General features: G+C 35.8%; 3 protein-coding genes across 3 annotated transcripts; 2 read left to right on the top strand and 1 right to left on the bottom strand.

Annotated features, from left to right (window-relative positions):
* Positions 1-42,772: 42,772 nt before the first annotated feature.
* LOC146946181 (uncharacterized) lies at positions 42,773-44,083 on the bottom strand. Its single transcript, XM_085748164.1, has 2 exons — positions 43,420-44,083; positions 42,773-43,332 (listed from the first exon to the last, which is right to left on the bottom strand). The coding sequence occupies exons 1-2, from the start codon at positions 44,081-44,083 to the stop codon at positions 42,773-42,775; spliced, it is 1,224 nt and encodes a 407-aa protein (XP_085604290.1).
* Positions 44,084-47,132: 3,049 nt separating this feature from the next.
* On the top strand, positions 47,133-48,114 carry LOC146946182 (uncharacterized). Its single transcript, XM_085748165.1, has 2 exons — positions 47,133-47,186; positions 47,350-48,114. Exons 1-2 carry the CDS (start codon positions 47,133-47,135, stop codon positions 48,112-48,114), a joined length of 819 nt encoding a protein of 272 aa, XP_085604291.1.
* Positions 48,115-52,563: 4,449 nt separating this feature from the next.
* LOC146946183 (basic blue protein-like) lies at positions 52,564-53,770 on the top strand. Its single transcript, XM_085748874.1, has 2 exons — positions 52,564-52,792; positions 53,505-53,770. Exons 1-2 carry the CDS (start codon positions 52,615-52,617, stop codon positions 53,702-53,704), a joined length of 378 nt encoding a protein of 125 aa, XP_085605000.1. The 5' UTR covers positions 52,564-52,614; the 3' UTR covers positions 53,705-53,770.
* The last annotated feature ends 18,319 nt before the right edge of the window (positions 53,771-72,089 follow it).

Genomic DNA, 72,089 nt, shown 5'->3' on the forward strand with positions numbered 1-72,089 from the left:
TCAAACTACAAATGGATACGTCCGGAGAAGGACCGTGGTAATCTTGGGTAAAACAAATTATAGAGGAGCCTCCTGCTGCCAAGAAAGTTCTGAAAGAGTGGCAGGAAAAGCAACCTTGTCATGTGGCCACCTCCAATGATGCAACACATGCAACATAACAACAACATCACGCCCATAACCATATAGACTAAGCTACGGTTTCGGCAGCCTCAGCACTAACACCAAAATCGATTACCCCCGACCAGCAATAATGTTGCAGAGAATGGGACGGAAGAAGCACAACTTACTAAATAAAATCATTCTTTTCAATTTGCAGTTGGTAATGTTACAGATGAGATTGTAGATTTGCAGCATTTAAATTCTACAGGGCGAATCTTAGAACGGGTTGGACCTTTGGAGACAGTGTTGATTGCCGGGGGAAGTATCACTCTCTTCCCCCGCGAGTTCGGCTCCGGTGACGCAAATTGTGAAGGTTAACACAAGTGAGATTTGTCCCACACTTCGTAAAGATATAGATTTGGTACGACAAGTGTTGGCCCAACAAAATGAGAATAATACTACTTTTACAGGTTATTGTATGAATAATAGAGCAGCTCTGGCTTCTTTCTGGTGGGATGTTTTAATTAGCCGTGATTTTTTTGGATACCGGGTGAGGCTTCCTAATTACTGTTTACTTTAGGTCTAGGGTTTTATTTTATTTGTTGTTTTATTTTTGCGGGTTCAGGTCTTGTCCTCCCGTTTTTACAGTTTTCCCTTTTTTTAATAAATTTTATGAGCATGGTGGCAAAGGATGAAGGTAATTTTAGGGTATCAACCTAGTTGGAATGTCTTGTCTGCTCCTGATGTATTTTATTGCTTTTGATTCAGCAAAGAGTAAAACTTTATTTTGTTTGCACTGATAATTAAACAGGTTACTCATATGTTCAATCATCTTTCTTTATATAACTATATCTATTTTTTTCATAAAGTTTAACAAAAATATAAGAATATGGAATGATAATGAGATAAGAATTATTATGTGCATAAGAAATTTAATTTCACTGTCATTGCTTATCAAATTGTAAATACAAATTTTCATGACAACTTTTTCCTCATACCAAAATGTATTATTCAATAACAATAATATTAAGAATAGCAACTTATCTTATCAAAATTATTTATAGAGATGATAATACGGGATGTTACACAATGATTGTTACATTAGACAAATTATTCGTTATGGCACGCTTCCATGCATGAATTAACGATCACATTAACACCACGAGTATCTGCAAAATGCCAATCATTGAAAAAAAACTCTATTAATTAATACAATCATAACTTATAAGATTATCTCAATAAAGATATTAAAAAAATGAGACGATAGGAAAAATATATTTACCGGTGTTGAAGTTATTGGATTTTGAAACGGCACAATTAGTTACACAATCATAAACAACCTTTGATGATACCTTATGTCGACATTTAAGCAATCCACACGCTGCAACACAACCACTATATAATGGTACTATTCTTATGAAGCGTATACAGTGTAAACCAGATTTGGCAAGACAAATGGCTTCACTTGTTGTTTGATAGGATGGTGATGATGGTGAAGGAGTGTCATCGGCTTGTGCAACAACTAAAATTATTACCATCACAATTGAAACAATCTTTTTAATATCACACTTTTCCATAACACTTCACTACGTTAATCTTAATGTTATGATAGTATAAGATAAATTTGATTTGATTAATAAAATTGTATAAAACAATCTCAATTTATAAGCGTAACAACATATGCACATGTATGCATACTTTAACTCCTTAACAAAACTAGGAATTTAGCTATTAGGACTTGTGTTCTCATGTTAATATGGGATGTGACACATATTAGTAAAATAGTTAATAAAAATATTCTAATGTGGAATCTAACAATAATTAGTGAATATTTTATGTTTGTAGAAATTATAAATTTTGTTAAATTAAGAGCATAATACATCAAAGAGAATATAAGACATCCAAACTAGGTCTGTATCCCATATAAATTCAAGCCTTTTTCCAAGTACTCATAAAGGTAATTGATAAAGATAATGGTGCAATATCTTATCTAATAAAGATAATGATATAAATAGAATAAAATTAATCTTAATTGATATATTTTAAATTCAATACAATTATTCTTTAATAGTTCCTTAATAAAAAAACTATTCTTTAATAGTGTTAGTGCCACTTGAAATTTTAAACTTTTTCTAAGCCTACTTGTTGTATAACATTTTGTATCAAAGGTCTAAGTGTTATGTAACATTACGAGGAAAAGATAATGTGATTTTATCACCTTTTTACTTTTAAACTTTTATCAACTTTAAATTTATTTTATTATCATAATTTAAAAAAGTGGGTTAAATATTTTCTTATTTATCTTGATTCAAACCCTACTTGTCTTGTGTTTTCTTGCACCTTCAATGTGTTTCAAATACAATAAATCATGTTGAAAATAATCATTAGAATCATCTGTAAATCACCTTAACCTTTACGGTGTATAAAAATTAAGTCCTTTTTAGAATTAGACCCTTGAATTATAGTTCATATTAAATATACCGACTTTATAATTTTAATGAAATTCCTTAACTACTTCATACTTCATGAAGATACTATTAGATGCATAAACATAGAAATGAAGATTTATTAGTTACAAATGTAGTTTTTAAAATAAAATTGGTGGCTTCAATTATTCTAATCATATGACAATTTTTAACATTTGGTTTATTTAAAATAAACAACCATAATGGATTATCTACCCTTGGGTTAAAATTTTCTAATTTCATTTTGAAATTTGTTAGATCACTTAATCTCCTCTACAAATCTTGACTGACTTTCTTCTTTATCAACCATAATTCAAATGGAAAAACATTTCTATAAATTAAAATAATCAAACAAAGACTTAGAGTATTTGTTATTTCTTGATAACGTAATATTTTAAAAATTATCACACATACAAATTTTGTATAGTTCTGATCTAATTAGTGTAAGTGTTTTCACGTTGGCAAGGAAGAAACATAAGAAAAATAGTGAAATTATTTCAAAAGATCTATTTTAAATTATATAGATTTTACTAATATGACTTTTTAGTTAACTTTATTTTTAGTTATTGTCACATCATCAGACATAATATCTCAAACTACAAATGGATACGTCCGGAGAAGGACCGTGGTAATCTTGGGTAAAACAAATTATAGAGGAGCCTCCTGCTGCCAAGAAAGTTCTGAAAGAGTGGCAGGAAAAGCAACCTTGTAATGTGGCCACCTCCAATGATGCAACACATGCAACATAACAACAACATCACGCCCATCACCATATAGACTAAGCTACGGTTTCGGCAGCCTCAGCACTAACACCAAAATCGATTACCCCCGACCAGCAATAATGTTGCAGAGAATGGGATGGAAGAAGCACAACTTACTAAATAAAATCATTCTTTTCAATTTGCACTTGGTAATGTTACAGATGAGATTGTAGATTTGCAGCATTTAAATTCTACAGGGCGAATCTTAGAACGGGTTGGACCTTTGGAGACAGTGTTGATTGCCGAGGGAAGTATCACTCTCTTCCCCCGCGAGTTCGGCTCCGGTGACGCAAATTGTGAAGGTTAACACAAGTGAGATTTGTCCCACACTTCGTAAAGATATAGATTTGGTACGACAAGTGTTGGCCCAACAAAATGAGAATAATACTACTTTTACAGGTTATTGTATGAATAATAGAGCAGCTCTGGCTTCTTTCTGGTGGGATGTTTTAATTAGCCGTGATTTTTTTGGATACCGGGTGAGGCTTCCTAATTACTGTTTACTTTAGGTCTAGGGTTTTATTTTATTTGTTGTTTTATTTTTGCGGGTTCAGGTCTTGTCCTCCCGTTTTTACAGTTTTCCCTTTTTTTAATAAATTTTATGAGCATGGTGGCAAAGGATGAAGGTAATTTTAGGGTATCAACCTAGTTGGAATGTCTTGTCTGCTCCTGATGTATTTTATTGCTTTTGATTCAGCAAAGAGTAAAACTTTATTTTGTTTGCACTGATAATTAAACAGGTTACTCATATGTTCAATCATCTTTCTTTATATAACTATGTTATACCCTAATTTTGGACCTAAAAATACTAGTCAATTTTTCTTTTCTTGCAATATAAGTCATTTGAACTGTCTCTGATCAATTGCATCTTTCTCTACATCTTATTTCAATGCTAGTTGCAAAATTCACATGCAAGGGTATTTTAGTCATTTCCTGTGTCAAATTTCTTTCAGTCTTGCAAAATCTTGTTTGAGTCCTTTCAAGTAGTGTGAATAAGTCTCTGTTTCATTCTATGTCAAAATCCATTTCAAAAATTGCATTAGAAGTCATTTTGAGTTAGTTTAGCCCCTTGGGGCATTTTAGTCTTTTCATATGATAAAACCCTGTCTAAATTCTAAAATTGTCTCTGAGTCCTTTAATTTTGCTTGTGTAAGTTCTTGCTCTAGTTCCTTGTTAAAAAATCCATTTTAAAATTTGCATCTGAGTCATTTCTAGTCGTTTTAGCCCCAAGGGCATTTTGGTCATTTCACACGAAATTTCGGCAGAGAGAGGTTACTTTAAAGTACCTCATTTAGGTAATTGGTTCGTTTTAGTCCGTTTTGTCAAATTTTAATCGTTTCACTTTACGTTCAGTCAAATTTACCAATTTTTATCCCAATTTTTATTTGTTATTTTTAATTTTGTTCTTTTTCCTAAAAGTCCTCAAACTCCTAAAAAATTGCATTCAAGTCCCTTTTCTTGTTTCCAATTTTATTTCCAAGTCCTTTTTTCGAATTTCCTTTTCTTAAGTCTTTTTTTACAAATTGCCAAATAGTCCTTTTTGTCCAGTTTTCTCTTTAGTCCATTTGTCTCAATTGCAGATTAGTCCTTTCATTTCAAAGAATTGCAGAATAGCCCCTCAAGGCAAAGAGTCCAGAATCCAGTCCAAAATAAGTCCAGGGTACGTGGCAGACCCCCATTGGCCCAGAAGGCCACATGTCAGCTTATAAATACAGCCACATCACCAATGCACAAAAAATCACCATTCCATCACTGACACATCATCAGAAAACCCTAACAGACTTTCTCTCTCTCCCAAACCCTAACCACCGTAACTGGATCAAGTCACCACCGTAACAAACTCAAAAACCACCGCAACAACCCTCAGATTCATACCAGTTCGTACCAATCATCATCAAAAAAACTCAATTCAACAACATTTACACAAAATGGATACGAATTCGTAGAAGATTCTCAGAGAAACTCTCATCACTGAACCTTCACCTTCGCAATTCAAGCAAGGATTCATCAAGGCCGAATTTGCGATCACGAAGGATTTGTTGAGGGAAGAGGAGAAAAGAGATCGAAGCAAGAATCAGATCGGTGAAGAAGGAGAAGAAGATTCACCGATTTATTTTCGGTTGCGAAGGTTTTGAATGCTTACCAGAACAATCAAGAACAAACACAGGATCTTTCTTGTTCGAATATCCAAACAAATCCAGGTAAACGCATGAAAACCTTCTCGTTCTCATTCATAATCATCATCGAAGGTTCATAATGGAAAATAAACGGTGAATTGATGTGAAGATTCGAAAGGATTTAAAAAAAAAAATCTGAAACGAAACCCTAAAATGCAAAATCATGAAGATTCACCGTTTATTTTTCAAATCAGAGTGTATAATCATCATCAGCGAAGAGAATAGGTTAGAATAGGGTTTAGTTTCAAAGGATTAGAAAGAGATTAAAAACCCTAGAAACCGTAAGTTCAAGGTCCGATCTGCTTCGTTTTCACCACAAATTCACAAAAGTAACCATAGATTCGTGAACTGGAGAGGAGGACGAACATTTCTGTGTATTTTGTTTGAAAAAAGAGTTTCAGATCATCGGAGAAGATGAAGGTTCCGATGAACCTTCATCCTACGCCGCCGTCCTTTCCAGTTTCCGTCGAAGCTAGGGTTAGAGAGAAGTGAGAGATTCTCTCACTAGAATGAGAGAAGAGAGAGAAGTGAAAACGTGAAATGGATTGAACCGGTCTCTTCACCCTTTTATAAACTCCTGAACCAGACCGGTTCAGTCCTGGTTCAACGCTGGTTCGCTTCTCAATCGTTTGATCTAGGGTTTTTGGATCCTGGATCAATCCAACGTCCCTGACACGTTTGGATAGTCCAGGATCCATATCTCTTTGGGCCTGGATTCCTTCCCTTCGTTCCTTGAGTTTTTTTGCTACATGCACCAATTTTCTTGCTATTTGAACCCATGCCTTGCCTAATTTTCTTATAAAAACTCCATGATTTTTTCCATGAGTTCTTGATAACTTTTTTGATGTTTTTATAACATTTTTGCAGAATAAAATTTGATAAAAAATATGTGTAGCATTTTTTACTATTCTTGTTAAAATTGGTGATTTTCTTGCATATATTGAGTCTAAAAGTCTTTCAAAAATCCCTTAAAAAACTCTAAAAAAATTCATGTATGTTTCTTGTTATTTTTGTGACGTTTCTATGCATTTTGTTTACTGAAAATCTTGATGAAAAATATTATTGCATTTTCTTGCTTTATTTCCTTAATTGTTTGAAAATTCATGGAAATTTTGTCCAAATTCTATTTCAAATTCTTAATAATTGCTTGTGATACATATTGGATGATTTTGTGGGTTTATTGCTACTGTTTGTGTTTGATTTTATTGCACACATGTGAATCTTGATTAGTTACTTAGCTTACAAGTCATTAAGTAGTTAAATAATGTAAATATGCTCCAAATTTGTTTTAAAATGTCAAGTAAATCAAGTAGCCTTAATTCCCATTCCAAAACTTGTTTCTAGACCTTTAAAATGTAATTGGAATGTGAGAATTATAGGTCACTTGGTTCTTGCATTTTATGAATAAATTTTAGCTATATTTGCACTCTTTTGCCTTTATTTTCTATCCTTTATGTCCTAGTGTTCCTCTTGCTTTATTTCCTTTGATATTGCTCTATGCTACTAACCTTTCCATTTCATGTTTCATCATTTCATAAGCATCTCCATAGCATCCTATATTCATCTTCATTTTTCTTGCAATGTGATTTGTACCAAAGTTAGAATGTAAACACTTAGGAGTTTTTTTGTAATATTTTACTTTCATGTCATTTTAATTTCTTGGCAAAGAGGCCATAGAATGTATCTAGGGTATGATGTAAAGGACAATGGACTCTAATGATGTACACCGACACAAGCACCGACACATGCACACACACCACTATATAGCTAGAATATGCATGTTTAGATGTATGCTTAGGATTGTATGTTTAGATGAATGCCTAGGACTTATACTTAGAAAAAACCCAATTTTCCAAACAAATGTGAACAACTTCACTCAAACCTTTTCCAAATAAACCTTGGGATCCAATATCCCATTGTATTTTCTTTTCCATTTTCTTAATCAAATTTCAATGAAAATAATCAAACTTTGACTTCTTTTGCAATTCACTAATCCAACCTCACTATTTCCTAATCTCATGCCCTTGAGGCCTCTTTCTATTCTTCCAAAATTCATTTTCAAACTTAAAATCAACCAACAAAAACAAAAACATTTTTTGAAAGAGAACTACGGTGGATTTGATCCCTTAAACGGGTACGTAGGCAAGGAACAAAATTCCTTCAATTCAACTAAAACAAAAATCCAAAAACATTCTTCTCCCTCCAATTCTTCATTTAGTAACTCTTAGGTTTAAATAAACATTTCAAAATAGCATTTAAAAATAAAGCGCGCGCGTAGAAATTAAAGACGGTTCCTATAGGATACTATAGTCGTTATGGGTGCCTAACACCTTCCCGTAGCGAAAATAACTCCCGGACCTCGATTCTCAAGGGTTTTGCTTACTTTTTCCCTTCCCAAGAAAAAATAAGATATCACCGGTTAAAAGGTTCAAACGTAATCAATGTTTGACACCAGAAAACCAAGATAAAACAGCTGGCGACTTCACTGGGGAGATTCGAGAGTTACGCCTAGTCTTTATTTCCACGCTTGCGCTCTTTTTACTTGTTTCTTTTACTTGCTTTCCTATGTGAATAAATGTTTAATTTCTTGCAAACGTGTGAGGTGAGAATATCAAAAGTCCTGCACCCGGGCTGAGTGAACTTAGGATTTAGGAGGGATATAATCGACAATTCATTCCGGGGGTTGCCTCGTGTTTTGGATTATGCGATCAATCCCACATAGCTGAGGCATTTTGGGGGTGATGTTGTCGGCGCGAGTTGTCGCGTTTAGGCACTTTGCTTCTAATTGTTCTATGACGCTATGAACCGTAGATAACCAAACCCATCCATGGCCATTTTCTAGGACGTAGTGCGGAGGCTAAACCGGGTGTTGTCTCGAGTTTTAGTCGTCATGTGATACTACACTCAAGTTAGACCTTCCACGTATAATCATGGAGCGAGTGTTGACTCGTGACACCATGAGATACGTCGGAGAGGTTGCAACTTGGGAACCTTTTTAGAACCCGGTTACTATTATCCTAAAACCCTAGTTTCACCGGACACCGTGTCCACCCATGACTCCTCGACTTTGAACTTCAAACCCACCATGTTTTCTCCGAACTTGAACATAATCATGCATTCATGCATACATGCATACATGCACAAACTTTTTCCATGCATTGTTATCGAAGGGCTTAGACAAGTTGAATTTGTAAACATTGTAGGGATGAAGATGACTAAGTCCTACAAGTTCAAGAAAGTGGATTTGGCTAGTTTGAGAGATTTGGCACTCAAGATTGAGGATCCGACTGGTTTCCGACGCCGTTACGGGGCTTTACTTCCTATTCTCCATACTAATGTGGATGAGAAGCTTGTGCACACTCTAGTGCAATTCTATGATCCGGGGTATCGGTGCTTCACTTTTCCAGACTTTCAGTTGGTGCCTACTCTAGAGGCTTATTCTTCCTTGACAGGTCTATCTATTGCTAAGGGGATACCTTTCTCGGGACCTGAAAATCCTCCTCCTCCATTGGTTATTGCTAAGGATCTCTATCTCAAGACCACCGATGTCTCCAAGAATCTTGTTACTAAGGCACATGTCCGAGGGTTCACTTCAGAGTATCTTCTTGGGAAAGCCAACCTCAATACTACTTGTCAGGACACTCTCGAGGCTATTCTCGCACTTCTCATCTATGGGCTTATTCTCTTTCCGAATCTTGATGGCTTCGTGGACATGAATGCGATTATGATCTTCCACTCCAAGAATCCGGTTCCTACTTTGCTAGCTGACACATACCATGCTATTCACGATCGTTCCAGCAAAGGTCGTGGATACATTCTTTGTTGTGTGCCTCTCCTCTATAGGTGGTTTATTTCGCACCTTCCGCAGTCTTTCCACGACAATCCGAGGAATTGGTCTATTTCACAGAGGATTATGGCTCTCACTCCTAATGAAGTGGTTTGGCTCACTCCCGCTTCTAGGGTCAAGGAAATCATCTTTGGTGGTGGAAATTTTCTTAATGTACCTCTTCTTGGTACCCGGGGTGGAATCAACTACAACCCGGAGCTTGCTTTGCGACAATTTGGTTTTCCGATGAAAGATAAGCCCATCAATCTCGCTACAGCTCCTTACTTCTTTCACTACTCCAATACTCCCACAGGAATTAGAGAAGATTTCATGCAAGCTTGGACCAAACTTCGGAAGAAAGAGGTAAAGCATATGGGTGTGAGGTCCGGTATCGCTCATGAGGCCTATACACAGTGGGTGATAAACCGAGCTGAGGAGGCTGGTACGCCTTACCCCTCTATGAGATATGTGTCTGCATCTGTCCCTACCATGCCTTTGCCTCTACTCCCACCTACCCAGGAGATGTATCAGGAGCACCTAGCTATGGAGAGTCGGGAGAAGCATCAGTGGAGAGCTAGATACTATGAGGCTGAGAACTTGATCATGACTTTGGATGGAAAGGGTGAGCAGCAGACTCATGAGGTCTTGACACTGAAGAAAGAGTTAGCTAAGGCTAGGAGAGAGATTGAAGAGAAAGATAGGTTGCTTATGAGGGACTCCAAGAGGGCTAGGAGTGTCCGTGACTTCTACACACGATACTGCAGCTATGAGTCCGACTCTGAGGACGACGCTTCCACTTCCTATGCTTGAGGATTTCCATTTCCTGTTGTTATTTCCTTTTGTTTATGTTAAAATTGTCTTGTAAAACTACATGTTGTTGTTTGTTTCCCGTTTACGTTAATTGTTGTTTGGTAATGTTTACAAGTTCATAATTTGTCTAAAACCCTTCGATAACCTAAAAAGAGTCTTTTTTGCATATACATCAACACATTTCATGCATCAAATGCATTCATTGACCACAAAAAACTTCTCTCGTGCTCATTGTCTCCTGGTTTTGTCCGCCGCAGTCTGAAAGGTGGCTCGTGTTCGCAAAGTCTACCAACCAGATAGAATTCATCAGACAAGATTTCACAAGAGAAGGATAATGGCTAACTTTGAAGAAGAAAATGCTCAGCTCCGTGCCGAATTGGCTGCTATGAAAGAAGATTTGGCCAAGGCTCATGACGCTATGTCCGCTATGATGGCTTCACAAGAACAGCCAGCCACTTCTATTCCAGTCACTGCTGAGGTGATTCCCTCTATCCCACTATCTACTGTGGCTACTGATGCTCGTTTCGTTATGCCCAACGGCCGTCCTTATGGCCTCTCAGCTTACTACTCTCCTAATACTGCTGCTGGTGTCTCTGGTTTTGCTGGTCAAGGACAGATTCCTGTGTCTTCTGCTATGCCTCAAGTAACTACTGTTGTTACCGATCCTATTGTACACACTGTGCAACAAGTGATTGATATTGACACTCCGCGTGGACAAGATCCCGCAATGGAAGCTATGAAGAGACAGTTAAGGGAGTTGGCTGGAGAACTCCGTGAGGTCAAGGCTAGCCGGGGAAACAATGGTGCTCCTGCTAAAGCTCGTGATCTATGCTTAGTATCCCGATTTGAGGTTCCTAAGAAATTCAAAGAGCCAGAATTTGACAAGTATAATGGGACTTCTTGCCCACACAACCATGTTATCCGGTATGTCCGAAAGATGGCTAATTACGCCGATAATGATGCGCTGATGATCCATTGCTTTCAGAGTAGCTTGACAGATGATGCAGCAGATTGGTACACTAGTCTGAGCAAAGATAACATCCATACTTTTGAGGAACTCGCTGCTGCTTTCGAAGGTCAATATGAGTTCAATACCCGTCTAAGGCCAAATAGGGACTCTCTTAAAGCCCTATCTCAGAAATCAGATGAGACCTTCCGTGAATATGCTCAAAGGTGGAGAGGGGCGGCTGCTCGTGTTTCTCCTCGACTTGATGAGGAAGAATTAACGCAGACATTCCTGAAGACTCTGAAGAAGGAATATAAGGAGAGAATGATAGTCTCTGCCCCAAACAACTTCTCTGATATGGTCACAATGGGAACCCGTCTAGAAGAGGCTGTCCGAGATGGTATTATTGTCCTTGAGAAGGGCGAATCTTCCAACAGTGCATCAAAGAAGTATGGTAATGGTCATCATAAGAAGAAAGAATCTGATGTAGGGATGGTATCTGGTAACCCATCTGCAGCTGCTACACAATTGCCCTTGCCCTATCACTACATGCAGTACTCTCAACATCCTTTCTTCCCACCATTCTACCAACAATATCCTCTGCCACCGGGTCAACCACCAATGCCCGTCAATGCCATCCCTCAGCAAGTGCAACAACAGCCTCCTGCTCAACAGCAACGGCAGCAACAACAGGGTCCCCGACCCAAACCTTCTTTTCCACCAATACCAATGCGGTATGGTGAGCTGCTCCCAACTCTATTGGCCAAGGGACACTGCGTCACCAGACCAGGCAAGCCTCCGCCTAATCCATTGCCTCCCAGGTTCCGTCAGGACCTAACATGTGAATTCCATCAGGGTGCTCAAGGCCATGATGTTGAAGGTTGTTTTGCTCTGAAATATATTGTGAAAGATCTGATAGAAAAAGGACGGTTGACTTTTGAGAATAGCGTTCCTCACGTCCTTGACAACCCACTTCCAAACCATGTTGCTGTCAATATGATTGAGGCCTTTGAAAGGGTTCCCGTTCCTCAAGAGGATCCCATGTTGGATGTCCGCAATGTCGTTACTCCCTTGGTGCCATTACATGTCAAGCTTTGCCAGGCTTCTCTGTTCAAACATGATCATGATTCTTGTTCAGAATGTCTGCAGAATCCTATGGGCTGTTGTGTTGTGCAAAATGATATCCAGAGCCTGATGGATGACAAGTACTTGATTGCCAGTGATGTATGTGTGATTGTGCCAGTATTCCATGACTCTCCTGTTGAAAGTGCATCTCAGGTAAAGGATGTTGAGCCTTTGGTGATCAGGCTACCTGGTCCAGTATCTTATACCTCTACCAAAGCAATTCCCTACAAATACAATGCAACCATGGTTGAAAATGGGGTGGAAGTACCTCTGGTATCCCCAGCTACAATTGACAATGTTGATGGTGAAATTACAGCTCTCAGAAGCGGGAAAGTCCGTCCACCCTTATTTCAAAGACAGGTGGTGACACCCATTGCCACGATAGCTCCACCAGTTGCTCCTCCTGTTGACAAGAATACCAGCCCAGTAGGCCAATCTATTGAAGAGTCCAATCTGGACGAAATCCTGAGACTTATCAAGAAAAGTGACTATAAGATTGTTGACCAGCTGCTACAGACTCCTTCAAAGATATCCATCCTGTCTCTGCTCATGAGCTCTGAGGCTCATAGGAAAGTGTTAATGAAGATACTAGAGCAAGCTTATGTTGACCACGAAGTCTCTGTGGATCAGTTTGATGGGATAGTGAGTAATATTACTGCCTGCAACAACTTGGGGTTCGGTGACGATGAGCTCCCCGAAGCAGGGAAACGCCACAACTTGGCTCTACATATCTCAGTACATTGTGGATCTGACATGATATCCAACGTGCTGGTGGACACTGGATCCTCCTTGAATGTAATGCCCGAGTCTACACTAAGACAATTGAGCCATCATGGAATCTCCCTGAGGGGAAGCAGCTACTTGGTTAAAGCTTTTGATGGATCTCGCAAAGATGTTCTCGGGGAAGTAGACTTGCCAATCACCATTGGTCCTGAGACATTTCAGATTACTTTCCAAGTCATGGACATCAATGCTTCTTACAGCTGTCTCCTCGGAAGACCGTGGATTCACGACGCTGGAACAGTAACTTCTACTTTGCATCAAAAGCTCAAGTTTGTGAAGAACGGTAAGATTGTCACTGTACATGGTGAAGAAGCATATCTGGTTAGCCAAGTGTCATCTTTCTCTTGTGTTGAAGCAGGGTCCGCTGAAGGGACGTCGTTTCAAGGATTGACTGTTGAGGGTGCAGAGCCCCGGAGGGCTGGTGCTAACATGGCTTCACTAAAGGACGCCCAGAAGGCTGTTCAAGCAGGGCAAGCTGCTGGCTGGGGCAAGGTAATTCAGATTCTGGAAAACAAGCGTAAGGAAGGCCTTGGATTCTCCCCGACATCTGCTGTTTCAAAGGGAACTTTCTACAGTGCTGGGTTCATCAATGCTATTACTGAAGATGCTGCTGAAGGTGGTCACGTGCCTGCATTTGTTATACCAGGAGTCACTGTGAGAAATTGGGAAGCCATTGATGTTCCTTTAGTCATGCATGCTTCCATGTAATGTGTTTTGTTGCTCATGTTTTATTTGTTTTCAAAATAACAATCCTTTCGCTCTGCCCAAGGCGAAAGTGATATCATTGTAAGGGCATGTTTGTTTCGGCATTGCCGTTTTCAATAAAAGTGGTCGTTTTTCTCACGACTCTTTGCTTTTTACTTTTTAGTGCCTTTTTTCTTGGAAATAATGGTAATGCCAGAAAAAACCAAAACATCTGTATTTTCTTATTAATTTTAAAAATCTGCATGAAAAACATTTTTTTAAAATCATCCCAATCATATTATGCAGATTGAACCATAATAAACCCGTTGAACACAGTGACCCTATGGTTCCTCCAAATTTTGAGTTCCCTGTATATGAAGCTGAAGATGAGGATGATGATTATGAAGAGATACCGTATGAGATCACTCGACTGCTTGAGCAAGAAAGAAGATCCATTCAGCCTCACCAGGAAGAGATTGAACTCATCAACCTGGGTACTGAAGAGAACAAGCGAGAGATCAAGATCGGTGCTGCACTTGAGCCAGAGGTGAAAAAGAAGATCATTCAGCTTCTCCATGATTATCCAGATGTCTTTGCATGGTCCTATGAAGATATGCCGGGACTAGATCCCAAGATTGTGGAACATCGGATACCGACAAGACCTGAATGTCCTCCTGTCAAACAGAAATTGAGAAGGTCTCGTCCAGACATGGCTCTTAAGATCAAGGCTGAAGTACAAAAGCAAATTGATGCGGGTTTCCTCATGACAGCTGAATATCCTGAGTGGATTGCCAACATCGTACCAGTACCAAAGAAGGATGGGAAAGTTCGAATGTGCGTTGATTACAGAGATCTGAATAAAGCCAGTCCAAAAGATAACTTTCCATTGCCTCATATTGATGTGCTTGTTGACAGTACCGCCCAATCCAAAGTGTTCTCCTTCATGGATGGTTTCTCTGGTTATAACCAAATACGAATGTCACCTGAAGATAGAGAAAAGACGTCCTTCATCACTCCGTGGGGAACGTTCTGTTATAAAGTGATGCCGTTCGGCTTGATAAATGCTGGTGCTACCTATCAAAGGGGTATGACCACTCTGTTTCATGATATGATCCATAAAGAGATTGAAGTATATGTTGATGATATGATTGTGAAATCAAGTGATGAAGAGCAGCATGTTGTGTATTTGAGAAAGATGTTTGAAAGACTGAGAAAATACAAGCTGCGTTTGAATCCTAACAAGTTCACATTCGGGGTACGATCTGGAAAGTTGCTAGGCTTTATTGTCAGCCAAAGAGGCATTGAAGTTGATCCTGATAAAGTCCGAGCCATCAGAGAGATGCCGGCCCCTCAAACTGAGAAGCAAGTCAGAGGTTTCCTCGGACGTCTGAACTATATTTCAAGATTCATATCTCATATGACTACTACTTGTGGTCCAATTTTCAAATTGCTCAGAAAGAATCAGCCTGTTGTATGGAATGATGAATGCCAGGAAGCTTTTGATAGCATTAAAGAATACCTGTTAGAGCCACCTATCCTTGTCCCACCAGTGGAAGGAAGGCCTTTGATTATGTATCTGTCAGTGTTAGATGATTCAGTGGGCTGTGTTCTCGGTCAGCAAGATGAGACTGGTAAGAAAGAACATGCTATCTACTATCTGAGCAAGAAATTCACCGACTGTGAGACTCGGTATACAATGCTTGAAAAGACTTGTTGTGCTTTAGCTTGGGCTGCCAAACGCCTGCGTCATTATATGGTGAATCATACAACTTGGTTGATATCCCGAATGGATCCAATCAAGTACATCTTTGAAAAGCCTGCTGTTACTGGAAAGATCGCACGTTGGCAGATGTTGTTGTCTGAATATGACATTGTATACAAAGCTCAGAAAGCAATCAAAGGAAGCGTCCTTGCTGAGCATCTTGCTTGCCAACCTCTTGATGATTACCAGCCAATTAAGTTTGATTTCCCTGATGAAGAGATTATGTATCTGAAAGCAAAAGACTGTGAAGAGCCACTGATCAATGAAGGGCCGGATCCCAATAGCAAGTGGGGATTGGTGTTTGATGGTGCTGTTAATGCTTATGGTAAAGGAATCGGAGCCATCATTGTAACTCCACAGGGGCACCACATTCCTTTCACTGCTCGAATAACTTTTGAATGCACAAACAACATAGCTGAATATGAAGCATGCATCTTGGGCATTGAAGAAGCCCTTGACCTGAGGATTAAGCACCTTGACATCTATGGAGATTCTGCACTTGTTATCAATCAGATAAAGGGTGAATGGGAGACTCATCATGAGAAGCTGATCCCATACCGTGACTATGCAAGACGTCTGTTGACATACTTTACCAAGGTTGAGCTGCACCATATCCCTCGGGATGAAAACCAGATGGCTGACGCTCTTGCTACTTTGTCTTCCATGTTTCGTGTGAACCACTGGAATGATGTGCCTGTGATCAAGGTGCAGCGTCTTGATAGACCCGCTCATGTGTTTACTATTGAAAATATGCCAGATCAAGCTGATAGAGATGTGAATAATAAAAAGCCTTGGTATTACAACATCAAACAATTCTTGCAGAATCGTGAATATCCACCTGGTGCTTCCAACAGGGATAAAAAGACTTTGAGACGATGGGCTAGCAGATTCCTTCTGGACGGAGAAGTCCTATACAAGAGGAACTATGACATGGTCTTGTTGAGATGTGTTGATAAGCAAGAAGCCGAGAAATTAATGCACGATGTACATGATGGTATCTTTGGGACCCATGCTTCGGGTCACACCATGTCAAGGAAACTGTTAAGAGCCGGCTACTACTGGATAACTATGGAGCGTGACTGCCACAAACATGCTAAGAGGTGCCACAAATGTCAAATTTATGCTGGCAAGATTCATGTGCCTCCACACGCTCTCAATGTTATATCTTCCCCATGGCCTTTCTCTATGTGGGGCATTGACATGATCGGAAGAATTGAACCAAAAGCTTCCAACGGACATCGTTTCATTCTAGTGGCAAATGACTATTTCACCAAGTGGGTTGAAGCTGCTTCCTATGCAAATGTGACCAAGCAAGTGGTTGTCAAGTTTATCAAGAATAACATCATCTGTCGATATGGTGTTCCCAACAAGATCATCACTGACAATGGTTCCAATCTGAACAATAGTATGATGCAAGCTTTATGTGAAGAATTCAAAATTGAACATCACAACTCTTCTCCTTACAGACCTCAGATGAATGGTGCAGTTGAGGCCGCTAACAAGAACATCAAGAAGATTGTTCAGAAGATGGTCACTACTTACAAAGACTGGCACGAAATGCTACCTTTTGCCTTGCATGGTTACCGTACTACAATGCGCAGTTCAACCGGGGCAACCCCTTTCTCTCTTGTGTATGGTATGGAAGCAGTTCTCCCTCTGGAAGTGGAGATTCCATCTCTTCGAGTAATCATGGAAGCAAAGTTAACTGAGGCTGAATGGTGTCAAAGTCGGTACGATTAATTGAATTTGATTGAAGAGAAGCGTATGGATGCCATGACTCATGGACAGTTGTATCAAGTGCGAATGAAGAATGCTTTTGACAAGAAAGTCCGACCTCGAGAATTCAAGGAAGGCGAACTTGTATTGAAAAGAAGGATAAGTCAGCAACCCGACCCAAGGGACAAGTGGACACCTAACTATGAAGGTCCTTATGTTGTCAAGAAGGCTTTCTCTGGTGGTGCTTTGATTCTTACACACATGGATGGTGTTGAACTCCCAAATCCTGTCAATGCCGATACAGTCAAGAAATACTTTGTCTAGAAAGAAAAGAACAGCGTGGTAGGTCGAAAACCCGAAAGGGCGGCCTAGGCAAAAATGCGCTTCCCGGTGGATCGAAAACCCGAAAGGGCGATCCAGGCAAAAGTTAGGGACAAAAAAAACAAATATATGAAAAAGCTCGCTGAGAATGTACGCAACTCAGGCAAGAATGAGCGCCTCGATGAGCCGAAAACCCGAAAGGGCGGTTCATGCAAAAATGAGGTTGACAATAAAAGACAAGTAACTATATCTGGCAAATCACCATCACCCCTTGGGGCATCTGCAACTGTCAATGATCTTCTTCATCAGAGGCTTCTGTACTTGTGGATTCAAAATTTCTATGAAATGTAGCGGTCATCGTGTTCAATGTACCACCAACCAATAAAATTACCATTTTCCAAGCTTTGTAAATCCGTGAGGTCATGCTTTTGGCTGATTTTCACTCTTCTACATCAATTTGAGCCTGTGCTATTGTTTGAAACTCTATTTTTCTTTCTACTTTCAATGCTATATACAAAACATTTCCTTTCTATTTGATAATGTCAATGTTTGAAACAAACATCTTTTAGAAATTGAAAAACCTTTTTTCTGTCTATTTTGAAAGCAAACCTGAGCAACAGGGTACATTTCAATGAAACATGCATGAATGAATGAGTGTCAATGTCTATTTCAATACATGCTACAAGCAGGTTACTCCCCAGGATGATCTGTGGTCAATGGCAAGGATGAAAAAACAGAATGAAAAAAATGAAAAAATGAAAATAAAAAGCTCGCTAAGTTGAAAACCCGAAAGGGCGGCTTAGGCAAAAATGAGCACCCCGCTGATTGACAACCTATGAAGGCAATTCAGGCAAAAATGGGGCAATGAAAAGAATCTTATTCCCCGGTGAATCGAAAACCCGGAAGGGCGGTTCAAGCAAAAATGGGTTTTGAAAATGAAAAATGAAAAGAATATAAAAGCATTGATCACAGATGCGAACATCCAATGTTTACCCAGCACTGACACGCCTAGCAACGGCGACCTGTATCCAAGAATCTTCCAAGGGTCCCTTCTTTACAAGTTTTATCGCCCTCAGCCATGGTTTTGATACGTCTCCCAACGACGGTCTCTCCAAAGAGGTTTTCCCCTGTGAATATGTTGCAGCACGAGCCACTACGTGCCCAAACTTCCAATGTTTTGTCTATCCCTGTGAAACTTTCCCTGCCAAATTGCCAATCAATCATGCATTTCAAGCATTCATACATGCATAATCATGCATTTTATGTGCTCATACATCCAATAACCTTGTTATACCATACATACATGTTGCATATCCAACTCTCAACTGTCAAATCCAATCCAAGTTTCGACTGTCAAAGTCAAAGTCCATTCAAATTTCAATTCCAAATGTCAAATTCAATTCAATTTCAACTGTCAAATTCGATGCAATCTCAACTTTCCAATCTCAATTCCAAACCATGTCAAACTGTCAAATTCGAAGCAATTTCCAATCTCCAATTCCAATTCCAATTTCAATGTCAATCTCCAATTTCAATTCCAATTTCAATGTCAATCTCCAATTTCAAATTCCAATTTCAATGTCAATCTCCAATGACAATCTCCAATGTCAATATCCAATGTCAATTTCAGTGTCAATGTCAAATTCCAATTTCAATCCAATCTCAATGTCAATGTCAAATGTCAATATCCAATGCCAATGTCAACTTCCAATGTCAATTTTCAATTCAAATCAATGCCAATGTCAATGTCAATGTCAATTTCAATTTCCAAGCCAATGTCAATGTCAATGTCAATTTTCAATTCAAATCAATGTCAATTTACTCTCAATTTACTATTGGGCCAACAAAAATGGTCATGTCTATGTCCAAATCAAGTCAATAACAATTTACCCTCAATTGGTATCTTGTTAAGCCAGACTTTCAATTGGTATCTTGTTACTGGTCAAGTGCCAGGTTCGATCCAAAAAAGAACCACTTGTACCTGCTTGTATACCTGTGCTTCCGGACAAACGGCAAGTTCGATAGAACAGTTTGTACCCAGCTTATGCTTTGTTATTGGTCAAACGGCAAGTTCGATAAGAACAGTTTGTACCCAGCTTATGCTTTGTTATCAGTCAGACGACAAGTTCAATCTGAAGAACAGTTTGCATCCAGCTTATGCTTTGTTATCGGTCAAACGACAAGTTCGTTCTAAGAGAACAGTCTGCACTTTCCCACATGATGTGGTGATAATCCAACAAGCAAGTTCGATCCAAAGAAACAGCTTGTATCAACCCTTTTGCCTATGTATCCAGCCAAACAGCCAGTTCAATCCAAAGAACAGTTTGTGTCTGCCTATCTGTTTGTATCTTCAACCAAGTGTCAAGTTCGATCCAAAGAACAGCCCGTATCTGCCTATATGTCTACGTTTCCGGTCAAGTGCCAAGTTCAATCCCAAGAACAGCTTGCACCTATTTTTTGTTTTGTATTCCTTGGTCAAGTGGCTAGTTCGACCCAAAGAACAGCTTGTACCTTATTCTCTATCCCTGGTTTGTCTACCCTGTCAATGTCTATCTGAATCCCCAGTGACATGATAGGTTCCATACACTCTAGTTGTTTGTCTTGCATTCATAATCAAAGTATTGCATAACATTCATATCTTTGAAACTCTGAAAGCGTATTTTTATGTCCAAAAGCAGTGCAAATGTTAATATTTAAGTATCTTCGTCCCGTCAACTCTAAGACTTCGTCTCTTGACTCTCCGGACAAAGAAACTTAAATAGGGGCAGCTGTTATACCCTAATTTTGGACCTAAAAATACTAGTCAATTTTTCTTTTCTTGCAATATAAGTCATTTGAACTGTCTCTGATCAATTGCATCTTTCTCTACATCTTATTTCAATGCTAGTTGCAAAATTCACATGCAAGGGTATTTTAGTCATTTCCTGTGTCAAATTTCTTTCAGTCTTGCAAAATCTTGTTTGAGTCCTTTCAAGTAGTGTGAATAAGTCTCTGTTTCATTCTATGTCAAAATCCATTTCAAAAATTGCATTAGAAGTCATTTTGAGTTAGTTTAGCCCCTTGGGGCATTTTAGTCTTTTCATATGATAAAACCCTGTCTAAATTCTAAAATTGTCTCTGAGTCCTTTAATTTTGCTTGTGTAAGTTCTTGCTCTAGTTCCTTGTTAAAAAATCCATTTTAAAATTTGCATCTGAGTCATTTCTAGTCGTTTTAGCCCCAAGGGCATTTTGGTCATTTCACACGAAATTTCGGCAGAGAGAGGTTACTTTAAAGTACCTCATTTAGGTAATTGGTTCGTTTTAGTCCGTTTTGTCAAATTTTAATCGTTTCACTTTACGTTCAGTCAAATTTACCAATTTTTATCCCAATTTTTATTTGTTATTTTTAATTTTGTTCTTTTTCCTAAAAGTCCTCAAACTCCTAAAAAATTGCATTCAAGTCCCTTTTCTTGTTTCCAATTTTATTTCCAAGTCCTTTTTTCGAATTTCCTTTTCTTAAGTCTTTTTTTACAAATTGCCAAATAGTCCTTTTTGTCCAGTTTTCTCTTTAGTCCATTTGTCTCAATTGCAGATTACTCCTTTCATTTCAAAGAATTGCAGAATAGCCCCTCAAGGCAAAGAGTCCAGAATCCAGTCCAAAATAAGTCCAGGGTACGTGGCAGACCCCCATTGGCCCAGAAGGCCACATGTCAGCTTATAAATACAGCCAAATCACCAATGCACAAAAAATCACCATTCCATCACTGACACATCATCAGAAAACCCTAACAGACTTTCTCTCTCTCCCAAACCCTAACCACCGTAACTGGATCAAGTCACCACCGTAACAAACTCAAAAACCACCGCAACAACCCTCAGATTCATACCAGTTCGTACCAATCATCATCAAAAAAACTCAATTCAACAACATTTACACAAAATGGATACGAATTCGTAGACGATTCTCAGAGAAACTCTCATCACTGAACCTTCACCTTCGCAATTCAAGCAAGGATTCGTCAAGGCCGAATTTGCGATCACGAAGGATTTGTTGAGGGAAGAGGAGAAAAGAGATCGAAGCAAGAATCAGATCGGTGAAGAAGGAGAAGAAGATTCACCGATTTATTTTCGGTTGCGAAGGTTTTGAATGCTTACCAGAACAATCAAGAACAAACACAGGATCTTTCTTGTTCGAATCTCCAAACAAATCCAGGTAAACGCATGAAAACCTTCTCGTTCTCATTCATAATCATCATCGAAGGTTCATAATGGAAAATAAACGGTGAATTGATGTGAAGATTCGAAAGGATTTAAAAAAAAAAAAATCTGAAACGAAACCCTAAAATGCAAAATCATGAAGATTCACCGTTTATTTTTCAAATCAGAGTGTATAATCATCATCAGCGAAGAGAATAGGTTAGAATAGGGTTTAGTTTCAAAGGATTAGAAAGAGATTAAAAACCCTAGAAACCGTAAGTTCAAGGTCCGATCTGCTTCGTTTTCACCACAAATTCACAAAAGTAACCATAGATTCGTGAACTGGAGAGGAGGACGAACATTTCTGTGTATTTTGTTTGAAAAAAGAGTTTCAGATCATCGGAGAAGATGAAGGTTCCGATGAACCTTCATCCTACGCCGCCGTCCTTTCCAGTTTCCGTCGAAGCTAGGGTTAGAGAGAAGTGAGAGATTCTCTCACTAGAATGAGAGAAGAGAGAGAAGTGAAAACGTGAAATGGATTGAACCGGTCTCTTCACCCTTTTATAAACTCCTGAACCAGACCGGTTCAGTCCTGGTTCAACGCTGGTTCGCTTCTCAATCGTTTGATCTAGGGTTTTTGGATCCTGGATCAATCCAACGTCCCTGACACGTTTGGATAGTCCAGGATCCATATCTCTTTGGGCCTGGATTCCTTCCCTTCGTTCCTTGAGTTTTTTTGCTACATGCACCAATTTTCTTGCTATTTGAACCCATGCCTTGCCTAATTTTCTTATAAAAACTCCATGATTTTTTCCATGAGTTCTTGATAACTTTTTTGATGTTTTTATAACATTTTTGCAGAATAAAATTTGATAAAAAATATGTGTAGCATTTTTTACTATTCTTGTTAAAATTGGTGATTTTCTTACATATATTGAGTCTAAAAGTCTTTCAAAAATCCCTTAAAAAACTCTAAAAAAATTCATGTATGTTTCTTGTTATTTTTGTGACGTTTCTATGCATTTTGTTTACTGAAAATCTTGATGAAAAATATTATTGCATTTTCTTGCTTTATTTCCTTAATTGTTTGAAAATTCATGGAAATTTTGTCCAAATTCTATTTCAAATTCTTAATAATTGCTTGTGATACATATTGGATGATTTTGTGGGTTTATTGCTACTGTTTGTGTTTGATTTTATTGCACACATGTGAATCTTGATTAGTTACTTAGCTTACAAGTCATTAAGTAGTTAAATAATGTAAATATGCTCCAAATTTGTTTTAAAATGTCAAGTAAATCAAGTAGCCTTAATTCCCATTCCAAAACTTGTTTCTAGACCTTTAAAATGTAATTGGAATGTGAGAATTATAGGTCACTTGGTTCTTGCATTTTATGAATAAATTTTAGCTATATTTGCACTCTTTTGCCTTTATTTTCTATCCTTTATGTCCTAGTGTTCCTCTTGCTTTATTTCCTTTGATATTGCTCTATGCTACTAACCTTTCCATTTCATGTTTCATCATTTCATAAGCATCTCCATAGCATCCTATATTCATCTTCATTTTTCTTGCAATGTGATTTGTACCAAAGTTAGAATGTAAACACTTAGGAGTTTTTTTGTAATATTTTACTTTCATGTCATTTTAATTTCTTGGCAAAGAGGCCATAGAATGTATCTAGGGTATGATGTAAAGGACAATGGACTCTAATGATGTACACCGACACAAGCACCGACACATGCACACACACCACTATATAGCTAGAATATGCATGTTTAGATGTATGCTTAGGATTGTATGTTTAGATGAATGCCTAGGACTTATACTTAGAAAAAACCCAATTTTCCAAACAAATGTGAACAACTTCACTCAAACCTTTTCCAAATAAACCTTGGGATCCAATATCCCATTGTATTTTCTTTTCCATTTTCTTAATCAAATTTCAATGAAAATAATCAAACTTTGACTTCTTTTGCAATTCACTAATCCAACCTCACTATTTCCTAATCTCATGCCCTTGAGGCCTCTTTCTATTCTTCCAAAATCCATTTTCAAACTTAAAATCAACCAACAAAAACAAAAACATTTTTTGAAAGAGAACTACGGTGGATTTGATCCCTTAAACGGGTACGTAGGCAAGGAACAAAATTCCTTCAATTCAACTAAAACAAAAATCCAAAAACATTCTTCTCCCTCCAATTCTTCATTTAGTAACTCTTAGGTTTAAATAAACATTTCAAAATAGCATTTAAAAATAAAGCGCGCGCGTAGAAATTAAAGACGGTTCCTATAGGATACTATAGTCGTTATGGGTGCCTAACACCTTCCCGTAGCGAAAATAACTCCCGGACCTCGATTCTCAAGGGTTTTGCTTACTTTTTCCCTTCCCAAGAAAAAATAAGATATCACCGGTTAAAAGGTTCAAACGTAATCAATGTTTGACACCCGAAAACCAAGATAAAACAAACTATATCTATTTTTTTCATAAAGTTTAACAAAAATATAAGAATATGGAATGATAATGAGATAAGAATTATTATGTGCATAAGAAATTTAATTTCACTCTCATTGCTTATCAAATTGTAAATACAAATTTTCATGACAACTTTTTCCTCATACCAAAATATATTATTCAATAACAATAATATTAAGAATAGCAACTAATCTTATCAAAATTATTTATAGAGATGATAATACGGGATGTTACACAATGATTGTCACATTAGACAAATTATTCGTTATGGCACGCTTCCATGCATGAATTAACGATCACATTAACACCACGAGTATCTGCAAAATGCCAATCATTGAAAAAAAACTCTATTAATTAATACAATCGTAACTTATAAGATTATCTCAATAAAGATATTAAAAAAATGAGACGATAGGAAAAATATATTTACCGGTGTTGAAGTTATTGGATTTTGAAACGGCACAATTAGTTACACAATCATAAACAACCTTTGATGATACCTTATGTCGACATTTAAGCAATCCACACGCTGCAACACAACCACTATATAATGGTACTATTCTTATGAAGCGTATACAGTGTAAACCACATTTGGCAAGACAAATGGCTTCACTTGTTGTTTGATAGGATGGTGATGATGGTGAAGGAGTGTCATCGGCTTGTGCAACAACTAAAATTATTACCATCACAATTGAAACAATCTTTTTAATATCACACTTTTCCATAACACTTCACTACGTTAATCTTAATGTTATGATAGTATAAGATAAATTTGATTTGATTAATAAAATTGTATAAAACAATCTCAATTTATAAGCGTAACAACATATGCACATGTATGCATATTTTAACTCCTTAACAAAACTAGGAATTTAGCTATTAGGACTTGTGTTCTCATGTTAATATGGGATGTGACACATATTAGTAAAATAGTTAATAAAAATATTCTAATGTGGAATCTAACAATAATTAGTGAATATTTTATGTTTGTAGAAATTATAAATTTTGTTAAATTAAGAGCATAATACATCAAAGAGAATATAAGACATCCAAACTAGGTCTGTATCCCATATAAATTCAAGCCTTTTTCCAAGTACTCATAAAGGTAATTGATAAAGATAATGGTGCAATATCTTATCTAATAAAGATAATGATATAAATAGAATAAAATTAATCTTAATTGATATATTTTAAATTCAATACAATTATTCTTTAATAGTTCCTTAATAAAAAAACTATTCTTTAATAGTGTTAGCGCCACTTGAAATTTTAAACTTTTTCTAAGCCTACTTATTGTATAACATTTTGTATCAAAGGTCTAAGTGTTATGTAACATTACGAGGAAAAGATAATGTGATTTTATCACCTTTTTACTTTTAAACTTTTATCAACTTTAAATTTATTTTATTATCATAATTTAAAAAAGTGGGTTAAATATTTTCTTATTTATCTTGATTCAAACCCTACTTGTCTTGTGTTTTCTTGCACCTTCAATGTGTTTCAAATACAATAAATCATGTTGAAAATAATCATTAGAATCATCTGTAAATCACCTTAACCTTTACGGTGTATAAAAATTAAGTCCTTTTTAGAATTAGACCCTTGAATTATAGTTCATATTAAATATACCGACTTTATAATTTTAATGAAATTCCTTAACTACTTCATACTTCATGAAGATACTATTAGATGCATAAACATAGAAATGAAGATTTATTAGTTACAAATGTAGTTTTTAAAATAAAATTGGTGGCTTCAATTATTCTAATCATATGACAATTTTTAACATTTGGTTTATTTAAAATAAACAACCATAATGGATTATCTACCCTTGGGTTAAAATTTTCTAATTTCATTTTGAAATTTGTTAGATCACTTAATCTCCTCTACAAATCTTGACTGACTTTCTTCTTTATCAACCATAATTCAAATGGAAAAACATTTCTATAAATTAAAATAATCAAACAAAGACTTAGAGTATTTGTTATTTCTTGATAACGTAATATTTTAAAAATTATCACACATACAAATTTTGTATAGTTCTGATCTAATTAGTGTAAGTGTTTTCACGTTGGCAAGGAAGAAACATAAGAAAAATAGTGAAATTATTTCAAAAGATCTATTTTAAATTATATAGATTTTACTAATATGACTTTTTAGTTAACTTTATTTTTAGTTATTGTCACATCATCAGACATAATATCTCAAACTACAAATGGATACGTCCGGAGAAGGACCGTGGTAATCTTGGGTAAAACAAATTATAGAGGAGCCTCCTGCTGCCAAGAAAGTTCTGAAAGAGTGGCAGGAAAAGCAACCTTGTAATGTGGCCACCTCCAATGATGCAACACATGCAACATAACAACAACATCACGCCTATCACCATATAGACTAAGCTACGGTTTCGGCAGCCTCAGCACTAACACCAAAATCGATTACCCCCGACCAGCAATAATGTTGCAGAGAATGGGATGGAAGAAGCACAACTTACTAAATAAAATCATTCTTTTCAATTTGCACTTGGTAATGTTACAGATGAGATTGTAGATTTGCAGCATTTAAATTCTACAGGGCGAATCTTAGAACGGGTTGGACCTTTGGAGACAGTGTTGATTGCCGAGGGAAGTATCACTCTCTTCCCCCGCGAGTTCGGCTCCGGTGACGCAAATTGTGAAGGTTAACACAAGTGAGATTTGTCCCACACTTCGTAAAGATATAGATTTGGTACGACAAGTGTTGGCCCAACAAAATGAGAATAATACTACTTTTACAGGTTATTGTATGAATAATAGAGCAGCTCTGGCTTCTTTCTGGTGGGATGTTTTAATTAGCCGTGATTTTTTTGGATACCGGGTGAGGCTTCCTAATTACTGTTTACTTTAGGTCTAGGGTTTTATTTTATTTGTTGTTTTATTTTTGCGGGTTCAGGTCTTGTCCTCCCGTTTTTACAGTTTTCCCTTTTTTTAATAAATTTTATGAGCATGGTGGCAAAGGATGAAGGTAATTTTAGGGTATCAACCTAGTTGGAATGTCCTGTCTGCTCCTGATGTATTTTATTGCTTTTGATTCAGCAAAGAGTAAAACTTTATTTTGTTTGCACTGATAATTAAACAGGTTACTCATATGCTCAATCATCTTTCTTTATATAACTATATCTATTTTTTTCATAAAGTTTAACAAAAATATAAGAATATGGAATGATAATGAGATAAGAATTATTATGTGCATAAGAAATTTAATTTCACTGTCATTGCTTATCAAATTGTAAATACAAATTTTCATGACAACTTTTTCCTCATACCAAAATGTATTATTCAATAACAATAATATTAAGAATAGCAACTAATCTTATCAAAATTATTTATAGAGATGATAATACGGGATGTTACACAATGATTGTTACATTAGACAAATTATTCGTTATGGCACGCTTCCATGCATGAATTAACGATCACATTAACACCACGAGTATCTGCAAAATGCCAATCATTGAAAAAAAACTCTATTAATTAATACAATCATAACTTATAAGATTATCTCAATAAAGATATTAAAAAAATGAGACGATAGGAAAAATATATTTACCGGTGTTGAAGTTATTGGATTTTGAAACGGCACAATTAGTTACACAATCATAAACAACCTTTGATGATACCTTATGTCGACATTTAAGCAATCCACACGCTGCAACACAACCACTATATAATGGTACTATTCTTATGAAGCGTATACAGTGTAAACCACATTTGGCAAGACAAATGGCTTCACTTGTTGTTTGATAGGATGGTGATGATGGTGAAGGAGTGTCATCGGCTTGTGCAACAACTAAAATTATTACCATCACAATTGAAACAATCTTTTTAATATCACACTTTTCCATAACACTTCACTACGTTAATCTTAATGTTATGATAGTATAAGATAAATTTGATTTGATTAATAAAATTGTATAAAACAATCTCAATTTATAAGCGTAACAACATATGCACATGTATGCATACTTTAACTCCTTAATAAAACTACGAATTTAGCTATTAGGACTTGTGTTCTCATGTTAATATGGGATGTGACACATATTAGTAAAATAGTTAATAAAAATATTCTAATGTGGAATCTAACAATAATTAGTGAATATTTTATGTTTGTAGAAATTATAAATTTTTTTAAATTAAGAGCATAATACATCAAAGAGAATATAAGACATCCAAACTAGGTCTGTATCCCATATAAATTCAAGCCTTTTTCCAAGTACTCATAAAGGTAATTGATAAAGATAATGGTGCAATATCTTATCTAATAAAGATAATGATATAAATAGAATAAAATTAATCTTAATTGATATATTTTAAATTCAATACAATTATTCTTTAATAGTTCCGTAATAAAAAAACTATTCTTTAATAGTGTCAGTGCCACTTGAAATTTTAAACTTTTTTTAAGCCTACTTATTGTATAACATTTTGTATCAAAGGTCTAAGTGTTATGTAACATTACGAGGAAAAGATAATGTGATTTTATCACCTTTTTACTTTTAAACTTTTATCAACTTTAAATTTATTTTATTATCATAATTTAAAAAAGTGGGTTAAATATTTTCTTATTTATCTTGATTCAAACCCTACTTGTCTTGTGTTTTCTTGCACCTTCAATGTGTTTCAAATACAATAAATCATGTTGAAAATAATCATTAGAATCATATGTAAATCACCTTAACCTTGACGGTATATAAAAATTAAGTCCTTTTTAGAATTAGACCCTTGAATTATAGTTCATATTAAATATACCGACTTTATAATTTTAATGAAATTCCTTAACTACTTCATACTTCATGAAGATACTATTAGATGCATAAACATAGAAATGAAGATTTATTAGTTACAAATGTAGTTTTTAAAATAAAATTGGTGGCTTCAATTATTCTATTCATATGACAATTTTTAACATTTGGTTTATTTAAAATAAACAACCATAATGGATTATCTACCCTTGGGTTAAAATTTTCTAATTTCATTTTGAAATTTGTTAGATCACTTAATCTCCTCTACAAATCTTGACTGACTTTCTTCTTTATCAACCATAATTCAAATGGAAAAACATTTCTATAAATTAAAATAATCAAACAAAGACTTAGAGTATTTGTTATTTCTTGATAACGTAATATTTTAAAAATTATCACACATACAAATTTTGTATAGTTCTGATCTAATTAGTGTAAGTGTTTTCACGTTGGCAAGGAAGAAACATAAGAAAAATAGTGAAATTATTTCAAAAGATCTATTTTAAATTATATAGATTTTACTAATATGACTTTTTAGTTAACTTTATTTTTAGTTATTGTCACATCATCAGACATAATATCTCAAACTACAAATGGATACGTCCGGAGAAGGACCGTGGTAATCTTGGGTAAAACAAATTATAGAGGAGCCTCCTGCTGCCAAGAAAGTTCTGAAAGAGTGGCAGGAAAAGCAACCTTGTAATGTGGCCACCTCCAATGATGCAACACATGCAACATAACAACAACATCACGCCCATCACCATATAGACTAAGCTACGGTTTCGGCAGCCTCAGCACTAACACCAAAATCGATTACCCCCGACCAGCAATAATGTTGCAGAGAATGGGATGGAAGAAGCACAACTTACTAAATAAAATCATTCTTTTCAATTTGCACTTGGTAATGTTACAAATGAGATTGTAGATTTGCAGCATTTAAATTCTACAGGGCGAATCTTAGAACGGGTTGGACCTTTGGAGACAGTGTTGATTGCCGAGGGAAGTATCACTCTCTTCCCCCGCGAGTTCGGCTCCGGTGACGCAAATTGTGAAGGTTAACACAAGTGAGATTTGTCCCACACTTCGTAAAGATATAGATTTGGTACGACAAGTGTTGGCCCAACAAAATGAGAATAATACTACTTTTACAGGTTATTGTATGAATAATAGAGCAGCTCTGGCTTCTTTCTGGTGGGATGTTTTAATTAGCCGTGATTTTTTTGGATACCGGGTGAGGCTTCCTAATTACTGTTTACTTTAGGTCTAGGGTTTTATTTTATTTGTTGTTTTATTTTTGCGGGTTCAGGTCTTGTCCTCCCGTTTTTACAGTTTTCCCTTTTTTTAATAAATTTTATGAGCATGGTGGCAAAGGATGAAGGTAATTTTAGGGTATCAACCTAGTTGGAATGTCTTGTCTGCTCCTGATGTATTTTATTGCTTTTGATTCAGCAAAGAGTAAAACTTTATTTTGTTTGCACTGATAATTAAACAGGTTACTCATATGTTCAATCATCTTTCTTTATATAACTATATCTATTTTTTTCATAAAGTTTAACAAAAATATAAGAATATGGAATGATAATGAGATAAGAATTATTATGTGCATAAGAAATTTAATTTCACTCTCATTGCTTATCAAATTGTAAATACAAATTTTCATGACAACTTTTTCCTCATACCAAAATGTATTATTCAATAACAATAATATTAAGAATAGCAACTAATCTTATCAAAATTATTTATAGAGATGATAATACGGGATGTTACACAATGATTGTTACATTAGACAAATTATTCGTTATGGCACGCTTCCATGCATGAATTAACGATCACATTAACACCACGAGTATCTGCAAAATGCCAATCATTGAAAAAAAACTCTATTAATTAATACAATCATAACTTATAAGATTATCTCAATAAAGATATTAAAAAAATGAGACGATAGGAAAAATATATTTACCGGTGTTGAAGTTATTGGATTTTGAAACGGCACAATTAGTTACACAATCATAAACAACCTTTGATGATACCTTATGTCGACATTTAAGCAATCCACACGCTGCAACACAACCACTATATAATGGTACTATTCTTATGAAGCGTATACAGTGTAAACCAGATTTGGCAAGACAAATGGCTTCACTTGTTGTTTGATAGGATGGTGATGATGGTGAAGGAGTGTCATCGGCTTGTGCAACAACTAAAATTATTACCATCACAATTGAAACAATCTTTTTAATATCACACTTTTCCATAACACTTCACTACGTTAATCTTAATGTTATGATAGTATAAGATAAATTTGATTTGATTAATAAAATTGTATAAAACAATCTCAATTTATAAGCGTAACAACATATGCACATGTATGCATACTTTAACTCCTTAACAAAACTACGAATTTAGCTATTAGGACTTGTGTTCTCATGTTAATATGGGATGTGACACATATTAGTAAAATAGTTAATAAAAATATTCTAATGTGGAATCTAACAATAATTAGTGAATATTTTATGTTTGTAGAAATTATAAATTTTGTTAAATTAAGAGCATAATACATCAAAGAGAATATAAGACATCCAAACTAGGTCTGTATCCCATATAAATTCAAGCCTTTTTCCAAGTACTCATAAAGGTAATTGATAAAGATAATGGTGCAATATCTTATCTAATAAAGATAATGATATAAATAGAATAAAATTAATCTTAATTGATATATTTTAAATTCAATACAATTATTCTTTAATAGTTCCTTAATAAAAAAACTATTCTTTAATAGTGTTAGTGCCACTTGAAATTTTAAACTTTTTCTAAGCCTACTTATTGTATAACATTTTGTATCAAAGGTCTAAGTGTTATGTAACATTACGAGGAAAAGATAATGTGATTTTATCACCTTTTTACTTTTAAACTTTTATCAACTTTAAATTTATTTTATTATCATAATTTAAAAAAGTGGGTTAAATATTTTCTTATTTATCTTGATTCAAACCCTACTTGTCTTGTGTTTTCTTGCACCTTCAATGTGTTTCAAATACAATAAATCATGTTGAAAATAATCATTAGAATCATCTGTAAATCACCTTAACCTTTACGGTGTATAAAAATTAAGTCCTTTTTAGAATTAGACCCTTGAATTATAGTTCATATTAAATATACCGACTTTATAATTTTAATGAAATTCCTTAACTACTTCATACTTCATGAAGATACTATTAGATGCATAAACATAGAAATGAAGATTTATTAGTTACAAATGTAGTTTTTAAAATAAAATTGGTGGCTTCAATTATTCTAATCATATGACAATTTTTAACATTTGGTTTATTTAAAATAAACAACCATAATGGATTATCTACCCTTGGGTTAAAATTTTCTAATTTCATTTTGAAATTTGTTAGATCACTTAATCTCCTCTACAAATCTTGACTGACTTTCTTCTTTATCAACCATAATTCAAATGGAAAAACATTTCTATAAATTAAAATAATCAAACAAAGACTTAGAGTATTTGTTATTTCTTGATAACGTAATATTTTAAAAATTATCACACATACAAATTTTGTATAGTTCTGATCTAATTAGTGTAAGTGTTTTCACGTTGGCAAGGAAGAAACATAAGAAAAATAGTGAAATTATTTCAAAAGATCTATTTTAAATTATATAGATTTTACTAATATGACTTTTTAGTTAACTTTATTTTTAGTTATTGTCACATCATCAGACATAATATCTCAAACTACAAATGGATACGTCCGGAGAAGGACCGTGGTAATCTTGGGTAAAACAAATTATAGAGGAGCCTCCTGCTGCCAAGAAAGTTCTGAAAGAGTGGCAGGAAAAGCAACCTTGTAATGTGGCAACCTCCAATAATGCAACACATGCAACATAACAACAACATCACGCCCATCACCATATAGACTAAGCTACGGTTTCGGCAGCCTCAGCACTAACACCAAAATCGATTACCCCCGACCAGCAATAATGTTGCAGAGAATGGGATGGAAGAAGCACAACTTACTAAATAAAATCATTCTTTTCAATTTGCACTTGGTAATGTTACAGATGAGATTGTAGATTTGCAGCATTTAAATTCTACAGGGCGAATCTTAGAACGGGTTGGACCTTTGGAGACAGTGTTGATTGCCGAGGGAAGTATCACTCTCTTCCCCCGCGAGTTCGGCTCCGGTGACGCAAATTGTGAAGGTTAACACAAGTGAGATTTGTCCCACACTTCGTAAAGATATAGATTTGGTACGACAAGTGTTGGCCCAACAAAATGAGAATAATACTACTTTTACAGGTTATTGTATGAATAATAGAGCAGCTCTGGCTTCTTTCTGGTGGGATGTTTTAATTAGCCGTGATTTTTTTGGATACCGGGTGAGGCTTCCTAATTACTGTTTACTTTAGGTCTAGGGTTTTATTTTATTTGTTGTTTTATTTTTGCGGGTTCAGGTCTTGTCCTCCCGTTTTTACAGTTTTCCCTTTTTTTAATAAATTTTATGAGCATGGTGGCAAAGGATGAAGGTAATTTTAGGGTATCAACCTAGTTGGAATGTCTTGTCTGCTCCTGATGTATTTTATTGCTTTTGATTCAGCAAAGAGTAAAACTTTATTTTGTTTGCACTGATAATTAAACAGGTTACTCATATGTTCAATCATCTTTCTTTATATAACTATATCTATTTTTTTCATAAAGTTTAACAAAAATATAAGAATATGGAATGATAATGAGATAAGAATTATTATGTGCATAAGAAATTTAATTTCACTCTCATTGCTTATCAAATTGTAAATACAAATTTTCATGACAACTTTTTCCTCATACCAAAATGTATTATTCAATAACAATAATATTAAGAATAGCAACTTATCTTATCAAAATTATTTATAGAGATGATAATACGGGATGTTACACAATGATTGTTACATTAGACAAATTATTCGTTATGGCACGCTTCCATGCATGAATTAACGATCACATTAACACCACGAGTATCTGCAAAATGCCAATCATTGAAAAAAAAACTCTATTAATTAATACAATCATAACTTATAAGATTATCTCAATAAAGATATTAAAAAAATGAGACGATAGGAAAAATATATTTACCGGTGTTGAAGTTATTGGATTTTGAAACGGCACAATTAGTTACACAATCATAAACAACCTTTGATGATACCTTATGTCGACATTTAAGCAATCCACACGCTGCAACACAACCACTATATAATGGTACTATTCTTATGAAGCGTATACAGTGTAAACCACATTTGGCAAGACAAATGGCTTCACTTGTTGTTTGATAGGATGGTGATGATGGTGAAGGAGTGTCATCGGCTTGTGCAACAACTAAAATTATTACCATCACAATTGAAACAATCTTTTTAATATCACACTTTTCCATAACACTTCACTACGTTAATCTTAATGTTATGATAGTATAAGATAAATTTGATTTGATTAATAAAATTGTATAAAACAATCTCAATTTATAAGCGTAACAACATATGCACATGTATGCATACTTTAACTCCTTAACAAAACTACGAATTTAGCTATTAGGACTTGTGTTCTCATGTTAATATGGGATGTGACACATATTAGTAAAATAGTTAATAAAAATATTCTAATGTGGAATCTAACAATAATTAGTGAATATTTTATGTTTGTAGAAATTATAAATTTTGTTAAATTAAGAGCATAATACATCAAAGAGAATATAAGACATCCAAACTAGGTCTGTATCCCATATAAATTCAAGCCTTTTTCCAAGTACTCATAAAGGTAATTGATAAAGATAATGGTGCAATATCTTATCTAATAAAGATAATGATATAAATAGAATAAAATTAATCTTAATTGATATATTTTAAATTCAATACAATTATTCTTTAATAGTTCCTTAATAAAAAAACTATTCTTTAATAGTGTTAGTGCCACTTGAAATTTTAAACTTTTTCTAAGCCTACTTATTGTATAACATTTTGTATCAAAGGTCTAAGTGTTATGTAACATTACGAGGAAAAGATAATGTGATTTTATCACCTTTTTACTTTTAAACTTTTATCAACTTTAAATTTATTTTATTATCATAATTTAAAAAAGTGGGTTAAATATTTTCTTATTTATCTTGATTCAAACCCTACTTGTCTTGTGTTTTCTTGCACCTTCAATGTGTTTCAAATACAATAAATCATGTTGAAAATAATCATTAGAATCATCTGTAAATCACCTTAACCTTTACGGTGTATAAAAATTAAGTCCTTTTTAGAATTAGACCCTTGAATTATAGTTCATATTAAATATACCGACTTTATAATTTTAATGAAATTCCTTAACTACTTCATACTTCATGAAGATACTATTAGATGCATAAACATAGAAATGAAGATTTATTAGTTACAAATGTAGTTTTTAAAATAAAATTGGTGGCTTCAATTATTCTAATCATATGACAATTTTTAACATTTGGTTTATTTAAAATAAACAACCATAATGGATTATCTACCCTTGGGTTAAAATTTTCTAATTTCATTTTGAAATTTGTTAGATCACTTAATCTCCTCTACAAATCTTGACTGACTTTCTTCTTTATCAACCATAATTCAAATGGAAAAACATTTCTATAAATTAAAATAATCAAACAAAGACTTAGAGTATTTGTTATTTCTTGATAACGTAATATTTTAAAAATTATCACACATACAAATTTTGTATAGTTCTGATCTAATTAGTGTAAGTGTTTTCACGTTGGCAAGGAAGAAACATAAGAAAAATAGTGAAATTATTTCAAAAGATCTATTTTAAATTATATAGATTTTACTAATATGACTTTTTAGTTAACTTTATTTTTAGTTATTGTCACATCATCAGACATAATATCTCAAACTACAAATGGATACGTCCGGAGAAGGACCGTGGTAATCTTGGGTAAAACAAATTATAGAGGAGCCTCCTGCTGCCAAGAAAGTTCTGAAAGAGTGGCAGGAAAAGCAACCTTGTAATGTGGCAACCTCCAATAATGCAACACATGCAACATAACAACAACATCACGCCCATCACCATATAGACTAAGCTACGGTTTCGGCAGCCTCAGCACTAACACCAAAATCGATTACCCCCGACCAGCAATAATGTTGCAGAGAATGGGATGGAAGAAGCACAACTTACTAAATAAAATCATTCTTTTCAATTTGCACTTGGTAATGTTACAGATGAGATTGTAGATTTGCAGCATTTAAATTCTACAGGGCGAATCTTAGAACGGGTTGGACCTTTGGAGACAGTGTTGATTGCCGAGGGAAGTATCACTCTCTTCCCCCGCGAGTTCGGCTCCGGTGACGCAAATTGTGAAGGTTAACACAAGTGAGATTTGTCCCACACTTCGTAAAGATATAGATTTGGTACGACAAGTGTTGGCCCAACAAAATGAGAATAATACTACTTTTACAGGTTATTGTATGAATAATAGAGCAGCTCTGGCTTCTTTCTGGTGGGATGTTTTAATTAGCCGTGATTTTTTTGGATACCGGGTGAGGCTTCCTAATTACTGTTTACTTTAGGTCTAGGGTTTTATTTTATTTGTTGTTTTATTTTTGCGGGTTCAGGTCTTGTCCTCCCGTTTTTACAGTTTTCCCTTTTTTTAATAAATTTTATGAGCATGGTGGCAAAGGATGAAGGTAATTTTAGGGTATCAACCTAGTTGGAATGTCTTGTCTGCTCCTGATGTATTTTATTGCTTTTGATTCAGCAAAGAGTAAAACTTTATTTTGTTTGCACTGATAATTAAACAGGTTACTCATATGTTCAATCATCTTTCTTTATATAACTATATCTATTTTTTTCATAAAGTTTAACAAAAATATAAGAATATGGAATGATAATGAGATAAGAATTATTATGTGCATAAGAAATTTAATTTCACTCTCATTGCTTATCAAATTGTAAATACAAATTTTCATGACAACTTTTTCCTCATACCAAAATGTATTATTCAATAACAATAATATTAAGAATAGCAACTTATCTTATCAAAATTATTTATAGAGATGATAATACGGGATGTTACACAATGATTGTTACATTAGACAAATTATTCGTTATGGCACGCTTCCATGCATGAATTAACGATCACATTAACACCACGAGTATCTGCAAAATGCCAATCATTGAAAAAAAACTCTATTAATTAATACAATCATAACTTATAAGATTATCTCAATAAAGATATTAAAAAAATGAGACGATAGGAAAAATATATTTACCGGTGTTGAAGTTATTGGATTTTGAAACGGCACAATTAGTTACACAATCATAAACAACCTTTGATGATACCTTATGTCGACATTTAAGCAATCCACACGCTGCAACACAACCACTATATAATGGTACTATTCTTATGAAGCGTATACAGTGTAAACCACATTTGGCAAGACAAATGGCTTCACTTGTTGTTTGATAGGATGGTGATGATGGTGAAGGAGTGTCATCGGCTTGTGCAACAACTAAAATTATTACCATCACAATTGAAACAATCTTTTTAATATCACACTTTTCCATAACACTTCACTACGTTAATCTTAATGTTATGATAGTATAAGATAAATTTGATTTGATTAATAAAATTGTATAAAACAATCTCAATTTATAAGCGTAACAACATATGCACATGTATGCATACTTTAACTCCTTAACAAAACTACGAATTTAGCTATTAGGACTTGTGTTCTCATGTTAATATGGGATGTGACACATATTAGTAAAATAGTTAATAAAAATATTCTAATGTGGAATCTAACAATAATTAGTGAATATTTTATGTTTGTAGAAATTATAAATTTTTTTAAATTAAGAGCATAATACATCAAAGAGAATATAAGACATCCAAACTAGGTCTGTATCCCATATAAATTCAAGCCTTTTTCCAAGTACTCATAAAGGTAATTGATAAAGATAATGGTGCAATATCTTATCTAATAAAGATAATGATATAAATAGAATAAAATTAATCTTAATTGATATATTTTAAATTCAATACAATTATTCTTTAATAGTTCCTTAATAAAAAAACTATTCTTTAATAGTGTCAGTGCCACTTGAAATTTTAAACTTTTTTTAAGCCTACTTGTTGTATAACATTTTGTATCAAAGGTCTAAGTGTTATGTAACATTACGAGGAAAAGATAATGTGATTTTATCACCTTTTTACTTTTAAACTTTTATCAACTTTAAATTTATTTTATTATCATAATTTAAAAAAGTGGGTTAAATATTTTCTTATTTATCTTGATTCAAACCCTACTTGTCTTGTGTTTTCTTGCACCTTCAATGTGTTTCAAATACAATAAATCATGTTGAAAATAATCATTAGAATCATCTGTAAATCACCTTAACCTTGACGGTGTATAAAAATTAAGTCCTTTTTAGAATTAGACCCTTGAATTATAGTTCATATTAAATATACCGACTTTATAATTTTAATGAAATTCCTTAACTACTTCATACTTCATGAATATCCTATTAGATGCATAAACATAGAAATGAAGATTTATTAGTTACAAATGTAGTTTTTAAAATAAAATTGGTGGCTTCAATTATTCTATTCATATGACAATTTTTAACATTTGGTTTATTTAAAATAAACAACCATAATGGATTATTTAACCTTGGGTTAAAATTTTCTAATTTCATTTTGAAATTTGTTAGATCACTTAATCTCCCCTACAAATCTTGATTGACTTTCTTCTTTATCTACCATAATTCAAATGGAAAAATATTTCTATAAATTAAAATAATCAAAACAAAGACTTAGAGTATTTTAAATATTATCACATCATCAGACAAAGACTTAGTGTATTTTAAAAATTGTTAACGTTATTTCTTGATAACGTAATATTATAAAAATACAAATTTTGTATAGTTCTGATCTAATTAGTGTAAGTGTTTTCACATTGGCAAGGAAGAAACATAAGAAAAATAGTGAAATTATTTCAAAAGATCTATTTTAAATTATATAGATTTTACTAATACGACTTTTTAGTTAACTTTATTTTTAGTTATTGTCACATCATCAGACATAATATCTCAAACTGCAAATGGATACATCCGGAGAAGGAGCATGGTAAATTAAAATAATCAAACTGTAACGCCTAAATTTGAAAGTGTCTAGAATATTCAAATAAGCGTTAAACTGATATTGGATACACTAATTATACAAATACATGAAACGACATCCAGTCGGAAGTTTGGTCACAACATCAATCCACAACTTCTATGTTATATTATTACACCAAAAAGTTTATCAAACATAGTGGAAATACAAAATCCCTAATAACACATCTTATAATATAACTCATGCATCTCTAATCCACAACAAGTGATCCCATGAAGTCACGTTCAATCCAAGACTTTTTCTTTACCTTTTCCTTGCACAACCTGTGAACCTGAACAAATAAGGAGTTGGGTGAGACATAATGTCTCAGTGAGTTCATCCTAGCCCTAGGCTAGTGATAACCTCGGGGAAAACCTACGGTTATCACGTGTCTACTATACAACCTGACGGTTGATTATACGTGTGTGGACTTGTACCTTTGACGGTCGTGCATGCTATATCCGTCTTAGGTTTTCCTATTTGTTATAGGCTTGCTAACAACATACGTGCCATGGCGGTTAAGGGTTCCTAGAACCGCTTTGCTAGGATACACTAAATGTATCTAAGCCTAAACATGAATCAAATCATGGCACAACCTATACCGGACGAATAGGGTAACCTAGGATCGTCCTTGGCAATCTTTTATAACTTGCTCATATCTATCATCATATCATAATCATGCATGTATACATTTATTTATATCATTTTGTTAGGGTTAAACAATCAAACATAATCTTGGTTCGTTTTACGGAGAGTCCCGAGTGGAGTAACCCCGAGTACACTCCCATACATGACCGATTTCTAGAGAGAAGGGAGAGCAAAATTTCTATCAAACCCTAGTGAGAGAAAGTGAAGAAGATTGTGTGATACTTTTGGACCAAAAGTCCTTAAATAGTCCCTTAGTGCGCAATTACCATAATATCCCTAGTCTTAAACGAGTTTAATCTATCGTTAACAGGTAATTCATCGTATCATAAAAGTGGGATATTACATCCTACCCCCCTTAAAAAAAAATCCGTCCTCGAAATTTGAAATTTACCTGAAAACAAATGCGGATACTGACTCAACATCTCTGATTGAGTTCCCATGTTGCTTCACCATCTGGCGATTCTTTCCATACAACCTTCACTATGGGAATCTCTTTGTTTCTGAGAGACTTGACGTCACGGTCTACTATACTCTCTAGTTCTGGCTGAAACGTCAAATCTGATCTTAAGTCTACAGAGTCTAATTCAACTGGCTGGAAGGGATCTGGAACATACTTCTTCAACTGAGACACATGGAATACATCATGCAATCCCGACATAGCCGGAGGTAAAGCCAACTGATAAGCTACTGGTCCGATACGCTTGAGTATCAAAAACGGTCCCACATATCTAGGACTTAATTTATTGATTCTAAAAACACCTCTCAAACCCAGCTTAGGTGTAACTCTTAGAAATACATGATCTCCTTCATTAAACTCTAAAGGTCTTCGTCGATTGTCCGCATAGCTTTTCTGACGACTCTGAGATATCTTCATCTTCTCCTGAATTGACATAATCTTCAAAGTCATTTCTTGAATGATCTCGGGTCCAAGGATGCTCTTGTCTCCAACTTCGGCCCAACATAATGGGGTCCTGCACTTTCTTCCATACAAAGCTTCATATGGTGCCATTCCGATACTTGCATGATAGCTATTGTTGTATGAAAATTCTATCAAAGGTAGATAATGGTTTCAACTTCCTCCATCTTCCAAAACACAAGCACGTAACATATCTTCTAAGGTTTGGATAGTCCTTTCTGATTGACCATCAGTTTGCGGATGATGTGACGTGCTTAGTTTCAATTTAGTCCCCAAAGCTTTATTAAAAGCTCTCCAAAAATGCGAAGTGAAGATTGGATCCCTATCTGATATGATACTCACAGGAACACCGTGTAGCTTGACAATCTCGGAAATAAACAAATCCGCATATTGTGATGTCTTGTAGGTAGACCTTACCGGTAAGAAATGAGCTGACTTGGTTAGTCTATCTACAATTACCCAAATTGAATCATGACTTCTTTGAGTACGGGGTAAACCTCCTACAAAATCCATGGTAATGTGCTCCCATTTCCACTGAGGAATCTGTAACGGTTGCAACATACCAGCTGGTCTCTGATGCTCTATCTTGACTTGCTGACATACAACACACCGTGCTACAAATTCAGCAATATCCTTTTTCATGCCGGGCCACCAATACTCTTTCTTTAAATCTTGATACATCTTAGTTGTACCAGGGTGAATTGAAAAACTGCTCTTATGAGCTTCTTCCAAGATCAATCTTCTAAGCTCTTGATCATTTGGAACACATAATCTTCCTTCAAACAAAATTGCTCCATCTGCAGCCATAGAGAATTCTGGGTAACCACTTCGTCTCCGAAGTTCCAAATCATCACTTTGTGCTTGTACGATTCTTGATCGCAAGTCACACGAGACTTCCAAATTATACAAACAAATACCATCACCAACATCTGTAACTCCAAGATTAAGATCACGAACCTTTGCATACATCTTACAAGTGTGCATCATAACTTCGGCTTGAACTAAGGCCTTACGACTCAAAGCATCCGCTACAACATTGGCCTTTCCTGGATGATATTTCAAATCAAAGTCGAAGTCTTTAAGGTATTCCATCCAACGCCTCTGCCTCATATTCAAATCCCTCTGATCAAATAAATATTTCAGACTCTTCTGATCACTAAACAATTCAAAACGCGTTCCATAAAGGTGATGCCTCCATATCTTGAAAACGAAGATTATAGCAGCCAACTCTAAATCATGGGCGGGATAATTTGCTTCATGCGTCTTGAAGCTACTACATTATTTTCTTGCATAAGTACTCCTCCGAGTCCCTTAGACGATGCATCACAAAATACCACATATTTCTTTTCCGGATCTGGAATAATCAAAACAGGAGCTTGAGTCAACTTCTTTTTCAGGGTCCTAAAACTATTTTCACATTCCTCATCCCACACGAAAGGTACCTCTTTCCTCGTGAGACGAGTCAAAGGCAAGGCAATTTGAGAAAACTTCATGATGAAACGTCGATAATAACCTGCTAGTCCCAAAAAGCTTCTAACTTCTGAAACATTCTTCGGCCTTGCCCAATTTTGAACAGCTTCAACCTTCGATTGATCAACAGCTACACCACCCTGAGAAATAACGTGGCCCAGAAATTTGACTTCTGATAACCAAAACTCGCACTTACTGAACTTTGCAAACAATTGCTTCTCCCGAAGGATATCCAACACTATCCTTAGATGCTGAGCATGCTCTTGCGGATTCTTAGAATAAATCAGAATGTCATCAATGAAAATAATAACAAACTGATCTAGATAAGGTTGGAAAATCCGGTTCATGTAATCCATAAAGACTGCTGGTGCGTTGGATACTCCAAAAGGCATAACCAGGAATTCATAATGTCCGTAACGAGTTCTGAAAGCCGTCTTGGACACGTCAGAAGATTTGATGCGTATCTGATGATAACCCGACCTAAGATCAATTTTTGAGAACACTGACGCTCCCTTAAGTTGATCAAGAAGGTCATCAATTATTGGCAAGGGATACTTGTTCTTGATGGTTACCTTATTAAGCCGACGGTAATCAATACACAACCTCATGCGTCTTTCTTCTTGACTAGCAATACCGGTGCACCCCATGGAGACACACTGGGTCTAATGAAATGCTTCTAAATAAGCTCTTCTAATTGCGATTTCAATTCCTTAAGTTCCAAAGGAGACATTCTATAAGGCGCTACCGACACTGGCTCAGCTCCTGGAATTAAATCAATAGAAAATTCAATTTCCCTTTCCGGTGGCAAGCTTGTAATATCGGCCGGAAAAACATCCAAATATTCACTAACAATTGGAATATCACTGGGGCTTATGTCTGATTCTGGAGTCACCGTGAGCATTACATAAAAACCTTTATCTTGTGCACAAATAAACTGAGCCATCTGATACGTGTGCTTAATCAGTTCTGACAATGCTACACCTTCCACCGTATTACTAGTTGGCATGTAAATAGTCTTCTCTACACACCTTATATACACATAATTGGCTGACAACCAGTCCATACCTAATATAACATCAAGTTGCTTCATCGGAAGACACACTAAATCTATATAGTACGTCTTACTAGATACGGTGATGGGACAATTTTCACAAACATAATTCGCGACAATACTTCCGTCAGTGGCCGTGGTTACTTTCATAGGGGGATTTAATAATGAAGTAGACAACTGAAGAGCTTCAACACATTGAAATGAAATGAAAGAACATGATGCACCACAATCAAATAAAACATTAACAGGATTCTGACCAAGAAAACACGTACCACCAATCAAGTCTTCATTTGTCTGTGCCTTCTTACCATCAAGGGAATACACTCTACCTTTACTCATTGTAGTACTCACACCCTTGCCTTTATTTCCTCTGGTTGGACAATCAGCCACATAGTGCCCTGACTGCCCGCATGCAAAACAATTACCAGAACCTACCCTGCATTCTCCTTGATGAGCCTTACCACACTTCCTACAAGTTGGATAAGTTCTAGGTGGACCTGTGTACTTTCCTCTAGTTGGAGAACCCTTGGGTTTCAGCTTCTCATGGTACTTGTCGACAAAGTTACCTCTGTTTCTTCCACTTGCCCCAGAACCTTCTCTAGCTGCCTTATCAAAACCTCTTTCGGCCTCCAAGCTGTTATGCACCAATTCATCATAATCTGTTACCCTCTGCTGACTTACAACAGCATAGAGTTCTCCCCTCAAAGCATGCTTATATTGATGAACCTTCCACATCTCATTACCCGCATACTCGTTGTGAGTAGAGTAATAAGATAACTCCTCAAACTTCTTTGTAAAATCTGTCACAGACATATGACCTTGCCTCAGATGGAGAAATTCCTGTTCCTTCCTAACCTTGTATGACAATGGAAGATACTTCTCTGTCATCACTTGCTTGAAATTCTCCCAGTTCAACTCTAACCCATTATTCTCCATTCTACGCCGAGCAGTTTCCCACCAATCAAGCGCTGCACCTCAGAATTGATTCGTTGTGAAAACCACCTTATCTTCCTCGGTACAGTGAACCATCAGAAAGATCTTTTCCATCTGTTTGATCCACCTCTTAGCTTCAGGCGGCTCGCCACTACCATCGAACTCCGGGGGATGGTTTCGGTTAAATTCTCGAAAGGTCGGATTCCCCACAACTGTAGGTGGTGGAGGGGGCTGATGACAAACACCTGGACCGTGCTGCATATTTGCAGCCCACTGCTGCTGAGTCTGAGCATTCTGCTGCATTTGCAGCTGCATCATATACATCATCTGTTGATTTTGTTGCATCAACTGTGCCCACATCTGAGCTTCAGGATTAACATTTTCCTCCACATTTGGATTACCTCTTGGCCGGCCTCGTCCCCTTCGTGCTCCAGACATTTTCGCTCTAACTGTCATATTTAAGTCAAAGTGATCAATTTTAACCAATATAACAATGAGAATAAATATCTTAAACACCAAAAGAGCGACTGCTTGAATTGTATTATTAATAACCCAAGGCACGATCTGGAAAGACCTGCTCTGATACCAAATTGTAACGCCTAAATTTGAAAGTATCTAGAATATTCAAATAAGCGTTAAACTGATATTGGATACATTAATTATACAAATACATGAAACGACATCCAGTAGGAAGTTTGGTTACAACATCATTCCACAACTTCTATGTTATATTATTACACCAAAAAGTTTATCAAACATAGTGGAAATACAAAATCCCTAATAACACATCTTATAATATAACACATGCATCTCTAATCCACAACAAGCGATCCCATGAAGTCACGTTCAATCCAAGACTTTTTCTTTACCTTTTCCTTGCACAACCTGTGAACCTGAACAAATAAGGAGTTGGGTGAGACATAATGTCTCAGTGAGTTCATTCTAGCCCTAGGCTAGTGATAACCTCGGGGAAAACCTACGGTTATCACGTGTCTACTATACAACCTGACGGTTGATTATACGTGTGTGGACTTGTACCTTTGACGGTCGTGCATGCTATATTCGTCTTAGGTTTTCCTATTTGTTATAGGCTTGCTAACAACATACGTGCCATGGCGGTTAAGGGTTCCTAGAACCGCTTTGCTAGGATACACTACGTGTATCTAAGCCTAAACATGAATCAAATCATGGCACAACCTATACCGGACGAATAGGGTAACCTAGGATCGTCCTTGGCAATCTTTTATAACTTGCTCATATTTATCATCATATCATAATCATGCATGTATACATTCATTTATATCATTATGTTAGGGTTGAACAATCAAACATAATCTTGGTTCGTTTTACGGAGAGTCCCGGGTGGAGTAACCCCGAGTACACTCCCATACATGACCGATTTCTAGAGAGAATGGAGAGCAAAATTTCTATCAAACCCTAGTGAGAGAAAGTGAAGAAGATTGTGTGATACTTTTGGACCAAAAGTCCTTAAATAGTCCCTTAGTGCGCAATTACCATAATACCCCTAGTCTTAAACGAGTTTAATCTATCGTTAACAGGTAATTCATAGTATCATAAAAGTGGGATATTACAATGGAACCCAGAAAATTTCGCTATTAGCGTAGGACTCTGGAGTAGCCAACTTGCTTTTGGCCTGTTGGCCCATTCTAGGGTTGGTGGTGCATTCCGAAGCCTTTCTTTCTTCGTTTTATAACTTTATAACCCGAAAACAACATCTAGGCAATGCACATAACATCAAACGATTCTTGGATTGAAAATCATGGAAATCTTAGCATAATTATCAAGAACGGCATATGAGAATTTTACTTGAAACGTGATGGGTTAGAGATGAAATAAGCAAGGGAAGAAATATAGAGCCTTAACATAGCTTGTCGAGAATAGAACATCCTTATAGAATATATGTATGATGAGTTGTGAAGCAAATCGTTTAATCATTTCACTAAGAAAGTATAATAAAGATGTAGTTGTCGTGCTGCTTGTGATTCACACTAGGTCGAATCTCAAGGGGTTTCCATTAGGTGAAACGGGATAAGCTTCGCATGAGGGGCACGTACGACATAGAGGGAGTACCGTTGTTACCTTAGATAGGTTTTCATAGGTTAGATAGGGATTGAGCTCGGGTTTACTCCACCCCGGGGCTCTCCGTAAAATTTGAATTCAGATAATGTATTGTTCAACGGTAACCTCTAATTTAATGAATACATTTATGCATGTTACGAAGTTAGACTTGAGATAGTATGAAGATTACCGGCGAGGATATTAGGTTATTTCCTATTCGTCCGGTATAGAGACGTGTCATGAATATGATAAGTTTTGGCCTTGATGCATTAGTGTATCACGGTATAGCGATCTTAGTTTCCCTCGATCGCCTTGACACGTAAGTTGATAGTTAAACCTTTGGTGTTGTAATGTAGCAATGACGGTTCTAGTATGCACTACCGTCTAGTCAAGCATATCCACACACGTATAATCAACCGTCAGGTTGTAAACTAGACACGTGGTAACCTTAGGTTTATCCCCCGAGGTTATCTATAGCTTAGGAATAGATAGAACTCACTAAGGCATTATGTCTCATCCCTCTCATTATTTGTTCAGGTTCACAGGTCTCTCATGGCAAAGGTAAAGAGAAAGCTTTGGATTGATCGTGCTTTCGTGGATCCAACTTTGTGTCTTTCTATTGGTGCATATGTTATATTATTCAGATGTGATGTAATGAACCTTGTAGATAAGCTTCGTTCGACTATCTTTGTGAAAAATAATGTAACATAAGACTCATGTTGGCTTTGTATCTAAACTCTCGACTTATGTCGTTTCTGTATTGTATAATTAATGTATCCAATATCAGTTTTAACGCACTTATTGAGTATTCTAGACACTCTCAATTTGGGCGTTACAATTTGGTATCAGAGCATGTTGATTCAGATCGTGCCTTGGGTCATTAAGATTACAATCCAAGTAGTCGTTCCTTTTGAGTTTAGGATGTTTGTTCTCATTGTTATATTTGGTTGAAATTGATCCATTTGACTTGAATATGACAGTTAGAGTAAAATGTCTGGAGCACAAAGATGACGAGGCCGTCAAAGAGGTAATCAGAATGTCGAGGACAATGTTAACCCTGATGCTAACATGTGAGCACAGATGATGCAACAGAATCAACAGATGATGCAGTTGATGCAACAACAGATCCAGCAAAATGCTCAGTCTCAACAACAGTGGATGCAACTATGCAACAAGGAGTTCATCAATAGCATCCACCACCTCCAGTTGTTGGGAATCTGGCTTTCCGAGAGTACAATCGGAATCATCCCCCGGAATTTAATGGTCGTGGTGAACCACAAGAGGCTAAGAGGTGGATCAAACACATGGAGAAGATTTTTCGTATGGCTGATTGTACTGAGGAAGAAAAAATAATTTTTGCAACCAATCAATTCCGTGGTGCAGCGGAAGACTGGTGGGAAACTGCTCAACGCCGTATGAGAACCAGTGGCATGGAGATGAACTGGAATAATTTCAAGCAAGTGATGTCAGAGAAGTATCTCTCTGGAACATACAAAGTCAGAAAGGAGCAAGAATACCTTCAACTGAAACATGGCAATATGTCAGTGACAGAGTTCACTAGGAAGTTTGAAGAGTTGTCTCATTACTCTACTCACAACGAGTATGCGGGTAATGAAATGTGGAAGGTTAATCAGTATAAACATGCTTTGAGGGGTGAAATTTATGCAGTGGTTAGTCAACAGAGGTTGACAAACTCTGATGAAATGGTGCACAACAGTCTAGAAGGTGAAAGAGGTTTTGACAAAGATGTTAAAGAAGGTACCACAACTTTTGATAGAAGGAGAGGCAACTTTACTGATAGACATCATGAAAAGTTGAAGCCGAAGGGGTCTCCACAGAAAGGGAAGCAGTCAGGTTCATTCAAAACTTTTCCGACTTGCAAGAGGTGTGGAAAGGCTCATACAGGGGAATGTAAGCTGGGTGACAACTCTTGTTATGCTTGTGGTCAGACATGACACTACATGGCGAATTGTCCAAACAGAGGGAACAAAGACAAAGGCATAAGCACCACCATGAGCAACGGCAGAGTGTATTCACTGGATGGGAAGAAAGCTCAAGCTAATGAGGACTTGATTGGCGGTATGTGTTTTCTCAGTCAGAATTCTATTAGAGTTTTGTTCGATTGTGGTGCAACATATTCTTTCATTTCTTTTCAATGTGTAGAAGCTCTTCAACTAACTGTCTCATTACTAAATCCCCCTATGTTGGTGACTACGGCCACCGAAGGAGGAATTGTAGCGAATTATGTTTGTGAGAACTGTCCTATCACCGTATCTAGCAAGACATATTATATAGATTTAGTATGTCTTCCTATGAAGCAACTTGATGTGATATTAGGCATGGACTGGCTTTCAGCGAATCATGTGTACATACGGTGTGCAGAGAAGAGTATTTACATGCCTACCAGTAATACGGTGGAAGGAATAGCTTTATCAGAACTACTTAAGCACACTTATCAGATGGTTCAATTTATTTGTGCTCAAGATAAGGGTTTCTACGTCATGCTCACTGTGACTTCAGAATCAGATTTAAGCCCCAGTGATATTCCAATTGTCAGTGAGTATCTCGATGTTTTTCCGGCCGACATCACAAGTTTACCTCCAGAAAGAGAAATTGAGTTTTCAATTGATTTGATTCTGGAAGAACTTATCCGGAAGCATTTTATTAGACCTAGTGTGTCTCCTTGGGGTGCACCGGTATTGTTAGTTAAGAAGAAAGATGGCAGTATGAGATTGTGTATTGATTATCGCCAGCTTAATAAGGTGACTATTAAGAACAAGTATCCTCTGCCGAGAATTGATGACTTACTGGATCAACTTAAACGAGCGTCAGTGTTCTCAAAAATTGATCTCAGGTCGGGTTATCATCAGATTCGGATCAAATCTTTAGATGTGTCCAAGACGACTTTCAGAATAATTTATCTAAGCCATGTTTTAATTTTAATTGTTTTTCACATGCAGTATTCAATTACTCCCCTACAAGCCACAACGTGGTGGTAGTGAACAAGTCTGGCTATGATTCATGTGTGGCTCCAAAAGGATCTAAAGTTTATACCTCTGGAGCAGATAGAATTACACTTGCTATGGGAGGGAACTACTTCTTATGTGGTTTTCCTGGTCACTGCAATCTTGGACAGAAAATTGCAGTCAATGCTAATTAACTCTTGATGTATAATAATTATCTTAAATGGAGATCAAAATAATTTATATTTTTAATAATTATCTATTTTCTTTGCGATATAATTTATTTTTGAAAGACAAACAGATAATATATTAACAACGTAGTCAAAACACAAGTTGTGCTAAGATTGAAGAGATACAAAGCTCAAAGGTTATATAAAAAAAACGACAAACCAAAATAAAAATGATAGTTAAATAGCTGATAAAAACAACCTCTAAAACATTTAAGTGGTTGAATGCTCTACTGATAGTAATCATATGAAAAGCTGTTAACATTAGACTTAATCCACAACCACATCAATAATTTAACCATGCCAACAAGTGATCTTGAAAGACGGTCTTGTTTACCGAAAATCAAATGGTTACGTTGCTTCTAGATGATTGACCACACGCCAGCTAACAAAATTGAATGAAGACCTTATTTTACTTGTTTTCCATGAGACATTAAACCTATAAATTGCACCACATGACAAAAGTTATAATTTGTCAATTCACAACTAATTCCTAACCAAGATTGTATGTCTAACCGTAATTTAGCAGCAAAACAACAGGAAAAAACAAGAGATATGTTTGGATCTTTCACTCACATCCTACACATAAAGGGGATGCTACAATATGCACCCCTCTATGAATTAAATTTGTTTCAGTTGGCAGGTGATTATTAAGTAATCTCCATACAAACAACAAATCTTTGATGCAACCAAATAGGTTTAAGCACTCTAAACAAAGGAGAAACAACTACATCTTCAAAATTTGAATACATCACAAAATTTGGAGTGAATAGGCTTTTTCGTCCTTCAATTTGCACGCATCAATAAAAAATTTTGTCCTTAAATTGTTTAAAATAGCTAAAACGTCCCTGAATTTTACAAATGTCGATCAATATCGTCCCTTCGTCAAGTATCACTGTTAACATTGATGACGTGTGATGTTAAACGCTGACTGGGATAGACAACTCAGATGCCACCTATTTAGGCACGAAATTGATCGAACTTTTTAATTTTTTTTTTGGACATTTTTTTATAACTAGATTGCACACCCGTGCGACGCACGAGTGAGTTCTATAAAAAAATGCATTCGTTTATTTTATTTATATCGAGAATCTTTAATAAACAATTGAGATTATCAAACAATTGAGGTGGATTCGTGACTCTACAATTGAGTATTTCTTTCGAGAATCTATTATATATTTATGGGAGGAAGAATCTCTTATACGTTATTTTCTCGATATAACCTTTAAAAAAAACTTAAGGTTGTTAATTTCTACCTACAAATTGTTATCAAACAATTGAGGTGGAACCCGCGTCACAAGAATTGTTTGATAATTTCACTGTCATTTATCCACCTTTAATTAACAATTTAAGTTTCCTACATGTCATAATAGTTATGATCAATTACCTTAACAGAAAAGAAAGTGGAGATAGAAAGATGAGAAAGAGGTGGAAGAAAAATGGAGAGAAAAGAGAACAAAATTCACAGAGACTGAATCATTGTGAAAGAAAATGAGAGAGAGACCAATTGAAACATTAATGGGCGGTAGGGAGGTGGAAGAAGAACCTTTAGTTCAAGCCTTAATGGGCACAAATCATCCCAAGAGTCGATGGAATTCCTCCTAAGGATTTTCAACGAGGTTATGGCTCCTCGTCGGAGCGTAGTGACGAAAAGCTTACATTTTACGGCGCCTCACAACAATCGGTAGTTGAGGACGACGTCGATGTTCTCGATATGTTCGTCCGTATCAGTTGTTCCATCGTAAGAGTCCATCTAGGGCAGCTTCTGTAATCCGCGGGGGATTTAGGCGTCACAGATGCATCGTGTGAAGGGACCGTAAGCTGCACAAACACTTCGCGCATCACGATCGTCGTCATAATCAGAGGAAGACCAAGAGTGCTTGTTGCGTCTTGGTGGTGACCTCCTTGGGGGACATCGTCATGGGGATCTCCTTATGGGCGAACGTCGACTGTGGCTCGGAGATCTCACACTGACAAAATGTCTGGGAGACCTGGATCTGGACGGGCGAGGGCTCCTTCCTCTTCTGTTACGTGGTGGGTAAAGAGCGTGACGAAGGGGGGTCAGCTGCCTTTTTGATTGTTCTAAGTTAGCTAGGCGTCAATTTTGCTCTTCGGTTATAGACGTTTCTGGTTGAACCTTGCGGAGTAGGTAGTTGACCAAGGTATTCTTTGGAGTGGAATTGTCTGCCACCTCGTCAGGTCGTGGAGGACTATAGAGGGTGGTTCCAGCATGTGCGCAGCTGACTAGGAACTCGATGGTGAGCCTCCTCATCCGGGACTGGTTGTAGGAGATGGAAAAGCGGTCAGTCCGTCACATTTGACAGTCATGGCATTTAGTTGGAAAACTTTGGTTTTTTGTATGTAAAAAACGGGGATAGCTTGACACTTCCCATAGACTGTGCCACTAATCGTACCTGATCAGAAGGTGACTGTCGGTGCTATTTAATTTAATGGTTAAAGGTGGTGGAAATGCGTCAGAAATGGGAGTTGAGAGATAAGAGAGATTCTACATTGGGGACTGCGAGGAGTCCCCTTTACATAGAGGTGGGTTTTTGTAGAGCCGTTGTAGGGCACACATATGCCCAACAGTTACGAAATTGTGAAAAGTGTAACCGCCGGTGAGAGATTCGCGTGAACATGGGAAAGAGACATTACAGTTTGTTAAAACTGATATCTATTGCTCTGAGCACCCCTTCACGGGGAAGGGGTGTGTTGCGAGTAATTTTGTCAAATGCGGTATTTGGACTGTAATTGTTATTGGGCCTTAGGTATTTGACCGGTCAAAAACAATATGTGTGGAATGACCAACATATTTAATTAGGTATTAAAGTTAAGAGTCAAATCTTCTTCTTGAAAAAAGTATTTGGTTTGTATAAAAAGTATTTGGTTTGTATATAGACCAAATACATTCGGTATTGAATTAGATTTTCTTTCTTTTTCATTTATACATTTTTTCTTAATATGTGTGAAATGAACAAAAGATTTACTTATTATAAGACGGATGAAGTATATTAAAGTTAAGAGTCAAATCTTCTTCTTGAAAGAAAGATAGTCAAGAGTCAAATAATTATCGGTCAAATTTCAAATAACTTGTTAAAGAAAAAAAAAGGTCACAATATAATATATTAGCAAAAACAAAAAGTTAAAATATAATATATTAAATTTAAACTGCGTTCTTGTCTATAAAACCATCTCTCAGTTCTCTATTGTGAGCATCCAAAATTAATTAACCAGTGCTAGTTAGCTTAATCACTAAAAGTTTATCATGGATCAGGGAAGACTCAGTAGCACAAGTATTATTCTAATGTCACTATTATGTATGTTGGTATTTCAATCTAACATGAGTTTTGCAGCCGAATACATTGTTGGTGATGGGAAAGGTTGGTCCTTTGGTGTTCAAAATTGGCCTGCAGGAAAAACTTTCAAGGCTGGTGACACACTTGGTAAGGATCATAATTTTATGAAGCTTTTTTTTATTTATCATACAATTATTTATTTATCATCATACTATTTATTTATCTATCATACTACATATTTATCATACAATTATCATTTGATCATTTGTTTTTTTGGTGGTGGCCATCATACAATTATTTATTTATCATCATACTATTTATTTATCATACAATTATTGGTAAGGATCATAATTTTATGAAGCTTTTTTTATTTATCATACAATTATTTATTTATCATCATACTATTTATTTATCTATCATACTACATATTTATCATACAATTATCATTTGATCATTTGTTTTTTTGGTGGTGGCCATCATACAATTATTTATTTATCATCATACTATTTATTTATCATACTATTTATTTATCATATTTATTTATCATACAATTATCATTTGAAATTATCATTTGATCATTTGTTTTTTTGGTGGTGGCCGGGATTCGAACCCTGGACCTTGCATATTTTTATGCATTGTCCATACTTTTTATGCATTGTCCATACCAACTGAGTTAGGCTCACGAGGACATACAATTATCATTTGCTTATTACATCTTTAACTTTTTGGTAGAAAAAAAAATCATTTTAGCAAAAATAGTGGAGGTTTATCCTTGGACTTTTTTTAAGGCCCGTATTAAAGGGACACTTGAATAATTTAACTAAGACATGTTTTAATTTTAATTGTTTTTCACATGCAGTATTCAACTACTCCCCTACAAGCCACAACGTGGTGGTAGTGGACAAGTCTGGCTATGATTCATGTGTGGCTCCAAAAGGATCTAAAGTTTATACCTCTGGAGCAGATAGAATTACACTTGCTAAGGGAGGGAACTACTTCTTATGTGGTTTTCCCGGTCACTGCAACCTCGGACAGAAAATTGCAGTCAATGTTAATTAAGCTCTTGATGTATAATAATTATCTTAAATAAAGTTTAAAGTAATTTATATTTTTAATAATTCTCTATTTTCTTTGCAATATAATGTATTTTTTTTAAAGACAAAACATAGTCACAACAAAAGTAGCTAGTGCCGAGACTGAAGAGATACAAAATTCAAATGTTACATGAAAGACACGAAAAAATAGAGCGACCAAACCAAAAATAAGTTACATAAAAGACACCAAAAAATAGAGCGACTAAACCAAAAATAAAAATGATAATCATATAGCTCATAAAAACAACTCTAAAACATTTGAGTGGTTGAATGCTCCATTGTTTATAATTATGTAAAAAGCCTTTGTCGTTATATTTAATCCATGACGACCGCAATAATTTAACCAAGTCAACATGTGATCTTGAAAGACGTTCTTATTTAACGAAAACTCCATGGTTATGATTCTTCAAGATTGACCACACGCTAACTAACGAAGACCTTATTTTATTTGCTTTCCATGAGACAAAAAAGCCTATAAATTGTACCACATGACTAAAGTTATCCTATTACCATTGCACAACGAATTCCTAACTAAGATAGTATATCAGACCGTAATTTAGCCGCAACACAGTAAAAAAATAGTCAGTTACCCCTAGTGACGTGACATAATGTTCAGTCCACGTGAATGTGTCACAAATACGGTTAACTGCCACATTATAAGGGTTAATGACCAAAACAAACAGTGAAGGGGTAATTGATTTACGTTTGACAATTTCAAGGGGTTTTTGAAGTTTTTTCAAAGTCCGGAGATTTTCTGATGAAAGTTAGAATTTTAAGAGGTTTTTGCATACTCACTCAGAAAACTTTAGATGTTTGGATGTTTCACTCACATCACATCCCACACACAAAGGGGATGGTACAATATGCACACTTTATGAATTAAATTTGTTTTAGTTGGGAGGTGATTATTAAGTAATCTCCATGCAAATAAGGAGATCTTTGATGCAATCAAATAGGCCTAAGTAACTCTAAACAAAGGAGAAACAACTACATCTTCAAAATTTGAATACGACACAAAATTTGAAATATAACGTCATATGTTATTCTCTTACGTTAATTGTTCTGCAACTCAAACTTTCTTGATATAAATATGAATTTATAAAAAAAATATATTTAATTCATGTTTTGTTAAAAAAAAATTATTTTCAAGAGAGATCGTCATAATATTTCATCCATTTCTAAAAAATTTCGTTAAAAAACATAAATGTCAAACATGAATTGACTAAAAAGTAAAAACAAAAAGAGTGATGAAAACTTTTGAATGATCAAAAATCTAACAAAATATTTATGGAGATTAAATCAAAAAGTTGATATATTTATATAGATCAAAGTCATATGTAACTTTTTTTTTTTTGAAGGAAAAGTCATATGTAAGTATTTCCATTGAAAAAAACACTAATAATTTTTTAATTTGGAATATTTAAAAATGACTCGGACACTCAAAATAAGAAATTAAAACAAAAATTTTTTGGCCAAAATTGTTTTTCCAATACATAGGATTGGAATTAAGAAGAATAGTTTTGTTGTGTAAGAAGCAAATGGATAGAAATGGATAGAAGGAAAGCGAAGGCAGCATTCATGGCTTTTGGAACTAAAGGCGACGTCTACCCTCTTGCTGTATAATCTAACTGCTTCTTGTTAAATATTTTAGAAATGAAAAATATTTTAGGAAAAATATTTATGGAACAACATGAGTATATAAATAGTTATGTCAAGGAATATTTATGGAGGTTGTGTAATCATGTTTTATACTTCAATTTTTATTTTTATTTTTGTATTTTTACTCAAGGAATGCATGAGTATATAAATAGTTATGTCATAGAGTTAAAGGGTGTGAGTGTAAATTAATTTTACACCGACATCTTATACGAACTAGTTACTTTGTCATTTAATGCGATTAAAGTGAGATGGTGTGACAAAACTATATAAGAGAAGCATAGTAGAGTTGAGAATGTTGCTTTGGATATGTGAGGTAAAAGTAGACAGGCTAGTGTCATACCCCAATTTTTGACCTAAGACATCACTAACACGCGACGTTTGACTCTAATTGATCTCTGACTTTTCATTAAAAAAAATTTGGCAGAGAGGTATTTTAAAATACCTCATATTTGGTTCCGAGTCGGACCCTCTTCTCTCAATTTTTATTTATTATTACTTTTAGTTTTTTTTTAGTTAATTAATTTTAAATTTTAGATCCATAAGTTAATTACTTTTAAATTTTAAGTTAATTACTTTTAGTTTTTATTTATTATTATTATTATTATTATTATTATTATTATTATTATTATTATTATTATTATTATTATTATTATTATTATTATTATTATTTGTTTTTTATGTCCGTAAAAAATCCAAATTTTGGTCCAAAAAATATCCAAGCCAGCTCAAGACAGCCTTTCATGTCCCTTCTAAACCACACAAGGGCAATTTGTGTTGCTGCCTTCACAGACCCAATGTCTCAATCCCAACTCCAGCAATGGACACAAGAATTTTTTCAGCCAAATACACACAAGCAAGGAGCCAACTTTTACACAGAAATTTCTCACAAACACACAAACCGCAAGTCGAAAAACAAAACCATCACCAATCACTTCCACAAACCATTTTTCTTACACACACAAAAATTCATCGAACCAAACCCAACACAAGTTCAAATCCACACAAACACAACTCACACGAACCAGTAACACCCACAAACCCACACCATCATTGATCCAGACAAACACAAACATAGCCACAACCAGTCACATAAACAGCCTCACAAACTCACCCGAGATTACACAATACAAACTCACCCATATCCAACATCAAACCGAACTCACCACAAAGCCATCACCATCAAGTCGATTCTGATCTAACACCAAAGGGTATATCCCTTTCTGTTTCTTTCTTTTTCTTTTTATACATAGTAATTTTGTTTTTTTCTTTTTTGTTGTTTTTAAGTGTAAAAGAAACAGAAAGGTAGGAGAGAGAGAGATCGGAAACAAAAAAAAAGGTAAAAATAAATTAGGTTTCCAGCGTGGTGCACCGCCGTACCGGCCGGCCGACCACTGCCGGAAACCACCACCTCCCTCGCCGGTATCTGGAGAACCACGGCGGCCTTCATCAAGGCTCACCGGAAAACTTAAGTGTTCTTGAGTTTGTGAAGAACAAGAAAAGAGGAAACATGAGGGAGAAGAGAGAATACGTGAGAGAGGGAAAGTGAAGAGAGAGAAACAAAGGAGTGAAATGAGGATTTGTGAAGAAATATCATATTTATAAGCCTCCCTAATCACACGCGCGCTAGTCCATGATCTGGAGGTGCACCCTCGCTCTTTAAACCTTCAGATCTCATCTAATGGCCTGTTGTGCTTCTCTTGTGATCAAATCGAGGTCGTCTGATCAATCAGACGGCCCATTTCAAATCCCTCAAGCTCATGACCTGCTCCGGTTACTAAACCGATCCACCCAGGATTCGACCCAAATACCCAACACTTGTTTCAAGCCCATTCCATTTCTTTTACTTCCTGCACCCCCTTTTTTCCTTTATTTTCTATTCTATTCTATTTTTACGTCTTTCATGCATTTTTATTTTATTTTTGCATTACATTCTATTGTCCACTATTATCATACGCATATTTAAATTTTGTCATTAAATACACACCTCAAACCTCAATCCTGAGTACTCTGGTCCTAAATTAACTATTAATATTATATTATTCTCCAGAACAATCTGGTCCTTGTTAATTAAATTAATCCAGAGTGCTCTGGTACTAAATCAACTGTTAATATTATATTTCTGCTTATATAATCGTTCTCCAGAGTATTCTGGTCTGTGTTAAAATAACCTCATATTTCAGCTTAACATTATTTTTCTCATTCTGCTTATATAATTTTCATATCATTATTCAAAATAACAAAAACATTCAAATCACAAAAAATCACAAATATTTTCATAACAAACCTTGATTTCTCAATCAAGTGATCGTTCATTTTATTTTCTTTCTTAATCAAATTTCAAATCAATTTTAATTCTACTTTAAGTCTATTTTCTTTTAAATATCAAAAATACAAACAAATTCCAATTTGCCACTTGGCTTTTTATCTCAAACCTTTTTCAAAACTAATAAAAAACACAAAACCAATCAAACGTCAATTTCTACCCCGAACTACGAGGTTTTGATCCCTCACGGGTACGTAGGCAAAGGACACTCGACCTCTCAAATCAATAAAAATATAATTAAAAATGTTCCTTTGCTTTTATCACTTTAATTCCTTCTTTTAAAAACAAAGCAAGTTTAAGCACAAAGTTAAATAAAATCAAGAGGTTCTCGTAGAGTACTACGAATATTTAGGGTGCTAACACCTTCCCTAAATATAACCAGCCCCCGAACCCTTAATCTTTGAAAATGTGGTATTTGAACCTTTTTCCACTTTCTTTTGAAAAAATTAAAAGAACAGTCGTGAAATCAAAAATGAGTCAAAAGCTAATCAAATAGCCTTGATCTCCGAAAAATGACGTGATAGCTAGGATAAAAAATGACAATGTTATGTACCTGACCCATGTAGTAGACCCCACTTAGTGATTAATGAGAGTAGATCACACTAGAGATTAATGAGTCGGATAGAGATATGATATATGATAGAACATTATGACGTCGTTTGATCCATGTAACTGACCCTACTGAATGGAATAAAACTTGATTGTTATTGCTGATGGTGTGACAAAAGAATGAACTCTCATTGAACGTCAGTGTAAAAATAACAGTTCATGTGCTTCAAATCATATGCATGTACATTAATGTGGTTTCAGATTGGTTTGGCTTGAAAAGTTTTGTTGATTGCAGGCCATTGCAGCAGCTTTTGCTTGTGATCAGAAACAATACGATGTGATTATAATAACTCATTCAGCACACGAGGTTTGCGTTAATTAGTGCATTAGTTTTCAAGTCTCTATTAATTTCTAAGAATTGGTTTAGTCTATGAGATACAGAAAGAAAGGAATTGTATAATGTAATTAATAATTACATATTACATATGTTGAATAGTAGAGGTAATGCTAGCTATAGCAAAACCCACTAACTATTGGTGCAAGTAATACTAACACATAAGACTTTTATTTATAAGACTAAGCCTTTGCATATTTCTTCATATTATCCGATGTGGGACATTTTCTCATTATTATTGATATCCTCCCGCAAGTTATATGGTCTGAAAGAGAGATGCAAATTGGACAGTAAGTAATAGAACCTAGGATGAAGCAGGGGTTTGGTTAGAATATCAGCAGGTTGATCATCGATGGAAACAAAGGATACTAGAAACTTTCCATGTTGAACATTTTATCAGACAAAATGATAGGCTAAGGCTATATGTTTCATCCGAGAGTGAAATACAGAATTAGCACTAAGGTGGGTAGCACCTAGGTTGTCACAATAGATGACTGGAATGGTTGTTGGAGTGTGGCCAAGTTCAGTGACTAGGGAAAGGATCCATAGCAGCTCACTTGCCGTGTCAGCCAAGGCTTTATATTCTGCTTCTGTGGAAGATCGAGCAACAGAACGTTGTTTTCGAGAGCTCCAAGAGATGGGCGTGCTACCAAGATATAACTTCCTTGTCGCCTGCCCAGTCTGCATCCTAGTAGGCGTGGAGATTTATTGGGGCTGTTGTCGAGATGAAGACGCCTTTGTCGCAGGAACCCGCCAAGTATCTGAGCACTCTTTTGAGTGCAGTCCAATGCGCCGTGCTGGGATTCTGCATGAATTGGGCGAGTTTGTTTGTGGTGAAGGCAATGTCTGGGCGAGTAAGACTCAAGTATTTGAGGCTTCCAACGAGCGCTCGATACTCAGTTGGGGACGGTAGGAGATCACCAGAATCCTTGAGTAACTTATCCGTGGCAGACAATGAAGTGGATGCATCTGCCATGCCTGATTTATACAATAGATCAGTGATATATTCCGTTTAGGAAAGGAATATACCCGCAGTTGAGGGAGTCACTTCGACCCCCAAGAAATAATTAAGACATCCAAGGTCTTTCAAAGAAAAGCGAGCGGCGAGTGTGGCGATGAGACCTCTGCAGGAGAACTCCCGATGACAATGATATCATCAACATATACTAATAACTACAGTATAACACCTGGTTTATGGTGGATGAATAAAGAGGCATCAACAGTGGAGTTGACGAAGCCAAGAGATAATAGGAATACCTGAAGTTCCGTATATCAGGCACGAGGTTCTTGCTTTAACCCGTAAAGTGCTTTTTTGAGGCGACAAATATGATCAGGGAAGTTTTTGTTGACAAATCCAGATGGCTGTAACATGAAAACTTCCTCCTTGAACGTACCTTGGAGGAACACATTTTTGACATCAAGCTAACAATGGGACCATCCTTGACGAACTGCAAGTGTAAGGACAATTTGAATAGCCACTAGTTTGACAATTGGACTGAATGTTTCTGTGTAGTCACAACCAGGGCGTTGATGAAATCCTTTGGCGACTAGTCATGCCTTGTAACGATCAATTGAGCCATCCGGATTTTGTTTGATACGAAAAACCCATTTACACCCAACCAAATTTTGAGCAGAGGACTGGCTAACAAGATCCCATGTGTTATTGTTGTGCAAGGCATCAAATTCAGCTTGCATAGCCGAGCGCCAATCAGGGTCACGAAGGGCTTGAGTGATATTGTTGGGTTCGACGAGACATAAGGGGAAAACATGAAGGTTAAGCTTTTTGATGGGTTTAACAATGTTGTTTTGAGAACGGGTGATGATCCCACCGACATTGGTTGACTGGTTTTTGTGTGGTCGAGCAGTGGGTGGAGGCGGTGGTGGAGGTGTTGGCGATGTAGTGATGTGGGGCAGTTCATTGGATGTTGGGGATGCGGGCGACGACATTTGAATGTTTTGGGCGGCCTCATTGGAGTTTGGCGAAGTGGGCGAAGATGTTTGAGTGGGTTGGGCTAGATCACTAGAGGTTTGTGAGGAGAACGACAATTTTTGAGTGGTGTGGGCGAGGTCATTGGGCATTGGTGATAAGGACGCAGATGGGTGAGTGATATGGGCGAGTTCATTTGTGATTGGAGTTGCGGGATGTTGAATGATTTGGATGAGCTTGTTTTGGTTTGGCGAAGCGAGCGTCGAATCTGGGGCGAGTGCTTGTGTTTGAGTAACAAGGGAGCTAAATGGAAATTCCGATCCGACAAACTTTACATGTCGAGAAGTGTAAATCTTGCTCATTGTAGGATCAAGACACAAGTATGGATGTTGCTCAGCTGAGTAACCTACAAAAACACACATAGCAGACTTTGGTGCAAGTTTTTGGTTAGCATATGGCTTAATCCTGGGAAAACACAAACATCTAAAACATTTTAATTTATGATAGTCCGGGCTAATGTTATGCAACTTAAAATAGGGTGATTGGTACCCAAGAATGGGAGTGGGAAGGCGATTTATAAGGTAGGCTGCAGTAGTTATGGCGTGAGGCCAATAGGTGAGGGGTAGGCCTGAGTGATGGAGAAGGGCGAGACCAGTCTCGACAATGTGACGATTCCGGCGTTCTGAAATTCCATTATGTTCAGGTGTGTGGGGTGGAGTGGTGTGATGACTTATACCATGATTTCTTAGAAAAGGGCGAAGACCAATGTATTCGCCACCATTATCTGTGTACAATATTTTTATTTGTTGTTTATGGAAATTTTCAACAAGGGATTTAAATTTGGGAAATATGGCTTGTACATCAGATTTGCATTTCATTGGATATAGCCAAATGTAACTAGTGAAGTGATCAACAAACATGCAATAGTAGTGAAGACCATCGATAGATAAAATGGGCGAAGTCCATACATCTAAAAAAATTATTTCTAATGGATAAGACGATACAAAAGTGGATTCATGGAAAGGAAGTTTGTGACTTTTACTAATTTGGCATGAATTACAATCAGATTGCTGAAATTTATTTGTGCCTAAAGAAAAATGCTGGGAAATAAATTTGAAAATAGAGGATGATGGGTGCCCAAGCTTATGGTGCCATGATGTGGGTGAGTCCTTGCGAATGGTGTGAACAGATGGTGTGGGGGTAGCCCATCGATAAAGTTGTTGGAGTAAGCCCTAATAGCCAATCTATGTTGATTGGGTTTGGCTTTGTATCATGATATTGATATAAGTATATATTGTGAATATATAATAATAATAATAATAAGGCATTTCTTTATTTATTTTGTTTTGTTTCAAAATAATAAAGTCCCTAGAATAGTTAGTCCGTTTAATGGAACATTAAGTATAACTTAATTGTGAGACCCCGTTAAACATAAGGAAACTATTCTAAAAGTATCCGTAGTCAAGCTTTATTGAGAAGTGGGATATCATTAAAGCATAGAGACTATTATGTGGGTAGACTGATGATCACATCTCACAGATCATGGATAAAGAGTTATCAAGTCTTCACATAGATATAAATATTAGGAGTAATATTTATATTGGATTGACCCCCCGTGAGAATACTACATAGTAAGTTATGAAATTGTCATAAGATATTCTCACAATGATAATAGTGTATATCACTCTTAGACCTGAAACCACTATGATCCCTAGATGTGGACTCAAGTGCTTTGTTGCCATTCTAACGTTGTCTGTAAAAGGATAACCATAACGTTGGTTAATGGGTACTTGATGAATCATGTTGAGGGACATGAGTGTCCTAGATGGGATTTGTCCCTCCTCATAAACAGGAGATATATCTTTAGGCCTCTTGATGAAATATGACTGTAAAACCGCATGGCCATGCCGAACTAAGTCAATATAAGATATTGGACTTATTCGTTATTCAGTATATTTCGGAATCAAGGAATATAAACATTGATTTATACAAGGGTGACAATATCTATGCCTTGGGATCAATAAAGATATCGAGATAAAGGAGTAATTGTACACATGAGTATTATCATGTAAAGGTTTCGTCAGATCACTTGACATTCTTGTCACTTGGGTAGCAATGATTGTTGGAACAAAATGTGTTTAACAAAGAACCTTAAAGAGTTTTGATGATAACAAGGTATTAAAAATTGTAAATTGGACTAGCTAATATTTGTTCAAGTATACAGGACCACAGTTAAAAAGTTACATCATTAATTGGTTCTGAATGAACAAATAAAGAGCAAAAGAAAATGAAGCTTAGATGCTTCTGAAGGCAATACGCTCCTGAAGACGGAAAGCGCTCCTGAAGTCAAGCTGCTCCTGAAGAGAGTAAAGCGCTCCTGAAGAAATGGTGCTCCTGAAGATTACTGCTTCTGAAGACAAGAGGTCCAGAAGCCACATCATCAGAAGCTGCCTCATCAGAAGTCATTTCACCAGAAGATGAAAATCAACTGGTTTTGCAAAAGATTCAAAGATTGAAGAATCAACACTGCAAAAGCTGTCTATTGGATTCGAAAACATAGCAGAAAATTAGTGGAACATTGCAACGGTCATTTCAAAGGTGTTTGAAGGCATGTGCTTGAAATTTGGACGAAAGCGTTGACATTGTACTATTGTACGAACTGTACAACCACCTTCTCCACTACTCTGTTTTGTGTCCACACTACAAGACAAGAAAACAGCTCCAGAATACGGCTTCGCCTGCATAGATGTTCCTTTGGATAAGGAATGAATTTCAAATTGGTTCTTCATAGGACAACAACCAAATCAGGCAAAAGATCATTGATGAAAGATCAAGCTTCAACAACGACTCTTTGATGTGTTGGCAATTTCACAACGTCTCTTTCACACCTCTATAAAAAGGAGTGAAGACTTAGAGTTTTGGTAATGCTGAACGAAAGACTCTCAACATTTTTACAAGTGCCAAACCTCTGCTGAAATTGTTCTGCATTCACTAAGAATTTCTGTGTATCAAAGTCATATCTTAGAAATTCTTAAGTCATTGAGTCTGTATCTGATTTGTATTGTGAGCACCTCTGATTGTATATCAAGTGTTCAACCTTAAACAATTTTCTGTGTAATTTTGTTTAGTTAGAAGTCTCTTGCAGTTGTGCTTGAGCAGGGAAGTCTCTTGATTGTGTTCTTGAGGAAAGGAAGTCTCTTGCTTGTGTGCTTGAGCAAAGGAAGTCTCTTGCTTGTGTGCTTGAGCAATTGTAATCAGATATTACTCTTAGTGAAATCTCCTTGGAAGTGCAAGGGGGGCTGGACTACTTCCGGATTGTGGAAGGAACCAGTATAATTGCTTTGAGTCGTTCTTCTTCGCTCTCTCTGTTTTATTCCGCTGCATTTAGATTCTGATAACCACTTCAGAAGCTGTTTCACTTAGCTTCTGACCAGTGTGTTTAGTTTTTTTAGGAGAAACGAAGAATTTTCCAAAACACAATTCAACCCCCCCTTCTTGTGTTTTTCTCACCTTCAATTGGTATCTAAAGCCTTGGTCTGTTGTGTATCACTTAACCGTGTAACAGTCAAAGATCTGAGAAAAACATGTCTACTCCTCCTCCTACTGGTTCTGGTGATACTAGCTATAAAAATGTCTCACATGATTATAGTGATAGTAAGAAATCCAGTGTTGGAAAGATTCCAAAGTTCAACGGAGATGCTGAAGAATTTTCTTGGTAGAAAACCAACTTCTATAGTTATATCATGAGCTTCGATGAAGAACTATGGGATATTCTAGAAGATGGTGTTGGTGACCTTGTCCTTGATGAAGAAGGAGCTGATGTGGATAGAAAGAAACATACTCCAGAGCTGAAGAAACTCTACAAGAAGCATCATATTATCAGAGGAGCCCTTGTCACTGCCATACCCAAAGCAGAGTACATGAAGATGAGTGACAAATCCACTGCTAAAGCTATGTTTGCTTCTCTCTGTTCAAACAACAAAGGCAGCAAGAAGGTCAAAGAAGCTAAAGCTCTCATGCTTGTACATCAGTACGAGTTATTCAAGATGAAGGATGATGAAACTATTGAGGAGATGTACTCAAGGTTTCAAACCTTAGTCTCTGGGCTACAAATTCTAAAGAAGAGCTATGTTGCTTCTGACCATGTGAGCAAGATACTCAGAAGCTTGCCTGCAAGATGGAGACCAAAGGTGACTGCCATTGAGGAAGCTAAAGATTTAAACACTTTAAGTGTCGAAGATCTTGTTAGTTCTCTCAAAGTTCATGAGTTAAGTCTTAATGAACATGAGTCTACTAAGAAGAGTAAATCAATAGCTCTTCCATCCAAAGGCAAGTCATCAAAAGCTCTCAAAGTGGTTGAATCTGAAGAGGAAGAACAATCAAGTTCAGATTCTGAACCAGATGCTGCTGAAATGGTCATGCTCTCAAACAGACTTCAATATCTGGCCAAGAAGAACAGAAAGTTTCTAACCAACAGGAGCAACTCCAGAAGCTCAAGGAAAGAAGATCAGAAGGGATGCTTCAACTGTAAGAAGCCTAGACATTTCATTGCTGAATGCCCTGATCTTCAAAAAGAAAAGACAAAGGACAAGTCAAAAAGGTCTACATTCAAACCAAGCAAATTCAAGAAGCAGATCAAGCAGAGTTTAATGGCAACTTGGGATGATTTGGAAAGTGAATCTGGATCTAATAAAGACGAAGCTGATGAAGATGCAAAGATAGTTGTTGGGTTGGTAGCAATAGCAACTTCAGAAGCTGGATCAGATTCAGACTCAGAAGATGAAAACGAGGTATATTCCAAAATTCCCAGAAATGAACTTGTTGAGTCACTTAAAGAACTTCTTACACATTTTGAAGTAAGAACCAATGAGTTGAAGGATTTAAAAGAAAAATATGTTGAGTTAATGAAACAACAAAAATCAACTCTATTGGATCTGAAAGCTTCTGAAGAAGGACTTAGGGGCTTTGACTTCATTTGTAAAACATACGAAGACAAGCTCAGGTTCTTATGCCAGAAGCTACAAGAAAAGTGTAATGAGAAACCTTTAAGCAACCATGAAATTGCTCTTGAAGATTTTATCATATCTGCCATTGACAGAAGCAGAGTGGCTTCTATGATTTATAGCATTTACAGAAACAATGGCAAAGGGATTGGTTTTTCAGGAGGAAAACCAAATGAAATCAGTCTCAAAGCATGTTGTGAATGCATCAAGGAAGGTCTGAAAACAGTTTTTGTACCTGAAGGTGTTGAGTTGGAAATTGTTGTTCAATCAGAACCTGAAGCTTCTAGTTCTAAGGCTAAGATTACTTCAAAGCCAAAGAACTCTAAGCCAAAGGCAATGATCAAATCTGATTCTAAGACTTCAAAGATCAGGATCCTGAAAAGATCAGAACTTGTACCTCAGAGTCTGGTGAAACCAAAATCTGAGGTCCTGAAGTCTAAGTTTCAGAAGAAGACAGTTACTGCTTCTGAAGTACCAAAACCAAAGGTAATGGTTAATCAGAAGCAACCCAACTCACAGCACAACGTACAAGGAGTGAAGAGTAAAGCCTTAAGTACTAACCTTTCAGGACCCATAGGACAATGGGTACCTAAATCTGAAAATGTCAATGATGCAGGTATGTCTAAGAACAGCTCCAAAGCAAAGATCATGGTACCTAGACAGCGGTTGATCAAGACACATGACAGGAGAGAAGTCCATCTTCCTCAGCTTAACAATGAAAGAAGGAGGTAGTGTGAAATTTGGAGGCAACCAAACTGGCAAGATCATAGGTACAGGAACTATTGGTAATTCCTCTACCTCAATTAATAATGTATGGTTGGTAGATGGTCTTGAACATAACCTTTTGAGCATTAGTCAATTTTGTGATAATGGTTATGATGTGCTTTTTGAGAAAACCAACTGTACTGTAATCAACAAGGAAGACAAATCCATTGTGTTCAAAGGAAAGAGAGTTGATACTGTCTACAAAATCAATTTTTCTGAACTGGCTGATTAGAAGGTGATTTGCCTTCTATTAGTGAATGATAAGAAATGGATGTGGCACAGAAGGTTGGGACATGCTAACTGGAGATTAATCTCTAAACTTAGTAAGTTACAACTTGTCAAAGGGCTACCAGACATTGACTATCATTCAGATGCACTCTGTGGTGCATGTCAGAGAGGGAAAATTGTGAAATCATCCTTTAAAACCAAAGACATTGTTTCAACCTCTAGACCCTTGGAACTACTTCATATTGATCTATTTGGACCAATTAGTACTGCATCCTTATATGGAAGTAGATATGGATTAGTCATTGTTGATGATTATAGCAGATGGACTTCGGTGAAATTCATAAAGAGTAAAGATGTTGCTTGTGATGTATTCAGTAGTTTCTGCACTCAAATTCAATCTGAAAAAGAATCAAAGATTTTGAAAGTCAGAAGTGATCATGGTGGAGAATTTGAAAATGAGCCATTTAAAGCTTTTTGTGAAAAACATGGAATTGTCCATGAATTCTCTTCTCCTAGAACTCCACAACAAAATGGGGTTGTAGAGAGAAAGAATAGAACTTTACAAGAAATGGCCAGAACCATGATCCATGAAAACAATTTACAAAAACATTTTTGGGCAGAAGCAGTGAATACAGTAGGTTATGTCCAGAACAGGATCTATATTAGACCTATTTTGGAGAAAACAGCATATGAACTCTTTAAAGGAAGGAAACCCAATACTTTCATCAATTTGGATGTACATGTTACATTCTGAATAACAAGCTCTACCTAAAGAAAATTGATGCCAAGGCCCAAAGAGGAATCTTCTTAAGTTACTCTGAAAGGTCAAAGGCATACAAAGTGTATAATTCAGAGACACTCTGTGTTGAAGAATCTATGCACGTTAAATTTGATGACAAAGAGCTTGAAGATAAAACTTCAAAGCAAGGTGAAATTGTTGCAGAGATACAGGTTCCTGAAGCTACTCCAGAACCTGATCAGATAGCTGAATCTGAAGATAGTCCAGAAGCTGAACCCACATCAGAAGCGCAAGATGAAGCTGCTTCTGATGAAGCACAAGATGGCTCACATCAAGCAGATCCTTCCAGAAACACATTCAAGCACAAGTCTTCACATCCTGAGGAATTAATCATTGGAAACAAAGATAGTCCAAGAAGAACAAGATCATACTTCAGACAGGAAGAATCAATGATTGGAATGATCTCAATGATTGAACCTACAACAGGTGATGAAGCACTTTCAGATGATGGATGGATCTTAGCTATGCAAGAAGAGTTGAATCAATTTCAAAGAAATGATGTGTGGGATCTGGTACCCAAACCTCAGCACAAGAACATTATTGGAACAAAATGGGTATTCAGAAATAAGTTGAATGAGCAAGGAGAAGTAACAAGAAACAAAGCCAGACTTGTTGCACAAGGGTATAGTCAACAAGAAGGCATTGATTACACTGAAACATTTGCTCCAGTTGCAAGATTGGAAGCAATCAGGTTACTTCTATCTTATGCAGTTAATCATGGGATAATATTATATCAAATGGATGTCAAGAGTGCATTTCTTAATGGTGTCATAGAAGAAGAAGTTATGTCAAGCAGCCTCCTGGATTTGAGGATATTAAATATCCTGACCATGTTTTTAAACTGAAGAAATCACTATATGGCTTGAAACAAGCTCCCAGAGCTTGGTATGATAGACTAAGTAATTTCTTAATCAAAAATGATTTTAAAAGAGGACAGGTTGATACAACACTCTTCAGAAGGACCCTTGGGAAAGATATTCTTGTTGTGCATGAAGGAAAATCGAAAGATATCATACACAGCGGAAGAAGAAGAAGAAGAAGAAGAAGAAGAATTTCGATTTTCATTCCTTGGATCATTACGAAATTCAAACATGAATCAGTGATTCGATTGTTACCTCGAACTGTGGAATCTGAAAGCTGGAAACTGGAATCTCGATCACAGCCAAGCAAGCAGCAAGCAGCAAAGCCTCTAGCAAGTCCACACGAACAGTGCTCCTCCAAAACTCGGTGCTAGCCAAGGAAATCGGAATTGCAGAGAAGAAAGGGGTTGCTTCAAAACGTGTAACCTAAAACTTCAGCACCAGAGTTCTATTTATAGAACTTCTAGTGTGCTCTGCAAGTCATAAGTCACTATTGGGCTTCAGTAAGCCCAACAACGAGTTTAGTAATTTTGCTAACTAATTAGCGTTATTTACTAAATGCACCCCTTATATAAGTCATACTTGTATATTTCTCTTTTGACTGTTCTTTGTGTGTGACCCTATAGGTTCTAGTCACGTTGGCAATAATATTAAATCTAATATTTAATATTATAAACAATGAGCGGTATCTAGCAACACATCATTGCTACCCAAGTGACAAGAATGTCAAGTGATCTGACGAAACCTTTCCATGATAACACTCATGTGTATATTTACTCCTTTGTCTCGATATCTTCATTGATCCCAAGGCATAGTTATTGTCACCCTTGTATAGATCAATATTTATATTTCTTGATTCCAAAATATACTGAATAACGAATAAGTCCAATATCTTATATTGACTTAGTTCAGCATGGCCATGCAATTTTACAGTCATATTTCATCAAGAGGCCTAAAGATATATCTCCTGTTTATGAGGAGGGACAAATCCCATCTAGGACACTCATGTCCCTCAGCATGATTCATCAAGTACCCATCAACCAACGTTATGGTTATCCTTTTACAGACAACGTTAGAATGGCAACAAAACACTTGAGTCCACATCTAGGGATCATAGTGGTTTCAGGTCTAAGAGCGATATACATTATTATCATTGTGAGAATATCTTATGACATTTTCATAACATACTATGTAGTATTCTCACGGTGGGTCAATCCAGTATAAATATTACCCCTAATATTTATACCTATGTATAGACTTAATATCTCAATATCAATGACCCGTGAGATGCGGTCATCAGTCTACATACATAATAGTCTTTATGCTTTATTATTATCCCAATTCATATTAAAGCTTGACTATGGATATGTTTAAGAATAGCGTTCTTTACGTAATGTAATCTCATGATTAAGTCACACTTAATATTCCATTACATGAACTATCTATTCTAAGGACTTTATTATTTTGAAACATAACAAAATCAATAAAGAAATGCCTTATTATTATATATATTCACAATATATATTTATATCAATATCATGATACAAAGCCAAACCCAATCAATATTGATTGGATATTAGGGCTTACTCCAACAATCTCCCACTAGCACTAAAAGCCAATCAAATATTAACTCAATATATATTGATCAAGTGTTAGCATCAAGCACACCCTGGGCATGATACTATTCTAGTAGATAAGGAACTCTTTCCTATGTTGGTAGGTTACACTTCTTTCAATTTCCATTTTCGATCTTCCATCGAAAAGAAATTGAAGTGTCAAAGTATACATTTGGATTATTGGTGAGATCAAGTATTCATTGCTCGCAAGATTAAACCAATTTCACCTCAGACGGGATCAATGGAATCCGCAACGCAAGAGACACATGATTTCGCTCAGTTATGAGCTAAACAATCCAAATCATATATATTTGACATCTGTAATAGAAACAACAACTATTTGAAGCTTGTACTTTTACAAATTTCATAGTTGATATCCAAGCATAGCATTTATTCCAAATTGCGATTTGGATATACTGTACACCGATATTAAAGTCAGCATCATTGTAACTTCTTTACAATGTTCCTTTAATCCGTGTTCAAGAAACAATCCTTAGTCCTTTAAGACATCCATGGTTATTCTTGAAAGTATTATAGTGTCGAACTACAATCAATTTTGGTACATATTGAAAATAATTTTCTAACCATGTCTCACATGTGTAGATAAATTGTTTTGGTGACTAGTATGTCATCCACATACTCCACCAAACTAATATCAATGCTCCCACTATTCTCCTTGTGTGCACAAGATTTTTATAGATTTTTATTAATCAAAGTTTTTCATAAAACTTCACTAATAAAACAAATAATTCAACTTCAAGAAGCTTGCTCTAATTCATACATGAATTTTGTAATATATATACCTTTCTAGCATCCTTTGGATTAACGAAACCCTACATATATGTCAAATACATATACAAGGTCATTCTAATTAAAGAATGCAACATCGTTGTCCATCTCCTAGAATTTGCATTATACAATAATGACAAGTGGGATCGTTAGATTTAAGCATTATGATGATGTAATAGTTTCGTCATGATTTGCATCACGAGTTGCATGAAACCTTCTACAATCAATCACATCTTAAAGGTATTCATAATACCATCCATGTCAGTTTTCTAAAAGAAAAATCACATTCCAATATCCATATATGGTTTGTGTACATAGATTCTTTGTAAGATCCCATGGCATATAGTCACTTCTCAAAGTTCAAGCCATTTAGATCTTATGCTACTCAAACTGATGATTTAACAACAACCGTTTGTTGAATCAACTCGTGTTCCATTCTTAGAGATATGTGTATTTTGTGTTACTTGACTTAATTCAAGTTCTACATCACTCCTACTGGCTCCTGTAGAGACATACTCCTTGAAAAGGAATACTCCAGTTCTAGCGACAAACAAATTTTGTCAAAGAAGAAGATGTAAAAAATAATATCCTTTAGTTTCCTAAGGATAGTTACAAAATTATACATTCATTAAATTCGAAGTTTAGTTTATCTAATAAACCATATAACCTGAAATTATCATAAAGTCAAAACTAGGTACTCTTACCTCCATATCTAATATGGTGTCTTTATGATTACTTAATTGGAACTTTGTTGTGGGTGAAGAATAACTGTAATTTAATTAATTTCAAGAGTCATTGAGTTATAATCAAACTATTTTAGATCGAGTCATGTCAAACATGAAGCGATATAAATAATCATTATACTCATTAATCAAGCATTTACCATCACGACTTACTCGTATAGTCTTTATACTTTTCAAACTTATTCCTTTTACTTCATTGTTAAAATCTTTGAACAATTTCAAAGTTTTCTTGAATCGTGTCAAATACACTTTGCTTATCTACTAAATGATTTAGTAATGTTAGATGAAGTATAGAAACAATATCTAGCAAATATGTTTAGTTCTCCATATACATCTCATATGTATATCAATTCAAATTAATTATGTGTCCTTTCACCTTTGTTGGTGACCGGTGCATTAATATATTTTGAAAAGTGGGGTTCACGTCCTTCAAATGATATAAAATCAAATGAGACCAATAGTCCATATCCATGGATTTTGGAGATGTGAATCACACTTGTTTGTACTAAACAGTGATGCCAATGATATACAAAAGGTTCAAATCTCATTTGATCCTTTTCTCATATGTTATAGACTAGCTTATCAAGATCATGGAACTCAAATCCATTACTTGATCAGCACATTGTATAGAAAACATTATTAGGACAATAGGACAATATTTGTCTATCATTCAACTACATAATCCTTCTATTGTC

Source organism: Medicago sativa, chromosome 2 (genome assembly GCF_051527215.1).
Source record: "Medicago sativa cultivar Bolivia chromosome 2, Bolivia_mono, whole genome shotgun sequence".
NCBI lineage: Eukaryota > Viridiplantae > Streptophyta > Magnoliopsida > Fabales > Fabaceae > Medicago > Medicago sativa.

Excerpts from the sequence above, each read along its gene's own strand:
- LOC146946182 (XM_085748165.1), top strand. The coding sequence starts at position 47,133 with ATGACAGTTAGAGTAAAATGTCTGGAGCACAAAGATGACGAGGCCGTC. Across the intron at positions 47,187-47,349 it reads ATGACGAGGCCGTCAAAGAG|CATCCACCACCTCCAGTTGT; the intron begins GTAATCAGAATG and ends GTTCATCAATAG.
- LOC146946183 (XM_085748874.1), top strand. The coding sequence starts at position 52,615 with ATGGATCAGGGAAGACTCAGTAGCACAAGTATTATTCTAATGTCACTA. Across the intron at positions 52,793-53,504 it reads CAAGGCTGGTGACACACTTG|TATTCAACTACTCCCCTACA; the intron begins GTAAGGATCATA and ends TTTCACATGCAG.
- LOC146946181 (XM_085748164.1), bottom strand. The coding sequence starts at position 44,083 with ATGGAGAATAATGGGTTAGAGTTGAACTGGGAGAATTTCAAGCAAGTG. Across the intron at positions 43,333-43,419 it reads AAATGAAGACTTGATTGGTG|CTCTTCAGTTGTCTACTTCA; the intron begins GTACGTGTTTTC and ends AATGTGTTGAAG.